Source organism: Enhydra lutris, unplaced genomic scaffold (genome assembly GCF_002288905.1).
Source record: "Enhydra lutris kenyoni isolate GAN:26980312 unplaced genomic scaffold, ASM228890v2 scaffoldscaffold9, whole genome shotgun sequence".
In the NCBI taxonomy this organism is placed as follows: domain Eukaryota; kingdom Metazoa; phylum Chordata; class Mammalia; order Carnivora; family Mustelidae; genus Enhydra; species Enhydra lutris.
In genome coordinates, this window is record NW_019154093.1 from 74,013,270 (window position 1) to 74,077,657 (window position 64,388).

Sequence of the window (64,388 nt, forward strand, 5' to 3'; positions counted from 1 at the left end):
CAAGGAAAGATCCATGTGGTTTAAAATTCAAAAGGTACAAAAGGTGCAAAGTGGCCCTTTTGTTAGTGGCCCTAACAGAGGCAACCTTCTTGGGTAGCTTTTTGCAGGTATTTTTACTTAATATGAGGTGAAGATCTTTACATATCAGTACATTAAAAAAAAAAAAAAAAACAACCTCCTCTTTCTTCTTTTTAATAGCTGTATAATTGTCCCTTTATGGTTATACTATAATTTGCTGAACTAGTTTCTAACGGATGGATGTTAGGTTATTTCCAAACTTTTCACAAAGAAAACAACAATGAGCTCAAACTGGTGGGTTCCAGAGTATGTGAATTTTCTTTTCTTTTTTATTTTTTTGAATTTTCTTTTATTTTTAAAGGTATTACTAAATTACTCTCCAGAGGTCATAGCAATACCTATTTCCATAGTCTCGCTAGTGTACTAGGTTATCAAAGTGTTCAACGGGATAGATAAAAAAGTATAGATCATTATAATTTTACTTCATATTTCTCTTATCGTGAGTAGGGTTGAGGGTCTTTTCAGGTTTTTAAAGAGTTATTTATAGTTGCCTTTGCAGTTACTTTTTTGTGAACTGGTTATTTGTATCTGCCTATTTTTCCTTAACATTGTTGGGCTTTTTCATACTGCCTTCCAATAGTTCTTTATATGTGGTCTTGACTCAGATGGCCTAGGAAACTGGCTAAGACAAATCTCACATGCAAGTGCTTTACTGGGGGAGCGCAATCCCAGGACAGCAAGAATAAAGGGAGAAATGGGAGTGAGGCCAAAGAGTAGGGAAAGCAAATACCAGGTGGGCCATTACAAGCTGCTCACAGCTTCACAAAGAAACAGACCATCACTCTGTTGTGTGAGTATCAGGGGCCAGGCCTGATGAGAATGGGGAGAATGGGATATCCTCTGTCAGTTCCCGCCCATCTGCCATCTCTCAGAGGTAATATTTACCCCAGAGGGTGTTAATTGCCCTGCACTCCTGGGTGGCATGCCCAGCACAGCTGGCAGGGAGGCCAGATCTCATGTCCTGTGGCATGGTGTTTCTCTGAGTCCAGAAGAGGGGAGAGGCATATCTCCCAGATCTGGGCACCAACGCAATTGTGGCCCTTGCCCAGGCTTCATGTTGGTGGAGGATAAACCAGGCAGTGTGTTGGGGACAAGATAATGAAGACAGTGGCCAAGGGACGCCACTGAGCAAGCAGCTGAGGTCCTGGGGAGCCCCAGGTAGATCCTAACAATTCTGGAGAAAATTTAATATGTTTACTATATAAAATTATAAATTTTATAGATATATTTCCCCTCTAATTGATTAGATCTACCTGCAATATGAAACAGGATAATTTTATATTTGTATGAAAAGGACATTATATTTTATTGTATATATAATCTATTACATATAAACATATATTAATATAAATAAATATATATTAATATAAATGATATGATATATTATTATATATGCTATCCTTTGTGCCATATTCTAAGTTTCAGATAGTCCCCCCTGCCCAGTTTGTTATTTGATTTTGACTATTTATGGTGATTTTTTTGCTATGCAGAGAAGTTTTATTTTTATGTGTCTGAATTTATCAATACTTTCTCTTATGGCTTCAACCCTCTCCTACTTTAAGATTATGAAAGTTAAAAAAGAGAAAAAACCTTCCCACGTTTTCTTCTGGCACTTTTAGGATTTCGTTTTTCAGTTTAGATATCTCAGATTCGTCTTGATTTTATTTTAGTATAAAGGCATATAGTATGGCTCCAAGTTTATTTTTGTTCTAAATGGTCACACAGTTGACCGTGATATAAAAGGACAGCTTTATCACCCATTGTGTTTCCTTACTTTGGAAGACTTTTTATTGAACCTGCTTTTGCCTACAGGGTCTGAGACTCCCTAGGTGGAAGGAATGATTTAGGAGATGAGAGTCACACAGTTAACAGACCTCTACTTTGTACCCCACCATGGTCCACTCCAGAGAGGGCAACCATGGGCAAAGAGCAGGCAGTTTGGTTTTTTTTTTTTTTTAGGATTTTATTTATTTATTTGACAGAGAGAGATCACAAGTAGGCAGAGAGGCAGGCAGAGAAAGAGGGGGAAGCAGGCTCCCTGCTGAGCAAAGGGCCCGATGTGGGGTTTGATCCCAGGACCCTGAGATCATGACCTGAGCCGAAGGCAGAGGCTTAACCCACTGAGCCACCCAGGTGCCCCCAGTTATTTTTATATTATGTTATTTTTTAACTTACCTAATACTGCATTTTGTGATATTGCATGTAATAATTTGAACTATGATACATCAAAATGGGTGCTATCTCTGTAACTAACAACATCTTGGTTAAACAACGTTGATGGAACTTTGAATTATGGCTTCTTCCCCTGGAGAATGTCGTAAAACATAAATGTAGTTTGGGATGTGTTATTTTTACTTGGCTTGGTCTGTAGGATATCCTCAAAGGTGTTTAAAGTGCCAAAAGACCAGACAGGAAAAAGGGGGAAAAAAAAACCCAACAACAATTCTTTTAAAAGAAACTTGGCCTCTGTAGCCACCCTTGGCCTAGAGCATTAATTCTTTCTTTGTGCCCCGAAATGCAATTTCAGTGAAGTCAGAGATTTATGATCCATCCCTCCTGGCTAGGCATACATTTCTTAGGGGCATAGACTGAACCCAGCCCCAGCTATATTTAATCCCAGGGTTTAGCCTAAAGCCTGAACCATAGTCATTGCTTAAAATGTGTTTCTGGGATGAATGAGATAAAGAGCAGGATAATGAATGAACCCAGATCACCTCCTGTGAAAGTTTTCCTGATGCCATCACTGTTCCCTTCAACCCTCCCCCTGGACTCTGGGGGTCCACTGGGCCTTCTTCTTTAATCGCTGACTTCCCCTCTTCTCCTTTTATGGATCCCTCTTCCCCATCACAATGTGAACTCTTTAGATCCGTGAACGGTCTTAATCAATTTTACATTCCTAGCACTTAGTAAACACTCAATTAATGTTTGTGGAGTGAATGAGTGAATGGTCTGTAGGCAGACAGGAAAGGTCTGAATGGTGCTAAGGGCTAGCCGGTGTCTCTGGTCTTCGTGTCCAGAAAGGAGATTATCTTTCCAGAGGAGAAAATAAGGTCAAGTGGGACGAGTATAGCCTTTGGACAGAGAACACCTGAGTTCTGAACCCAGCTATCTCCTTTGGACAAGTCAACCTCTCATTTCTCAGCTTCAGGGGCTTGCTCTGTAGACTTGATATATTGAGGATTAGAGATGAGGTTTGCCAAGTGCCCCCCACCCTGCCCAGGGCATGGCATGTCCTAGGCCCACTCTAACAGCTGTTAGAGTTTGTTGCTGTTGTTATTATTATTTACCACTATGGCTACTTAGAGGTGTGGGGGAAGCACGGAGGAAGCTGTTACATGTGTAGCTTAGGCAGCTTTGGAGAGGAGAGTCTGGGGACAGGATGGAGTGCGGGGAGATGTCTGATAATTGCTATGGTGATAATAACCAGCAGATAATAACCAGCAATTCTGTCAGGCATTCCACACACAACCTTTCGTTAAATCCTCACAACAACCCTTAACCTAGGTGGTATCACCCCATTTGTCAAAAAGAGGAAGCAGAACCACAAAGCCCTTCTCTGAGGTTCAAGGTCATAGAGATAGTAGACGGTTGAACCGGGTTCAACCCAAATCCTTTTCAAAAGCTTTGCTTTAGGTTTGAGCTCCTACCCCATCCTGAGTTACCCAGGAGCTAAGAACATTTTGGGAATAAAACCCAGGTTACAGACCTGCCAAGAACTTTGATATTGAGTTAACTTATGTAGAATTACAAGAACATATACACCCAGGGGCACCTGGGTGGCTCAGTGGTTAAGCGTCTGCCTTCGACTCAGGTCATGATCCAGGGTCCTGGGATCGAGCACCACATTGGGTTCCCTGCTCACGGGGGAGCCTGCTTCCCCCTCTCCCTCTCCCTCTTCCCCTGCTTGTGCTCATTCTCTCTTTCTTTTTCTCAGATAAATAAATAAAAACCAATTTAAAAAAGAGAGAACTTATATACCCATTTTTTTCATGAACCCCTGCTTATCACTCCTGCTATCATTAATGATGTCTTAGTATTTAAACAATGGAGCTTCCCTGGACCAAATGGACTTCACTGGGTGTGGGGAGGTGGACTTTGGGGGGGAAAAAAAACCCTTCACCTGCACCTGTTCCTTCAGCAACAGCAAGGTATCAGTGGTTTTAGGGTAGCTACCTTTTAAGAAACTTCCCGGGGCGTGGCTCATCCTCTAATGGAAAATGTCATTGGTTTGCATTTCCCCGGCACACATCAGCTGCTTGTCTTAGCATACCATACATTCTCCAAGCACGGGGGACATGAAGACCCACCCCAGTCATGGCTGTCACAAAGCTTCCTTCTCTGTAGCCTCTTTAACCCCTCCTCTTGTGCACAGGTTCATCCTGGTGAGACTTCTCTTGGGCATCACAGAGTTTAGAACTGGATTCTGGATTCCCAATTGCTGGTCGTCATCTTTGTGTCGGCCTTCTCTCCATCAGCAAGATGGTCTTAAATGTGCTCTGATCCCCCACCCCCACCGTCCCCAATAAGTTGCACCTCGTAGGTACTCAATAAATATGCCCTGAATGGAGAGGTTAGCTGGGCAGGAGGAGTTGAGCAATACCCTCTCTCGGCATTGGTTTCATGTGGCGTCAGGATTCAGGAGGGGTTGAGGGGATGTGGAACAGGACTGACTTGTTTAAAACCTCTTCGTTTGTATATATGTCTCTCCCACAGAGAGGCCTGCTGAAAATAAATAGAGCCTGCCCTGTGTGTCTCCACCACAGGAGGGCTATATAGCACAGATTAGAACTGTCTTCTCTGGGGGAGCTTTTCCAAAGGACACTATCTATTTACTCAGCAAATATTTACCAAGCAAGATGGGAGGAGGGAGGGCATTCCAGGGAGAGAGAACAGTTTGAACAAAGCTAAAGAGAAGGGAAGCCAGGGGGATGTGTTGGGTCCAGTGAGTAGTGAAATTTAGGAAGGAACATTTGAAAGGTAGGAAGGAACAGATCAAGAGCTTTGAATGTTTGGCACAAGAGTTTAGACATATTTCAACAGGCAGGAGGGAGTCAGAGAAAGATTCTGAGCAAGAAGGACGTAATCGAAAGTGCTCATTAGGGAAATTAATTTGACAGTAGTGTCTAAAACGGACTGAGATGAAAGATAATCATACAGAGCAGCCAGCAATGACTGGATACTTACTCTGTACCCAGCACCATGCCAAGACCTTTTATACACATTGTCTCGTTCAATGAAAGTAACAGATAAGGCGTTGAAGACCCAGTGCCTGGCTCTTAGGCTTTTCCAATCTTCACCCTATAGACCAGGGAATTGAGTATTATTCCCCCCTCAATTGTACAGATGATGCCTGAGGGGCAAAGAGGTTAAGTATATTACACCCAAGGTCAGAAGTGTTAGGTGCCGGGGTGGGGGGTGGGGGGGCCAGGGAGATATGGTCCTTGAGCATCAGACTCTTTTTTTTTTTTTAAGATTTTATTTATTTATTTGACAGAGAGAGAAAGAGATCACAAGTAGGCAGAGAGGCAGGCAGAGAGAGGGGAGAAGCAGGCTCCCCGCTGAACAGAAAGCTTGATGCGGGGGCTCGATCGCAGGATCCTGAGATCACCACCTGAGCGGAAGGCAGAGGCCCAACCCACTGAGCCACCCAGGAGCCCTGAGCATCAGACTCTTGGTTTCAGCTCAGTGGTGATCCCAGGATCTCAGGGTCATGGAATGGAGCCCTGCCTAGGGCTCTGTGCTCATCTGGGAGTCTGCTTGGACTTCCCTTTCCCTCTGCTTCTGTCCCTCCCTTTTGCTCTGCCACACTTGTTTGCTCACTCTCTCGTAAATAAATAAATAAATAAAATTTTTTAAAGTGTTAAAAGCAGCGCCAGGGTTTAAACTCAGATTGGTTTGACTCTAAAATAAATTCTTAAGGAAGGACATGTTGGAAAGTAATTGCAAAATTGGGACCAGTGGTGATAAGACTGAGGGGCAAGAGGGAAGGAAAAGAGAAAATGGATGTACAACTGAGTTGTGGAAACATAATAGACATGACGTAGCAGCTGAGTGACTATTGGAGGGACAGAGTGGTCTAAGATGGCCCAAGGTTTAGAGGAGGGGTCACCAACAGGAAGGTAGCCCTGTAATTGAAAATTAAGAACATGGGAAGTACAGCAAATTGAAGGAGTTCAAACCATGTCGAGCCCGATGTGTTGATGGCATTATCAAGTAGTGGTATCTTGCAAGCATTTGGGAAACCCACCTCATTCCTTACACTAATGTCTCATTTTTAAGTGTCTCATTCTTTTCTTTTTTTAAATGTTATTTTTAAAAAATTTTAATGCCATAAAATACACCTAACCATTTTACCTTTTAACCATTTTAAGAGCCTTATTTTTTAAACTAACATTAAGTTGACTTCTGGTTTCCACTCCAGCATGGAAGGACCTTGGAAATCATCAGCCTGTCCATCCAACAAGTAAAAAGCTGAACAAAGAAAAAATCAACTCTTCTTAGATTCATCAGAAAACTGAGGTCGCAGAGCACACCGCTGCCCCCCAGAATGGAGAGAGAGAGACAGGTACATACGGAGAATCACAGCTCCAACTTCAAGTAGCACAAAGCTCCGTGGGAATCAGTCCTGGGGGAGGAGAACCTAAATTGTAGGGGCAAGTTGCTGGGGAATCAGTGTGGACAAGTGCGAGAGTTAAAAACTCCGGAGGGGGGGAGGGCAATCATGGGGGTTGCCCATGCTTTTGTGAGTTTTAGCCCTAGAAGCTGTACCAGGTTCTTGCTGAGGCTATCAGAGAAAAAATCCCCTTGTGCTTCCTTCCAACACAGGAAGGGAAAAAGTGACCATTTTGAAATATGCCAGAGCATTCCATTCTTCTTAACGAAGGCCTGCTCCCAGGAGAAACTATTTTACCACAGCCTAACCTATCGGGGTTTTCCCAGAGCTTAATCCTTTACTGGGGGAAGGGAAATACCCAAGTCCAGCCCCTATTCCACCTTAAGGGAGAAAGAATGAGGAACCCTGTGGGAAGTCCATGGCCCAGGAGCACAGCCTCACTAAAAGACCGAGACCTAATCATCAGGCTACAGAATGCTTCCTCTCCCACAACACGGGACCACCACACCACTAAAAGCCTATTTTCCAGAGTTCCTTTTACTCAGTACATCAGGTTAGGCTTTCAACAACCAAAACAAACAAACAAAAACTCTGCAAGGCAAACTAAAAGGCAAAAACCATAGTTTGAAGAGGGACAGTAAGCATCAGAAGCAGACTCAGATATGGCAGGGGTGTCCTGTTATCAGCCTGGGAATTCAAAACAACTACAATTAATATGCTAATGGCTCCAGTGGAAAAAGGAGCCAACATGCAGGAACTGATGATAATGTAAACAGAGAGATGGAAAGTCTTAGAAAGAATCAAAGAAAAATGCTAGAGATTAAAAACAACAACAACACTGTAACCAAAATAAAGAATGCCTTTGATGGGCTCATTAGTAGACGGGAGACAGCTGAGGAAAAACTCTCCGAGCTTGAGGATAAGTCAATAGAAATTTCAAAAACTAAAAATCAAAGGGAAAAAAGAGTGAAGAAGAAAAAAAAAAAAAAAAAGGAACAGAACAGCCAAGAACTAGGGGACAGCTAGAGAAGGGGTAACATTCGCATAATGGAGCTCCTACAAGAAGAAAAAGAGAAAGAGCGGGGGGAAATATTTGGAGCAATTATGACTGAGAATGTCCTCCAAATTCATGTCAGACACCAAAGTACACATCCAGAAAGCTCAGAGAACACTGGGCAGAATAAATGCAAAAAATAAACAAACAAACAACAAAAAATTACACCTAACCATATCATATTGAAACTGCTTAAAATTAAAGAAAAAATCTTGATAAAAGCCAGAAGGGAATGAAAAAACACCCTACCCGAAGAGGAGGAAAGAATGAATTTGGCTTCTCAGAAATCGTGCAAGCAAGAGAACAGAGTGAAATATTTCAAATGGTAAGAGTGAGGGGGAAAAAAAAAACCACCAACAGAGAACTCTGTGCTCTGTGAAATGATCTTCCAAAAGTTAAGGAGAAATAAAGACTTTCTCAGACAAACAAAAATTGAGGGAACTGGTTGTCAGGAGGTCCTGACTTGCAAGAAATGTTAGAAGTCCTTCAGAGACAAGGAAATGATATAGGTCAGAAACTCAGATTTACATTAAAAAAGAAAAAAAAAAGATGGAAAGTATTAGAGTAGGTGAAAGCAAAAAAACAAAAACAAAAAAACTTTTACTTTTCTTATTCTGAACTAATCCAACAGATTATTGTTTGGAGGGGGGAATTTGGAACATTTTGTTGGCACTCACACTACCCATGAAGTGGTACAGCATTATCTGATAATGGACTTGGGTTGGTTGTAAATGTATATTGCAAACTCTAGGGGAATCACTATAAAAAGTTTAAAAAGGAAGAATTGGGGCACCTGGGTGGCTCAGTAGGTTGAGCCTCTGCCTTCAGCTCAGGTCATGATCCCAGGGTCCTGGGACTGAGCCCCGAATCAGTCTCTCTGCTCAGCGGGGAGCCTGCTTCCCCCTCTCTCTCTACCTGCCTCTCTGCCTACTTGTGATCTCTGTCTGTCAAATAAATAAATAGATAAAATCTGTAAAATAAATAAGTAAATAAAAAGGAAGAATAATTGACAGACTGAGGAAAGAAAGAAAATGGAATCATATAAAATACTCAGTTAAAACCTCGAAAGCCGGAAAGAGTGCAAGACAAAAAGTAGGGACAAAGAACAAGGGTAATGAATGGAAAATAGCAACAAATATGGTAGACCCTAAAACAACTATAGCCATAATCACATTAAATGACAAAAATCTATCATGCCATTGAAAAGACAGAAATGTCAGAGTGGATCAGAAAAACAAGACCCAATTAAATGAAACCCATTTTAAATATAATAAAGGTCATATATATGAATAAATATGATTACAGGTAAAGGAACGGATAAAGATATACCATGCCAATACTAACCAAAAGAGAGTGAGAGTAGCTTCTTTCACTCAGCTTAATACCTTTGGCGGTCCCCAAAGTTGTTTTATACAGAAATAGTTTATTACTTTTTAATCCATTGTATAGACGAACCACAGTTGGTTTTTGTATCCATTCACTTATTGAAGGACATTTGGACTATTTCAGGGTTTGGCAGTTATGAATGAGCTGCTATGAATATTCTTGAACGGGTTTTTTTGTTTTGTTTTGTTTTGTTTTGTTTTTGTTTTTGTTTTTGTTTTTTTTAGAAAGAATGAGAGAGAGAGAGAGCATGAGAGGGGGAAGGGCCAGAGGGAGAAGCAGACTCCCTGCTGAGCAGGGAGCCTGATGTGGGACTCAATCCCGGGACTCCAGGATTATGACTTGAGCCGAAGGCAGTTGCTTAACCAACTGAGCCACCCAGGCGCCCTCTTGAATGGGTTTTTATGCAAACATAAACTTTCATTTCTCTAGTGTAACTACCCATGAGCACAACTACTGGGTCATAAGGTAATTTATGTTTCATGTTATAAGAATTTATCCAATTGTTTCCCAGTGCAGCTGTACCCTTTTTGATTCATACCATCGTTGTATTGGAACGATGTTCCAATGTATGACACCATCCTCAACAGCACTCAATATTGTCAGGGGTTTTATTTTAGCCCTTCTAACATGTATGCTGCTATCTCATTAAGGTTTGTTTTTTTTTTCCCCCAGACTTTATTTATTTATTTGAGAGAGAGAGGAGTGCCTGCATGCACCTGAGCAGGGGGAGGGGCAGAGAGAGAGGGAGAAACAGACTCCCCACTGAGCAAGGGAGCAAGCCTGACAAAGGGGGCTCAGGAGGCTCAGGGCTCTGGTCTCAATCCCAGGACCCTGGGATCATGTCCTGAGCTGAAGGCAGGCGCTTGCTTAACTGACAGAGGTGCCCAGGAGCCCCTCAAAGTTTTAATGAAGTCCAATATATTTATGGATCATGTTTTTCTCATCAAATCTCAGAATGCTTTGCCTAACCCCCAGGTCATGAAGATTCTCCTGTTTTCTTCTGAAAGGTTTTTTTTTTTTTTAAGATTTTATTTATTTATTTATAAATAAATTCTATAAATAAATAAAATGTATAAATAAATTTTATAAATTTATAAATTATTTGTTTATTTATTTGACACAGAGAGAGGGGGAGAGAAAGAGAGAGAACACAGGCAGAGGGAGCAGGAGAGGGAGAACCAGACTCCCCACTGAGCAGGGAGCCCCATGCTGGGCTCAATCCCAGGACCGTGGGATCATGACCCCAGCCTAACACAGATGTTCAACTGACTGAGGCCCCCAGGCACCCCTCTTCTGAACGTTTTATAATCTGATGTTTTACGTTGAAAATTACAGGAATTAAACATCCATTCTGAGTTAATTTTTGTATGTGGTTTGAGGTTTGTTTTTCTGCTTATGACTCTCCAACTGTTTCAGCCCAATTTGTTGGTAAAAAAAAAAAAAAAAAAAAATTTTTTTTTTTTTCCTTTTCTATGCTGGATTGCCTTTGTGCCCGAGACATCAATTAGCCATATTTGTGTGTATCTGTTTCTGGATTCTCTATCCCGTTTCACTGACATGTGTCTTTCCTATTTTGATTACTATAGCTTTGCAGTAAGTCTTAAAATCAGGTTGGGTGATTCTCCCAGCTTTGTTCTTCTTCTGCAAAATTGTCTTAGTTCCTTTGCCTTTCTGTACAATTTTTAAGAAACTGCTTGTCTATATCTACTAAAAATCTTCTAAGGCTTTGATAGGAACTGAGTTAAAATTTATTGATCAAGTTGGAGAGAATCAAATCTATACCCTATTGAGTCTCCCAGTTCCTGAACATGGCATGACTTTCTATTTTTTTAGGTCCTCTTTGGTTTCTTTCATTAGTCTTTTGTACTTTTAAACATATAGATCCTGTATATGTTTTAGAAGGTTTGTATCTAAATATTTGATTTTCTTAGCTATTGCAAGTGATATTGGTTTTTTTAATTTAGTTTCCAATTTTTATTGCTAGTATATAGATATGGGATTGATTTTTATTGATTTGTATGGATCTTACCTTTTGCAATCTTGCTAAACTCAGTGCTAGATGATGTCTCGTGTGTGTATATGAATTCTATGGGGTTATATGAAAACCGAGACAGTTTTATTTCTTCCTTCCAATCCATATGACTTTTATTTCTTTTTTCTAAAATCAGAAATAGATGTGAATTTTGCCAGGTTCTTTTTATGCATCGATAGCTGTAATCATTTTTTTTTTCTTTAAATGGTTAATGTGGGAATTGCATTGATTAGCTTTCAAATAATGAACAATTCCTGCACTCCTTGGATAAACCCCATTTGGGCCTGGTGTATTATTCCCTTTTTATTGTATTGTTGGATTTGATTTTCTAATACTCTGCTGAGGATTTGTATCTATGTTCATGAGAATTATTTGTTTTTAATTTTCTGTTCTTGTGATGTCTTTTTTTGGTTTGGGTAAAATGCTATTCCATTAATAGACCAACCCTTTATTTTAAAAAAAGACTGAACCTGAGAAATGATGAGGATTCTACAAACATCCTATGGAACACAGTTCCTGGATTCTGAACCAGTGCCATTTGCCGTGCTGTGAATTGGATATAATTTCTTGTATGTTTTGCTCCTGGATCCAAAATACAGATGGTAGTCGTGTTGGCTACAGTGATAACTGACTTCTGTAATCTCAATATCTCCTTGCCAATTACTAAAACTAGTCTTCTCTGCTGACACGTTTTCAGTGATTGATATAACGAATGTTTTTACAATTTCCCACAGCTGCCCTGTCAACCTGATCTCTTTTCCTCTTCTGTTTTGCAGTCATCCCTGGAACTGCACAAAATCTCCAGGCCAGATAAGCCCAGGCCTCTGGGCGATTCACAGCTACACACAGTCCCTGATTGTACGGTTCCACTTAACAACCTTTCAGCTTTACCATGATGCAAAAGCAAATACACTCAATAGAAACCATACTTCGAATTTTGAGTTTTGGTCTTTTCTGGGGCTATCTAGACACCCTCCGATCTTCTCTCGAGATGCTGGGCCTTGGGATCCAGCCATGGCTCCTGGCCAGCCACGTGATCAGGAAGGGTAAACAACCCATACACATACAACCATTCTGTACCCATATTCAATGAATTACGTGAGATATTGGACACTTTACGATGAAATAGGCTTATGTTAGATGATTTTGCCCAACTTCAGGCTAATATAAGTGTTCTGAGCACATTTAAGGGAGACTCCACTAAGCTATGATATTCAGTGGTTTAAGTGTCTTAAAAGCATTTTCAACATAAACGACTTATTACAGGTTTATTGAGATGTGACCCCATCATAAGTGGAAGATCTGTATACTGATTTCCAGAGGACTTAGGGAATTTCTGCTTCCTTCTCTCCAGAAAGGGACAAATAGTTCAAATAACCCCAAGCCTCTAGGTAGCATGCATTTGGCTGACTAGATTGCCCATCTGGGGCTCATGATCATTCAGGTCAAGGCCAGCCGGGTCATCAGTGTGAAAGTAGATAAAGGGGGAACTTTCCATTATGCAGCCCCTTGCTGAGTGATGAAAAGAGTAGATGAGAAATCAGCTATTTACTTGTTTTTTTTTTAATTTAATTTAATATTTTAAATTTTATTTATTTGAGAGACAGAGGAACAAGAGTGCAAGCTGTGGGGGCTGGGGGGCTGGGGGGCAAAGGGAGAGGGAGAAGCAAACTCCCCGCTGAGCAGGGAGCCCAATGTAGGGCTCAATCCAAGGACCCTGGGATCACTACCTGAGCCAAAAGCTGATGCTTCACTGACTGAGCCACCCATATGCCAACGTTTTGTTTAATTTGGAAAAACACCATTTTAAATGTTTTCTGAAGTATTAAGTTTATGTGGAGGGATGTCCATAAAATAGGGTGGGAAATTAAACAACAAATACATTAAAATGGTTAAAATTCAGGTAATGCTTTTTATGCAGCAATCAAAGCTCAAAGCCTTTTACATGTATGAACTCATTGTGACAAAACCCTCAGCAAGGTAGGTCTCCTTGTAATCTCTATTTTACTAGGTAACTGTCTACATGATGGGCTGTACAATAATATGAATAGCCTTATTTATGTAATAAAAAATTCCACCTATGAAAATATGAAAAATATTATGTGGAGGTGAGGTTCCCCACTCTAAGCTTGGAATGTGTGCATGCCCAGGGAAAGAAGATTTTCGCTTTTGTTGCACAATACATCTGTTGGCTTAGATTTGTTTTCACAAGTATACATTACTTTTATAATTTAAAATAACATTTTTTAAAGATTTTATTTATTTATTTGACAGATCACAAGTAGACAGAAAGGCAGGCAGAGAGAGAGGAGGAAGCAGGCTCCCTGCTGAGCAGAGAGCCTGATGCAGGGCTTGATCCCAGGACTCCAGGATAATGACCTGAGCCGAAGGCAGAGGCCCCAACCCACCGAGCCACCCAGGCGCCCCTAAAATTACATTTTTGTTCAGATTGCTCACCAAAGGTAATATGTACTTACTATCACATTTTTAGAAAATGAAAATATGCACAAATGAGAAAATAGAAATGACCATTTCTATTTCTTAGAGAGAAATAAGCATTTTGGTGTTTATCTTTTCAGTTCTTTTTGCTTTGTATAAATAAGTGATTTTACATTTATCAGAAAGTCGGTTCGCACTTGGGAGATAATGGAAAATATATATTGGTCTGTGTCGCCCGTTCCTGGCTCTTAAACCGTTGTGATTTCCCATCTGATAAGAGCCCCAGGGGCATCTCTCATTCTAGTGAGGTGACTATTGGTGGGCTTCTGGTGGGGGCTGGTCACTGGCAAGAGGAAGCCATGATCTGAAGCTCAGAATTTTCAGACTCTTCGAGAAGGAATGGCTGAAAATGGATGTAATGATCGATCATGCCTGCGTGATACTGAGTCCATCAAATTCTCACAGGTACGGGCTCAGAAAGCTTTCAGGGTGAGGACCATATGGAGGTGTGGAGAAAGTGGTCGCTCTGGGTCCCTGGGCATCTCTCCCATCTACCCATCATCCCTTATCATATCCTTTATATAAGAAACTGGCAAATGTAAGTCAGTGTTTCCCTGAGTTCCGTGAGTAGCTCTGGCAAAGTAATCAAACCCAAGGAAGGATCATGGGAATCTGATCTACAGCTAGCTGGTCAGAAACTCGAGTGGCAGCCTGAGCACGCGACTGGTGTCTGAAGTGAGACCGGGGGTGAGGGTGTCCGTGTTGTGGGACTGAGCCTGGCACCTGTGGCATCTGACTCTGTCTCTGACAGATGGCGTAGGAATGGGGTTGAATTGTGGGAACCCAGCTGGTGTCGCAGAGAAGTGCTTGTTCTGGGGAAAAACCTCTATGCATTGGGAGACCAGAAGTGAGGTGTTCTGTCTAAAAGTAGTGAAGACACACAGAAGAGACACACAGCGGGGAGGAGCTGAGTTTTCCCCATTCATAGGTAGAAAACGGAGTCTTTCCGTACACAGTGCTGTAACGCAGTTTAAAGAGCTGCCTTTTTCATCTAGTATTTTTATCATGAGCCTCTTTCCAGGTCATTAAGCATTCTTGCATGATATGGCCTTGACCACAGTTTTGGTGGCCTGTGGCTATACTTTTCTTTTGCTATTGGAAGTGAGAGAGGATGATTAATTGAACATTTAATGTGGTGGAATAATGTGATTGAGAAATCAGCTATATGTGGTTTTCTTGGCTGTGGACTCTTCAGGAAAGAATGTGAAGTATTTTCCCCACATCCTCCCAGGAGAGTGGCCAGAGTTTCCAGTCCTGGAGGTCAAAGGGGATTAGAGCTGGTTTTCCAAGGCGGGGAGCAGGAGCCTTACCTGTGGGGCAGTGACTTCCGGTACCTGAGAAGAAGGTGCAGGATCACAAGTGGCCACAAGAGGCAGACGTTGAGATCCAGCTGGAACACACATCCCCTGACCTCGCCCCCCAACCCCCTCCCCCGCCACGGGGTGGCAGAACCCGGTATGGGACAGCTATGAGGAGGAAGCAATACTCACAGATGGGAAGGAACAGCGTTCAGCATGTAGTACAAGGAGCAGATGTTACTGTGGCCATTTCCCCTGAATAAGGACCAGCTGCCTCACTTTTATAAGATCAAGCCCTTTGTTTGCTTGTTTGGGGATTTTTGGTTTTTTTGTGGGGTTTTGTTTTTGCTTTTGTATTTTAATCTAATACGCCAGGGGATGAGGACCTAATGATGATTTTAAACTTCTTACCAACTGTGGATGGGGCTTATGGTCATATTTAAATAAACATGACAAAATAAAAATACTGGCATTTCTTCCCCATCAAGTGTCATGGAGTTATTTCTTTTCTTACTTATGAATGACAATATGAGGAACATTTGCGTGGCAAAATCTGTGTTCATCCTTGATTGCTTGGCTCTTGGCTTGGAAAGTGGGGCAAGGTCTGCTGGGCTGGCCAGCTCCATTGGATTAAGAGACCAAATTGGGCAGAGATGGACCAGAGTAGGGGAACCTGACTCCAGTCCTCACTCTGTCACTACTGTGCTTTATAACACTGAGCAAGTTTCTTGAGCTCTCTGTGTCTCCATTTTCTGGTCTGTGAACTTCTGTAGACCTGTAAGTCCTTCCCTCTTGGAACCATCAGGCTGTAGGAAGTCGAGACAACTCACAGTAAAGTAAATGACATATTCATGGATACCGTAAGCAGCTCTGTATCCTCCCACGTGCTTCAGTCAAACTAGATTATGGACCATGTTCCAGAATAAACTCTTTGAGTTTTACACATCTGTGGTCTTGCTCTTGCTGTTCCCCTAGAACGAGTGGCCCTCACTCCTGCCTGTGGAAATCCCACTAGCCCTTTGAAACTCAACAAAAAAGACTCTCCACGAGGCCACTCACCCTAGGAAACCCTCCTTCTTTCTTCTTCCTGTGGAATCTTATGCCTGTGATCACAGTCATTAGGGTACATTTTGCAAGCTCCCTGAGGGCAGGGGCTGGGCCTCACTCCTCTCTGTGGCCCCCACAGGACCCAGCCCAGGATGCTACACGTTACGGCGCAGCCAGATGTTTGTGGAACTAAAATTGGGAACTGGGCCTAGGCTTGGCTCAAGTTTCAGGCTATTTCAGGCGCTGGAATGGGTGGGGTGATGAGGGGAATACTGGGGCTGCGAGATAAAAGGCCTGAGCGGGAATGTGGCCTGGGCTTCACTGCCTGGAAGGGCCTCTCTGCCTCCCATCTCTCCCTGCCACCCAAGCAGGGCACAGGGAAACACTGTGTACTAGAGACTTCCATCAGACTCCTGTGGGCCCCTTAGGGTCCTAGCCCTGCCCACCCCTTCCCTGGGTCCCTGGAGTTGGGGGAAGTGTGGGCCAAGGCCCAAGCAGGTCTGCTGGCAATTGTTGGAGGGGCTGTGGGAGAGGTTAACGTCCAAGCTCCTGGTCTCCACTTGGGCCCCACTGTGGCTTTGGGTCGAAAACGTTGTGTTGACCCTTTGTCCGAGCTCTGTTTGGAGTGTGGAAGTGGCATGAGCTCATGGGAGAGGCCGAGGAGCCTTTCCTCACTGCTGCAGTATGGGACAAATGCTGAGGGTGGGGACGAGGGAGGTTAACTCTTCTCCTGGGGAAGAGCCCGGGCTTGCCATGCCTAAAGTGGAGCCAGCCTTCAGCCCTCAGATGGACACCCAGGCAGAACTCCTGCGCACCATGGAGCAGAAGGCAGGTTTGCAGGAGCAAGACAGGTAGGTGTCAGGGGCAGTGCTGCAAATCTAGGTCAGCTATAGGAAGGCCTGGGAGGGTGAAATGGTTAATAGTTTGTTGAAAAACAGGGAGAGTCCCTCCTCCAGGGGCCCAGCTGGCTGCAAAGCCAGGAGCAGAGGCTCCAAGGGTGATGCAATGGGGCCCGCCCTGCACACCAGAGAGGGTGAGGAAGGCGGGCTCCCACCCAGCAGCAGCCTCCACACCGATCACTGACCATACTCCTCCAGCTCCAACAAACCAACCTTGGGGCAGGACCTCTGGGGCAAAGGGAGTAGGATCCCAACCACCAGAGACTTCAAGAAGCTTCTGGCTGTCCCACTGCATCCTGTCCCAGTGCTCTTCCAGCCAAGGCAAATCCCTCTCTGAGTCCCCAACAGCATATCTAATCAACCTGGCCATCCGCTTGTCTCTCCCAAATCCAAGACCATTTTCAGCCCTAGGGGCAGGTGGCTGGCAGCAGGTGGGGAGCCAATGCTGGTGAGAGGCAGAGAGAGGCAATGCAGTCCCCGATCCCAGGAAACCGGTGCCTCTGCCCAACCAACCCACTCTCCATTGTTTTGGGACAGGGTATCTGCCGGGGAGAGAACATTCTAGAAACTTCTGAGACTCAGGATAAAGCCAAGGGTGGGTATGTCGATGCAGACGCTGGAGATGGATGGCCGTGCTCCTCCCTACCCTGAGGTCTGGCATGGTAAATGCAGTTTACTTCTCAGAAGGACTTTGCATGGTGAGGTATGTGGATAGAGGAAGGAGGAGGGCCCCACTCTGAAAAGATATTGTTGGCGGGGGGGTGGGCACAGATTTTGTAACCAAGTCCCACTAATGACTCTAAGCCCCATGAGGCCAGGAACTGTCTGTCTTGGTGACTGCAGGCTCCCTGGCATCCAGCCCAACCACTGACAAAAAGCCTGGACTTAATAAATAACAGACTGGCAGAGACCTGGGCACAGGCTGATGCCTACAGCCAGTTTCATAATTACACACTCACAAGCACAAGAAAGTACACAAAGTAGCACAAAGAACCAGCAAAATAGATCCCTTGAACATTGTTTACAATGACTGGAGGCTTGCTCAGCCTTAGCTTTACGGGCTGCAGCTTTGGAAAATGAAAACTGAAGAAAGCCACATCAGACTCTCTGGTCCAACCCAGAAGAAAGCATTTGAGGAAGTCCGGAGGGGCTGCTGGATACACAGTAGCCAGACCCAGGCCAGGCTGGGCCGGAGAGGTGGCAGCTGCTCCTGGCTGGGACGGCTCCAGCCTCCCTTCTCAAGAAGTATGATCCCTGTGTAAACAAGGACTCAGCACCAGCACTGACAAGCAGGTTGCTGCGGCCGCTCCACATTCTGGGAAGCGGTGCACGGAGAGAATTCCTAATTCTTGCCAATAACACCTTCCCCTCCCGATTTTCAGCTGGAGCCACATTTTGGTAACTTACATTTGCACAATACTTGTAACTTACTCAAAGCTCTTGGATATTTATTATTTTATGAGATTGGATCATCCCAGTCCCCAGATGGAGAGCTATCCCCTTGTTTTGCATGAAGAAACGGAGGCCCAGAAGGGCCCCGGATTCCAGCAACCAAGTTGGTAGCAAAGTCAAGACTGGAGAGGCCACCTCACCATCTGTCCAGATGCCCGGCTTCCCTCCACGCCACGCAGCCCCCGCTCCATGTGTTAGCCATCACAAGTTCCAAGCGCTGGGCCTCCCATCCCCTATGTCCGAAAGGTGCCTTCCCCCAAGTTTCTATTTATGGCCAGGACAATTGGCCCTTCAGTTTACATTTTTGCTCCTTCTCTCTGGCAGGACCTGGGTGCTGTGACCCAAATTTGTCTGTCTTGTTTGAAAGCCTAGCCACTCTGACACACACTTTATTCAGATGGCAGTAAGCTGGAAACCAGGGCCTAGCCCTGGGAGCGCGACAAAGCCAACTTTTATGGCAAGACAAAGGAGTGCTTGGGAAACATTGACAAGGACAAGCATGTAAGCTATCTCTGTATGTGGTAATGTGTTTTCGAAATATTGTAATCTGATCAAAGCAGAACACAAAGCGACACACACCTATGGGTCACAGGTATGTAAATGTCAGCTTCTGCAAACGGCCAAGAACCAGAAGCGAACTTAGAGCGATGGGAAGAGATTTTTATCTTCGCAGGGCTAGAGGGGGGCACCTGGGTGGTTCAGTCGTTAAGCATCTGCCTTCGGCTCACGTCATTATCCCAGGGTCCTGGGATTGAGCCCCGAATTAGGCTTCCTGCTTCTCCCTCTCCCACTCCCCCTGCTTGTGTTCCTTCTCTCACTGTGTCTCTCTCCATCAAATAAATAAATAATCTTTAAAAAAAAAAAAAGAAGGAAAGAAAGGTCTAGAGTTACAAAGTGGGAGGCAGGGGGTACTGGACATGGGTAGTGAAAGAGTTGGGTGGGAGGCGGGAGCCAGGCATGCCTGTGGAGCCAGTGTCCCGAGAAGCAGAGGGGGAGCTGGGAGCCTCGCCTCTGGGGTCCCTCAGGGCCAAGACGCCAGATCAGCAATCTGGAGTCCTGCTTCAGGAGCCCCTTTCATGTCAATGTTCATACTGCCTCCCAGAGTTGTGCAACAGGGAGGCCCTGGGACAGAAGGAAGACGGGAGGTGATCCATCAGACGAAAGTAGAGCCACTGAGCCTTGCTCCCTTGCTTCTGTGGTCATCCAAGATCTCTTGCAATTTTTCTGCACCTTTTATTTCAGAGAGCTAAAAGGAGGCCCAAAGGCCTCCAGGGGGAGGCCAGCCTTGCTCTGTGGGGTGCCAGCCCTGCTAGAAGCCAGCGGGTATGAAAGGCACCTACCTAGGCTCCCCCAGGACTTGGAGGCAGTGCACTCCACAGACATACCAAACTCAGGTCTGAAGCTGACTCCTTATCTCAGCAGCCCCTCTGCCCAGATTTGCTTCTCCTCCCATGTTCCCCATCCTGGTGGATGTCACCACCACCCACCCACCCACGGCTTGCCAGGATCTGCAGGATCTGTCTCCACCTTCCACTCTCACTCTGCTCCATTTTGGACCCCAGGCCCCACCTGCACCGCATTATTGACAGTACCTGTAATACATCACGTTATTTCATTGCCCTGCCTTTTCTCATGCTATCCCTTCCCTACCAGGCCCAGCTGCTTATATGCCAAGGGGCTGCTCAAGGAGCCGCTGCCTCTTACAAAGACTGTCCCCACCCCCTCCCCACCCCTGAATCCCCCACCCTCTGTCCCCCAGTAGAGATCAGTAATACTTTTGTCTCTGTAGCTCCAATGTCTAGTGGTACTCCTAGCACATCTCCAGCATTCGATGTAAATTTTATGAATTAAAAAAAAAATGAATGAATGTGGAAGGTAAATTTGGGGTAGAAAGACTAGTGAATTTGATTAACAAGACCAAGCCCAGGTGTGATACCCCAGGGCAGGCACATTTCTGGTGATGGCATCTCCCAGTTCATCTCTACCCTCAGGCTACCCCTTTCTAGAGCAGGGTCACTTCTGACCCTGAGGCTCGTTGGTATCTTCCATTCACCACACACAACAGAGGCACCTGTCTTTGGGGGCCCTCAAACGTGGGCCCCTGGTGGTTGTTCTCATCTGTGAAGATTATGCTCTTCAGGGTGGGATGACTGAGGACAGGTCATTTCTTGTAATCCGTTAGAGGCAACCCCCTTAGCTGGGCCAAGTGGGGCCACCTAGGAGGGAGAGTGGTGGTGTGCCACAGTTCTCACCCATATTAGGTCATTATACTCCCAGGCTGGGCGAGTTCTTTGGGCTCCAGCCCACACATGGTGGGGACAATACCAGCCCATCATGTCCTTAGCAGCAGGCTGATTTCCAGGAAGGCCCTGGGCTCCGGCCCGACATGAACCATATAGGCCTGCTGCCTTTTCCAGGGCAGGGAGTACTGTCCCTCTTGCCTTCCAGTCTAGGCACCCAGATCCCCTTAGTCGGCCTCCCCAGCCTCCCCTTGGGCCAGGCACTCAGGTAGGCAGAGTCAGGCCTGCCGGTCTCCGTCCTGGTGCAAAGTGCAAAGGTACAGCTCTGTCTTCAACATCTTCAGCAGCAGCGGAGGCCAGTTCTGTGAGCAAGGGGTTAGGGAAAACCTGTTACTTTGATTCAGGGGGAGTCTGAGAGACAGGATCTTCCATCTCCAAGAGTCTCCGTCTAATTGCTAACATGCATGGTAGAACTTGGGCTTGGAGAGACAAAGCTCTCAGACAATGGGAATTTTAAAAATCAGATCCAAAGGACAGACACATCTATGGTTTTTTTTGTTTTGTTTTTTGTTTTTTGGGTTTTTTTTGGTTTTTGTCGTTGTTGTTGTTGTTTTTTAATAACCTATCCTAAGTCACATGTTTTCCTATTCTAGGGATGTGGCGTTTTCACCTCTGTTCCAACTGGCTCTGCCTCTGTTCTCTGAGCAGGCACCTCTGATCCCTGGACTCTGACAACAGTGTGGGCAAACCCACAGGAAACAAGCGACTTTAGGCTGTAGGTCCAAAGACTCCTGGGTGTGCAAGTAAGGGTCCTGGCTCCAGATGAGAGATAAAGAGGAAGGTACCAGTCTCGCCCCCTTGTGGATGAATCTGCTATTCTGGTCCCCTTGCTTTCTGTCCCTTCTGATACAGGAATACCGCCAGAGGGAAGTTGGGGGCTTGAAAGAGTGGGCAGATAGAGAATTCTAACAGTTAAGATGAGGGCCTGCGGAAGCATGCAGCCTTTCGGGCACTTTCGCAGCCCGATTCAAACAGACGGCCCCCTGGGGCGGGGTGGTTGGAACATGGGCTTCTCTGACTAAGACTCTAGGGCCCCAGAGGCATGTATTTCATACTCTCCCCAATCTTGAACACAAACCAGTGGAAAAGATGTCATTTCAAACCACAGCTTCTTTCTTGAAAGAGTTGAGCCTGTCAAAGACCTGGTGGGCTTCTGGGTATAAGAAGGTGGGCTTGGTTGGGCATGGGGAATTTGAGACAGGGGTACTGGGAGGACCTGAATTACTGATCAAGGTAGAGAGGAATCTGGCTTCTCAGAGTCAATCAAGGAAGAGAGAGGGAGGTGGAAGGATAGGAAGAGAGTAATGGATGGGGTAACTGGGTGACTGGGTATTAAGGAGGACACATGGTGTAACAAGCACTGGGTGTTGTATCGATTAATAAATCATTGATTTCTACCTCTGAAACGGATAATACACTATATGCTAATTAATTGAATTTAAATAAAATAAAACTGGAAGGGAGTAATGGAGGAAGCCACATTAGACAGCACTGGGCTAGGGGAACTTTGTGGGGTGGTGTGGCCCATGAGAAACCCCAGGTGACAAGATAGCCAAAATAACTTTGCAGAACATTTCAGAAATGTGATTTTAAATTGTTTGCTGTGTGATGTAATCTCTCCCCTGTGGCCCACAAACCTTCATTAAAAGTTCTGCTACATGTTACAGCATTATTTTTGCCGTTGTTTTGGAATAGGCATGGGGGTTGAAAGAAGGGGCTGCGTTCCATATTTGAATTGACAGCAGAACTAAAGAAACAACCACCACCACCAGAACAGTGAATAAAACTTCAGATGAGGCAGAAATCTAGAGCCAGAGATAACCATGAAAATCTAAGTCATTCCCCCAACCCCACACACAGACCCAGTAATTCACAGAAATCCCGGGAAGGGCACTGGACTTTCCACAGGACATGGCACTCAGCCACTGTCCTTTAAATCTCAAAGGACATGCTACCTCAGCTGGCATTGGGTTCCAAATAGGCTTCGCCTCTGCAGCTGGACTGTCTTGCAAAACATAAAATGTATCACAAACACCTCTACTATCCAGGCCCTTAACCTAGAGCACATAGTAGGGACCAGTAAGAGAACGCCCCAGGTGCCACCGGAAGCTGGCAGAGTCTATGCTTGGGGGAGAGCAGGAAACCATTCAGGGCAGGACTTCTCTCTACCACCCCCGAGGCCCCCTCCTTCTCTGCACTACCTTAACCCCATCCCAATGGCCAGATAACATTAGCTCTGCGGCCTGAAGGTCTTTTAAACAAGCAAGACCTAGCGGAGACGGTGGTGGAGGTCACAAAAGGTTGTACAGAAACCAGCGTGCTGTGAGTCTGTTCCGCTGACCCTTATGGGGTGAGCAGAAAGGTTAGGGGCTGCTGGTCCAAAGGGTCTGGGGCAGTGAATGGATCGTCTGGATCCTCGCATATTTCCTGGTACTGGCTGTAGAATGCGTCGCGTAGGACTCCGGTTTTTGCTTCCAAACGTCACCCTTATGCCCCTCTGAGGCCTTGGCGGGGGAACTCCACAGCCCAAAGAAACCCCTTCTTCCCCACGCCGAGTTCCGAGGCGTCCTTGAGGAAACCACGCGCCGCTCACAGGGCTGATGCCGCCACCTGGCGCCGGAAAGTGTCCAGCTCACTCTGGGAACCAGCGAGGCGGGAAGAAGAAGGCGTGGCTTCTGCAGCCCGATCCAGCGTGCTGACGTCACGGCAGGGCGCCGTTTCTCCCCGCCTCTTCCCCTGACCCCGCCCCGCTCGAAGCTGCCAGTACTTGACGTGGCGTCACCGCCCTCTACCCTTACTTTGCGTGCGTGGTTGCGTGCGGCGGAGGTGGCGGCGCGGGCCGGTCGGACCTCGGCGCTGCTGCTCTTGGTGCTCCTGTAGCCGTCGTCCCTGTCTGGCTGGTTTAGACTGCCGAGCGGACGAGACGCTGGCCACAGCACCTTAGCATCCGACGCAGCTCCGCGCGGGCTCTGCGGGAGGGTGGGCGAACGCGTGTCTGAGGGTGCCGCGCGGGCGGGCGGGCGCGGGTGAGGGAAAGAGGCGGGGGCGGCGGGTCAGCCGCGGGCCGGGCCGGCCGGGGGATGTCGATGCCTGACGCGATGCCGCTGCCCGGGGTCGGGGAGGAGCTGAAGCAGGCCAAGGAGATTGAGGACGCTGAGAAGTACTCCTTCATGGCCACCGTCACCAAGGCGCCCAAGAAGGTGCGGGGGCTCTGGGTGGCGGCGGGGGCCTGGGATGGGGCCTCGCGGAAGGGGCGCGAGCGAGCCCAGGGCCCGGGCTCCGGCTAGTTCTGGACTTCAGGGGCCAGGTTTGAGGTAGTCCGGGACGACAGAGGTGGTGTGAGGGGTGGCGGGTGAGTGACCCCAGGCCTATCCCGAGCTGGAAAGGCCGCCCCTGACCTCACTTTCCTTTGTCCCTCGGCCCTAGCCCTCCGGGATCTTTCTGAAATCCGAAAGGGCCGGGCCTTAAATTTGCGTCTGACTTTTCCTGGATGAAGGGCCTTTCGAAGACGGGGGTGGGGGGTGGTGGGGGGGCCGTGGTGAGCCAACTCAATCGACCCTTGTGACCAGCCCCAGGGGATGGCGCTGTACAGAAAATCACCCCTCAGGTGATTGGGTAAATCTGGCAGAGCTGCTTTGGGCAAATCTTTGGGAGTAGTGGCTGGTTTATCCAGCAACTGCGTGCTAGCTTGGAGGCAAGAGGAAAAAATACGTGGAGCTAGCTCTTATATACAGGTGAAAGCAGCGAGGGCAATATGAGATTGAAAAGGAAAGTATGATTTTCACCTTCTACGGTCGTCCAGTTGCTTCGACATATGTAAGATACTAACGTTTGGAGGTTGGTGACAGCAGACCCTGTCTTGGATACAGGTTGATCGTAGTCATGTGAATAGATCACTTAGGCATCCCTTGAGAAAGGAGCTTGGGTGGGTTGGAGGGGTGGGTGGTAAGGAAGGATTGCTCATTCTTTACCGCGCTTAACTGAGGCAGAACAAGTTTAGTCTATTGTGCTGCGGGATGAGCTCAAAGGACGCCCTACTAATTCTCTTGTCGTGAAAGATTAAATAGCAACCTTTGGAGATTTTAGCCTAACTAGTTCTCTGAACGGTGGAATTGGGATCCCAAGTGCTTTGTGAGCATTTGCTGTCAACCACATCTTGACTTTCCACATACCTGGTACCCAGTTAACAGTAGACGGGAGAATCTTTGCAGAGAGGTGACCTTTCTGAAACCAGTGAGAAAGCTGGATAAATATTTCCCTCCTGTAAAGACAGTGTTTCAAGGCTGCTTCTGCCTGCAGTGTTTGATGGGATGCAGTGCTTGTGTAAGCTGCGTACAAGGTTTGCAGGAATAGTTACAGTCCTTGAGGCTCTACACCTGATTTAGTTAAGCTGTCATAGTGGGAGGGATGACTTTGTTTTTAAAGTAGATTAATCTACCACTCCAGAAATCAAATGCAAGATTGAAAAGACAGGTCGCCATTGTGTGCTGTAGCTCTCTTTTCCCACAAAATTGAGAAATGTACCAGTAGAATGCCTTTAAAAGGTAGTAGAAGATCTTTTGATTCTGTGGAGTCTGATTAACTTATTTTTAGCGCTTTCAGTTCAGTTGACTGCTTTGTTGGGGCAGTAACTGTAATCTGCACTATTTGGAATCACAGGCACCGCCTTTCTAAGAATGCTTAAGGGTAGTACCTACAGTGAGTTAGGGGAAGGCCCTGGTACCCTAATTCCCTGAACTCTTCTCTCCCCATTAGCCTATCCTCTTTTGTCTAATAGCTTCAGGGATTAAGCGTCTTTATTCTTACGTGCCTTAATTTTAATAAGACCGTATTCTTGCAAGTGCTACTTACTAGTAAGGCAAAGTTTGTATTGTAGGTTGTAAACTACATAAAGGCAGGGACTCTTGTTCACCAGTGTATGTATTGTGCATAGCTCCATACCTAGCATGTAGTAGGTATTCAAATATTAATTGCCCACCTAGCTAACTAGTAATTGAGAAGTCTGTAGGACCCTCTACCAAGAATAAATATTCCTTTTCCTCTTTTTTTCCCAGGAGGAATATTGTTCATGTGTACTATTGTCAAGCCAAATGCTAATGATTTTAAAGACTCATTGCATTAGCTGAAATGAGCAGTCTCTGCCAGGAATGTGGGAAGACCCTATTATAAGTTTCCATTTGTTGGTAAATGTACCCCCGTGTTTCTTATTAATCCTGCTCTGCCTGAGGTTTGTTGTTTAGCATTTACACAGCACTTTGTATTAAAGTGATTTATGATGACTAATTACCCTTCCCCTAGTGATGATAAAAGGCATTTATTTAGTTAATGAGTTGACTGAGGACTGGTCAAGGTCACACAGCAAGTTCTAGGTGATCCGTTTTTTCAGAACAACTGAATTGGACATTATGACAAGTAACTTTTGTACCTCTGCCATGTGTGGATAATGTGAGAAAGCTTGAGAAAAGAGAAAAAATGCAGTGTGGTGTGTTCTGAGTGATATAAGAAAAAGACCTCTTCAGATGGTGCCGGCCTTACCCTGTGAGGATTCCAGTGTGGCTGTAGACTAAGTAATCCTTAGATCATTCCAAGCCCCAGGGCCCCTCAGGAAGTGAGGTGCCAGTCAGGCTATAGGTCACTTTAGGGTGACCTTGATGGTCCTTAGATCAGATTCCAGTGTAACTGGTGAAATTTTGTTCACTTTGTGGGCAGAGTAGATGTCCATCATTTAAAAGCAAAGATTGAGATTCTTCAACTATAATTATAACTTAATTTTGTATGCCCCAGGGTCTACCACAGTACTGTGAAGTTAATAGGACTTGTTGGTTTGATTCAAGGTTTGATCTAGGTGTCAGGAAGTGAACTAAATGGGTGCTACCTTAAGCAAATGAGGTTCTGTATGTCAGTTTCCTCATCTACCTAATGAGTGCTTTTCATTTGGAACAGGTAGAGATATGTGCATGTTAGGAGATAAGATTGCAAAAGTGGTTTTAAGGAAGTCTATTGGTATACTTACTATTCCTCTTTTTAGTGAGCATTTGAGATGGCTTGTCACACAAGACACATACAATATAGATAGAAAGTCAAAACTAGGGGTGCCTGGGTAGTTAGTTGGTTAAGCTTCTGCCCTTGGCTCAGGTGGTAGTCTCAGGGTCCTGTGATCAAGTCCTGTATCCGGCTCTCTGCTCAGTGGGAAGCCTGCTTCTCCCTCTCCCCTCCACCCATGTGCTCACTCGCTGTCTCAAATAAATAGATATATCTTTAAAAAAAGAAAAAGTCAAAATTGTAGAAGGAAGGGAAAAAATATTAACCCTGAGGACTAAGACAATTGATGAGGCTGATCATCACATGCAACTCTTCCCTCCTAGGAGTCAGATGATAAAGGGAATTGCATTAGCTGATGTGGGAGGTAATACATGTACCATTTACCTGGGAAGACAGCTTTGGCCGACCCAGAGTTCTAAAGGAGATTTTCATGGGACAGTATTAACAGCTGTAGTATGAGTCACATGGTAAGACTTGTTCATTACTGTTACTGTTGATTTCAGATTGTATTGCCAGGAAAATTGGGGTGGAAAAAGGGGTTCCTTTTTTTTTAAAATATTTTATTTATTTATTTGACAGAGATCACGAGCAGGCAGAGAGAGAGGAAAGGAAGCAGGCCCCCCTGCCAGGCACAGAGCCGGACAAGGGGCTCCATGCCAGGACCCTGGGACCATGACCCCAGCCGAAGGCAGAGGCCCCAACCCACTGAACCACCCAGGCGCCCTGAAAAGGGGCTCCTTAGTTGTAAGGGTAGTGTACATTGTGCCGCAGCTAAAGAGGATCCTTGTTTAATGTTGGCAGTTATCAGTAGACCCAAATAAACCTGCTAGTTCCCCATAATCACTGGGTGTTTATCCCTCTTTTTGCTTCTTTGTATTGCAGGAGTGAGAGCTGTCCTTGGGCTTTGGAAATAGACATTGTATCGAGTTGATTTTATTTTTTTCTAAGAGTAAACCCAAATCTCCAGCTTGATGAAACTTCCGAAGATAGACTTCTCTGGAAGCCTGTCAGAGCGTTTGCTATTCTCTGCACTTCTGAACGTTTACTGGGGGGACACTCTGTACTTCCGAATATTTAAGGAGGGGTACTCTCCAGAGTGATACATTAGGCATTAAACCTAAGATCTATGCAGACAGACTTTTACCACCAGCAGTAGGGGAAAAGAGAAGACACACTACTACTTTTGCTTGTAGGATATTCTTTATTTGAGTAAGGCACATATAGCAGCCTCAGTTTATCAAAAGGGTGAGCTAGTGAGAGCAAGTAGAGCCCTAGTGAGTCTACTTAGCTGTTAACCTGTCAGGTGGAATGCAGGTTGCTCCTCTTCTCATCAGGGCTATGTTATGGCTAATTCTTGGTGCCGTATTACTGAATTTGCACCAATACTTCTTGGGATTCACCAGGAAGAGGTTTGATATGTGAATATTTCCTATCTTCTCTACATTATTAGGATCTCTTGATTCTCTTCAGGACAGCTGCTGTTTTAGGGACAGTCTTCAGACAGAAGTCAAGCGTGTAAGAAGATCATGTTTGGATTTCTCCAGATACTGATTATCTCGTTTTCTTATTTGGTTGTTAGACACTAGTTTCCAAATTACTTTGTTCTAAGTTCCTTTAGACTTTTATCTTGTAACAGAAATCTGTTCATTGTCTAGATCCCTTGCTGGCAAGATTACAGTCGTGATATGTTTTATTTTATCGGGGGGGGGGGTATCATTTGGGTCCAGTGTGTGTTTCCCTATATATTCTTGTAAAGTTATTTATAAAGGATATTTTGATACATAGAATCTTGTAGATTTCTAGTTGCCTGTGATTCTTCATAAATTTACTCTGCCACCTCAAGTAGTTATGATCTGTAAACAAGATCTTACCACAAATTGTCTTTCCTACCCTTGTCAGTAAACGATGTCAGCATCTTGAATATGATAAGCAGTTAAAACTTCACATAAAAGTATGGTCACCTTTTCTCTTAAAATTCCGTATTTCCCTTTGACTCATTCAGGTAGTTCTCTTGCTCTCCCACTCTTGCTTAGCTGTTACATAAGATCTCTTTAACTTCCCCTTTTTGTTCCTAAAACTGAGAAGTACAATGTACATTAAGCACTTGATTTTTGGAGTCGGGTTTACCTTCAGTCCCTAGCATCCAAAAACCATGTGACTTTGGGCAAGTGACTTAACCTGTGGAGCCTCCATTTTCTTGTCTGTAAAATGAGGAATAATGATAGTACTACAGAATTGCTGAGGGGATTAGCATTTAGTAAATTTACTTAGCGCTTTTGTTCCTTTATAACTAGAGTGACCATGTTTTTCCTTTGCCTGGTGCAGTTCTGGTTTAGACCTGTCTTCCCACCATGCTGTTCAGTGACTGCCTCTGTAAACTTTGAAAAGTACCCTGGTTTATATGGAATTTTGAAATGGTCTTAAAGAGCCAAAACAAAGATGTTTCTGTTGGAATGTCTTTTCAACAGGAAAAAATTTTTTCCGCGAGAAAAATGTTATTTTATGTAGGACTTAAACCTATTGAACACTAAAATAGTGGACTTCTCAGAGGTGCACAGACAACGGGAGAACCTAGAGTTTGTGAGAGAAATGGGGCATGCTCTACCTGACCCCTCTTCCCCCACCCTTCACATCACATAGTGCACCTGTAGAAGGTGGGTGCCTTTCAGACAGTGGGCTAGCTGAATCCAGGAGTTTATTTTCTCAAACTGCAATCATCTGGGAGTCTTCCCAAACTAGAATCCCTGAATTACATAAAACAATTCCAAAGACCCTTTGGAGGTGTGATTTTATCTTTTTATATAATCACTATCAGATCCCATCCCTGTGTATTCCAAGTCCCTCCCTCAGGTACTCTTTCTCTTTGCTCTAAACTGCCTGCTCCTAATTACATTTAACTGATTTTCTCCCGCAGAAGTGTGTGGCCTTTGCTCTGAAGCAATTACAGAACTAGGGTGGAACACCCGTGCTTTTGTTGACACTGAGACTGGTCTCATTTTTCTCCTATCTCTGTTCAGTTTTTCCAAAGGATTTAGTCGGGTGCCTTAATCTCAGAATGAGTATAATGATTGGTGCTACTTAGCAATATACAATGGGGTTTAATCATTTACTACTCAAACAGGCCACAAAGTGAAAAAGCATAATGAACCACTGGTAAGAGGTAGTATTTGGAATCCTTTGGTCGAGAGGAAGAAAAGACTTTGAAGAAACACAAATGTAGGACTGGCCCGGCATGCTCCTGCTTTCTTGCCACAGAAGTCCCAGTACCTCAGCTGACATGCCTCTGTACTTTACCTGTAGAGCTTAATGGGCTGAAAATGTTCTCCTTCACCAGCCCAAACCAGTTCACTGCTAAAGTGGACACCCGGTACTCAGTCGTGTGGTAGAACGAGGCTTGAACAGGAGGGCTTGGGACTGCCCACTGTTCCATGCTGTTCATCTTGGACCTGCCTCAGGCTTAGCTCTCTACAATCTGAAAAACTGCCCAACTAGAAAAGGCCCTTTTGTATATCTTTCTCTTCTTTCTAAAAGAGTGTGCGTGTACAGTGGCGTCAGTGGAATCCCACTGAGCATGCTGTGTGTTCCAGGTGCCAAGGAAAACGCTAATGTGTGAGCTAGATGGGGAATTGGTGAGTGAGCGAGGGAGGGGTTAAAGGCCCAGAGGAGATGAGTGTAACCATTTCCATCTCGTGAATGAAGCTGTCCATTGCACTGTGGTGTGAGTAATGTCAGGATTTTGGAAGTTCTGGGTTTGGTTTTGTCTTGTTTTGTTTGTAAATGTTTCCAGCTCTTGTGGTACTTATTAATTAGGGTGAACCTTAGGGGCACAGGTTTCCATGGACATAATGGGAATTACTTTATTCCTTTCCCCCAGGACTGACTTGACCTCAAGTCAGAGTTTTGGGGCTATGGCTTGTGTTCATCATGATCTTAGGATCCTGAAACCAAAAACGGGACCTATTAGAAAAGTAAGTAGGACCATGGTTCTGCTCTGCCCGTTTCGGCCACCTCCCTCCTCAAAGGTCATAAGAAAGATTTATTTGGGCTCTCAGGATGGTTAGCTTTATTTTGGAGATGTAGAAAAGAGCTCTTCGCCTTGAATTTTCAAAGTGCACACCCTCATCTCTGTTTCTCCTTTTAGGAGAGAGGTCAATAAGTAGGTGAGTCTGTGTGGAAGCTAGAGAACTGAAATAGGTTTCCCTTTTGCCAGTTTGAGGGATGCTCCTGAGATAGTCACTGGATTAGAAACTCTAGAACAGTGGTTCTTAATCTTTTGAGTCCTAGATCCCTTTAAGAATCTAATGAAAATTACAGTTCTTTGGGAAAATTCAGGAACACAAAAACTTGCGTAAGTTTCAGAGGACTTGCAATACTTCCTGAAACGCATTCGTGGATCCTGGGTTAAAAACCCTGATTTAGAAGCGGAGGTCTTTCAGCTGTAGTGTCTCCTTTCTTTACAGATGCAGAAACTGCTGAGATTGTTTCCAGCTCGCAGTTTGTCCTTGAAACAAAGCCGAGGTTGTTGGTGTTCTTTGGCGGCCCCCTCTTTGGGATGCTCCTCAGCTTCCCAAGAGACTCATTATCAGTGCCTTGAGGGTTCAACTCAGGAACTTAGGCATACTGAAACCAGCATTTCAGCAACTTCCAGGGGTTCTTACACCGTCTCATACCCTTTACCCTTCATGTGAAGCGTGGTGCCTCCAAAGCTTCGGAGCTGATTCTCAGGAGTGTTTAGGGAACTCACGTGCTACACTATCAAAACTAAACAAAATAACTTGTTCCTCTGTATCTCTCAAAAATAGGTTTGATTTCAGTGTAGTATTTCTCAAAACTATTTTCAGGACTGACTTAATACCTGAATCTGAATTTTCATTTGGTTTCTGTAACCCAGGCATACTGAGGGCAAGGACCGTATCTCACATTTACTTATAGCAGTGCCTGGCATAGGAGTACTGTCAGTACTTATTTATGGAGGAAAATATTGTGAGATGATTATCACTGGGAGAAAGTGAGTTGGACTCAACTTGGTTGCTTTGGCTCCCTGTCCCTTTCAGTTGGCAAAAGGTTGTTTTTTTAACTCGATCCCTCTCATGTGGTTGATAATGGAAATACCAAAAACTGCAGGTGAGAAATTGATAAGAATTTCCAACAGCTTAGTAGATCTCTTTATAATGCCTGAAATAGGAGGTAAGGGAGGAGGCTGTTGAGATACAAAGCCTCCAGCTTCTTAGCCGAGTAGCCAAGAACCAGAGGGCAGTAAGCTCGAAGCTTAGGGATATTCTTACATGTAATGGAAAGGTAATTTGATGTCCCACCAAGTTTTAAACCACAGGGCAGTAGGCTAGAAGCTTAGGGATATCCTTACATGTAATGAGAAGGTAATTTGATGTCCCACCAAGCTTTAAACCCTTAGCATTAGGGACACTGCCCTAAGTTGAAAGTGGTGTTCTGGTTTACACATGCTCTTGATTTAAGGAACAGAGGCTTACTCTTAGGATGTTTGGGATTTGAGGGCCAGCAGTGAGTTGAACGGTTTCATTTTGGAGTTTGTGTTGGAGTCCTAAAAGTAATAAACAACAGTGGGCAAACTTCTGATTCTTCTCCTTCTGCAACCCTAGCTGCCTTTTCTGAACCAATGGCTGAGCTCCATGTTCAAAAGCTTTATATGCCCTTGTCTTTGAAAGACACCTTCTTCAGAGTTACAGTCTTCTGGGAACTGGGCCAGTGCTTGTCCTAACCAGGAATCAGGCTCTAGTTGGCATTGAGGATTTTGTGTGTTTTGTTTCCCTAAGTATGTGATGTAAGCAGGATTCAGGGGAAAGGGAGACCTTCAGAATTTTGTATTTTTGGAGGTAGAAATAGGCACTTTGTAAAGAAGACAGATGTGTTTGATTGTTCTGGTAACTAATTCAGTTTCCTATGAGTGACCAGGTAGTCTCCTACAAGTTTTTAGGGCCCAGCTTCAGACCACCAGACTTCTTAGCACGCAAGACATGAAGATTCCCAGTGTTCAGTTCTTATGGAGAGTAGCCCAGCTGGCTTGTCATGCTGGACTAGATGAATTGTGAATGTTAATTATACTGATCAATACAGTGGCCTTGGTAACAGACTTGAAGCTGCTGTAGAATCTGTTTACTTCAGATTTATAACAGAAAAGAGACCAAGCTGGTTGGGAACATGATGTTCTAAATGTAATAAGCTGTATTGTAAGTCCAGGGAAAACGCATGCTGGAGGCACTGACCTTATTGCACCCTTCCCCAGGATTTCCCTGAGGAAAACATTACTCTGGGGGTGGTTTCTGCTCTTATTTGCCGGTTGAAAATAAATTGAGGTTGGCCGAGGCATGACTTCTGTGAGATGGGGTAAAGGATATTTACAAATCATAAAGGTTAGATGGAAAGCACCCACGTTGGGAGGCATCTCCTTCGTCTACCTAGTTTGTAATTAGGAGTGGAGAGTTGATGAGATTAGTTTCAACCCTTGCATTCAGAAGAAGGGACCCCTCCTATTTGAGGAATAGAGGGTTCAGAATTCTGCACATTCTTTTTGACTCCACAGGGAGGGGATTAGCTGAACACTGGGCATGTTTGGAATGAGAGCACCTTGCCAATTCTTACTGATTTTGGACCAAGCCATTGTAAAAATACAGTCTCTCTTCCTACGACAAGCTCTTTGTCATGTTTTCCTAAACCCTGTAGATCTGTTTAATGGATTGGCTGTACCTGACAGATGGAGTTGGTATTAAAGAGGCAGATTTTCTTCTTCCTTTGCCGTATTTGTTTTATCTCTGAACGAGATGTGTCTAACCCGGTTGTTCCCTGTGTGCCTTCAGTTGCTTTAAGAGCCTGGTGAACTCACTGTGCTTGGGTTTGCTTTTTCGGATTCCTGCTTAGATTGTCTTCGATGAGTACTTCTCGTGGAGTGGAAGGAACAGAAGAAATCAGTCACCTAGGGAGCTTTTCAAAACATTCATTTCAGGGCCCTAACCTAGATCTCCTTAATCAGAATAGGTAAGAGCTGAGGGATAGGGGCAAGTGGAGAATAGGATAGTATGTGCTTTTTGAAACCACTTAAACTTGAAAGATCCCATATTTAGAACCAGTCTTTTATATTATCTAGCAAGACTGGCCAAAATTGTTATGAAATCTGATACTGGGATGGTAATGTAGCTCCCACCTACCTTGAATGACTTTGGCCCTGAGGAAAAATCTTGTGCCCCATGTGAGAGGTCCTGAAAATAGCCTAGGGTTGTTACTCTTCTTTTCCAAAATATTCAGCATAGACTGTGACCAGAAATCATTCAGCTCTATCAGCTCAGGGTTGAGCATCTACTGTTATATCTGAGGACCTGTGCTGGGCACTTGGGATTCAACAGTGAACAAGACAAAGATCCATATCCTCTGGAGTTATTCTTGAGGTTATTCTTGAGAGGTTATTATTCGGGTCACGTAAGTCAAGTGTAGTGGTTCTTAACCATCTGGGGTTTGGAGCCGTATCAGAACTGTGTTTATCTTCCAGAAAAATAAACACACATTTTAATGTAAATATTAGGTGTATAAATATGACAATTCACATATAAGGAGAGTTGGCAGCCTGGCGCCCATCCATAAACCCAGGCTAAAAACCTAGAACGCTTGTCTAGAATTGAGAACCTGGTGGTTAGGATCAGGCCAGGCCATGAGTTGGATATTTGGGATTGTTCTCTCCTAACCACATTGGGTTGTAGTTTCTTCTTCTGCATAGCCAAGACCATTTGCAAAGAACTTGAGGGCGCCTCTAAAAAAGCAAGTGCAAGGAATTTCTAAGCCTCCGCTACACCAATAGCATTTCTTGAGTCTGCGCTCTTTGAATGATTTTGACGCTGTTCCCATTCCCACCTCTTGATTTCTGGTCGACTGAGCTTCTTGGACTCAGTGGATTAAAAGTTGGCTCAGAAGATGAGAATTTTCTTAACATGATAATTTATATTATCAATTCCTAGACTAAGAGTGTAGTAAAATTATAAAGATCATGAGAGGACGTTTTAGCGAAATTCTGGCTTCAGCATACAGCCTCACAGAAGGACCTGATTGATGAGGGGCTGAGGAAATAGCCAAGGAGTAAAAAGACTGGAGAGAGATGAGAGGAAACAAGGTAGGGTGGAACTCAGAAAGGTGGTTGAGCTGGCAAGCCAGGTAGCTTTAAGCCAAAGGGAGTGGATTTGAGACCCAAAAGGAAAAAGAAGATTATTTTTTACTCCATAAGGGTCTGCCACTATTCCTTTATTACCAAACAGAACTCAGGATAAAAAGGGGAGGGCAGACAAAGCTTTGCTTTATGTATACCAATATTAATATGTCTCTATCCTTGGAAGACTTGGTGTTTGACTTGAATGAATGGCTAAACCCTGCCTTAGAGTTAGTACCATGTATAACATATACTGCAGAAGTATGAGTGAAATTTCATTTGGGACACTGGGAAAAGAATTATGTAGAAAGGACACAGCCAAAATAGAGGTTGGAGCACAGTGAGCACCCAGAGCCCTGTGCCAATTCTACCTTTACCTCCTGGGAATCTGATCATTAGCATAACTACAGATCAAGACCTCTTGAAGGGTGATCTTTACAGGGAATTCTTGTTTCTCTTTCCAGAGATCTAAGGGGAACTTTCCAGACCCACACTGAGGGATTGTTGGAAAAGTGCTGTATTCAAGGCCTTCTAAGCCAAACTGCTATACATTCAGAGCCCATTAAAGAACAGATCCCACAGTCCCCCACCAAAGGAGACCGGAGGCTCTAGATGATTCAGTTGTAACTGCTCCAATTTGTCCAGCATATGGAAAAGCTGTTCTGCTATGAAACCTTCCAACCTGCTGTTAGTATATGGATGTCTCGATGTTTGCTCAATGATCCATTAAAAACCAAAGCTCCCTAATCTAGGGGAATAGAATCACACCACCAATTTATTTTCTATTTTTAAAGAAGCCCTTTGAATGATCAGAGGAATTTCAGACCTCACTTCTTGGGACTGTTTAAGGTTCTATTCAGCATGTAAGCTATATAGTTAAAACCTGCTACTCAGTTTTTGGAAAAATTATCCTAAAAACCATATAGCCAGAATGTTTTCTTCATTCATTAAATGAGTAGTTTAAATACCTACCATAGATATGAAATCAAAATTCAGTAATCATATTGCTTAAATCCAGAATACTTCAATAAAATTAATAACCATATAAGAATTATTTTTTAGTTGTTGTAAAGTCAGAGAACTTGTTTTGTATTGGAAAAATCTGACTTTGCCAGATCTTTCAGACACGTTAGTAGATGCAAGGTGACTTGGAGTAAATAGTTTGAATACCACACCACAGGTGAGAAAGGGGCCTGGTGGAGTTCTCAGTTTAAGGACATACACTCTAATTGGGCTGTGTGTGAGAGGGAAAATGACCACGTTCCCATTGTGCACAACATAAATAAGTTGCCTTAAAAAACACGTTTAAAATGTATTCTCTGTTGCATGTTTTAAAGTATGGCCTTTTTTTTTTTTAAGAGTTTATTTATTTGACAGAGAGAGACAGATCACAAGTAGGCAGAGCAGCAGGCAGAGAGGGAGAAGCAGGCACCCTGCAGAGCAGAGAGCCCGTTGTGGGGCTCGATCCCAGGACCCTGAGATCAAGACCTGAGCTGAAGGCAGAGGCTTAATGCACTGGGCCACCCTGGAGCCCCTAAAGTATGGTCATTTCTTTTGAAAATAGCAGGTTTCCCGGATGATGAAAAAAAAAATCATTGGTTGGTTTTGACCATACCAAATTTGAAAATCTCCTTGTGTAATAAACACAGATGGAATTTCTACATTGCTCTTGATGCCTACAAGACATTTTGGAGTCATTTCTCTCATCCTAGTGGTCAGGATTAGATTGCTTGTGCATTCCCCTCCCCATTCTGCCACCAGAAGACAGTGGACATACATGCCAACACAGAGCTTTTTGTTTCCACAATGTTTGGGCTCTTACTCTCTCCTCACCCTTCCCAGCCCAAGGAACCATACCCTCAAGGCAATTCGTTGGCAACTTTAATATATTTCTTTGCATCTTTGTATTTCTCCCAAAATCAATGTAGATTTTGGAACAGAGAGAATTTTTTTTCCATCCCTAGATTCACAAGTGTTCATCTGGAAGCTCAGAGAGCTTCCGTGCAATAGTAGACTATTCTGTAACTGACTTCTTGAAAATACAGGGGAAAGCTGCTGTATCCCCCAGCCTATTCCAAAAGAAGGATAATAGTACTGGACCTGTAGGGATTTTCTTTCTCCCTTGCTTTTTGCTTTTTTTTTTTTTTTTTTTTTAAATCTCAGCATTGTTAGCAAATTTGCCTTCAGCAAGTCACTTAATCCCCACCCCTGTTCTTTTTTTTTTGTTTTTCATCTGTGAAGAGTAAATCCTGCACTCAAAGATTCTAAAATATTTTGAAAATACAGATCCTCTTAAGGAATCCTCTATAAAGAAGTCATATCTGTGGGCCACTGATGTTGAAGCAGAGTGCTTAAACTAGAACGTCATAGAAATCTAGGCATTTAGGGGATGCCAGGGTGGCTTAGTTGGTTAAGCGTCTGCCTTTGGCTCAGGTCATGATCCTAGGGTCCTGGGAGTATCACATCGGGCTCCTTTCTCAGCAGGGAACCTGCCACTCTCCCTGCTCGTGCTTTCTCTCTGTCTTCTCTCTCTCTGCAAATAAATAAAATTAAAATATTTTTTAAAAAAATACAGGCATTCATAGGACCTTTGTTTTTACAATACTGGTTTAAATGTGGATTTCAAATTTATGATCAGCAGTAAGTAAAAGTCCTGATGTGATGCTCACAGATGGTTTTACTTGTTCTTTGTATGCCTACATTTAAACAAATGGTTTGAAAAATACTGAGATCAGTGATGTTCTGGCATTGTTATTTATTGATAAAACGTGCTGAGTAACTCCTCCTATACCAGATTTGATTTTGACTTTTAGTTTGCGATACAACCTAGAGCAAGAGATCTTTATCCTTGTGCATCTATCCACTTTACTCATTAGAAAATGACCGTTAAAGTCAGGGGTCAGGAAAACTCCACTTTTGTATTCTGGTCTGGGAAATAGAGTGAGGGGATTATCCTGTATTCATTCTGGAGCAAATAGGTAGTTTTGTTTTGGGGTTTTTTGGTGTGTGTTTGGGTTTTTTGTTTGTTTGTTTTAGATTTTATTTATTAATCTGACAGACAGAGATCACAAGCAGGCAGAGATGCAGGCAGAGAGAGAGGGAGGGGGAAGCAGGCTCCCTACCAAGCAGAGAGCCCGACTTGGGGCTCGACACCAGGACCCTGGGATCATGACCTGAGCCGAAGGCAGAGGCCTTAACCCACTGAGCCACCCAGGCACCCCTGTTTGGAGTTTTTTGTTTGCTTTTTGTTTTTTGTTTCTTTGTTTTGAGAGAGAGAGACTGAGCGGGTGCATCTGGTGGCGGGGAAAGGAGGGGAAGAGCAAGAGAATCTTAAGCAGCCTCCACAGCCAGCAAAGAGCCAATGTAGGGTCTGATCTCAAGACCCTGAGGTCATGACCTGAGCCAAAATCTAGTCAGACAGTTAACCGACTGAGCTACCCAGGTATCTGGGTAGTTCTTATTTTTAAAAGCCCCAGAGACATTACAGCCAACAATTCTTTTCACCATTTTCTTTCTTACAGGTTTATCTCAGGTCATGATTTCATCCTGAAACTTTTATCTAAAAATGAACATACACATCTCAAGTTAGAAAGCCAGGAAGAGATGGCAAACATTACCTCTCTAGGATGAAAAACATAGTTATGTTTTTGATGTGACTGATGGTCAGATTCTTGACCTTGTGTCCCTAGTCTCTTAGAAGTTTAATATTTTGTGTTTTGTTAACAGCTGTGGAAACTAAAGCCACCTGCAGCTGAGTCTTCAAAAAGTGGTTTTACCTTGTTTTTTGAAATTGAAACTATGTGTCTGCTGAGTGGATTCTGAAAGGTCCTGTTGACCCACCCACATTTGGATACAATGCCTGTTACTACATAGTCACTGTTCAGTATTAGGTCTTTAATATCTTTATTTAATGTTGAGTTTTGATGACTTTTTACTCCCTTGAGCCTATACTTTATGGGAAGCAGTGGATGGTAACTAAAAATCTGATAGGGTTTCTGTCTTATTAACTTTGGCTGGGTGTTAGTCTAGAGTTTAGAAAGCACATCTAGGTAAACTCAGCTACTGCTTTTATGGAACTGCTTCTAGTTCTTCTGCCGTAAACTGTTTGGCAAGGATTTGCATGTCTTGCACCTCTGAATGGATATAGCTTTCCCCAAAGTTGCTCTGACTTACAGGTGGGACTCATTCACTCAAACAAGTATGTGTAGAGGCTTTGAATTTGCAAGATGTAGTTGGCTTTCACTTTCATGTAAGCTAAACTTCCAGATCAAGGAAGGAAGGATTGTTTTTATACATCTCCAATCTTGTTCCTTCTTGGCAGGCTAAGAAATTATACAGATGGCATTTACTCAGTCTGTGTGGCCACCTTCCAAAATGTCAGAAACTCCATCTTCCTTCTAGATCTGTCCATTGATGGATTGCTTGCATTCGTTATTAACTTTTCTTTGCATAAAAATTCATTTAACGTTTACAGCTTTACCTATTTATAAACATTTGACAAATTTTCATCTTAAAGAATACCCCAGCATGCCTTGCAGTGAGGTTTGCCGGTTTAATTTCTTTGAGCTCTATTTAAAGTCAAGTTGACTTTAGGTTAATGACTTTTTATTACAAACATATAAGGTGAATAGTAGTAACCTGCAGTCCTTCCCAGCATTTAAGAATTACTGATTCTTGGGGCACCTGGGTGTCTCAGTAGGTTAAAGCCTCTGCCTTCGGCTCAGGTCATGATCCCAGGGTCCTGGGATCGAGCCCCACATCGGGCTCTCTGCTCAGTGGGGAGCCTGCTTCCTCCTCTCTCTCTGCCTGCCTCTCTGCCTACTTGTGATCTCTGTCTGTCAAAAAAGAAAAAAAATTAAATAAAAACTTAATTAAAAAAAAGAAGAAGAAAACGAATTACTGATTCTTATACTCTGAACCAATTCAAAGTGATTTCCTAAGTGGAAAAAAGAAAAAAACCAAGGTGCAGAATATTTTAGCGTTCTGCCTTTTGGGTAAGAAAAGGAAAATAAGAGTATAAATATATACTTTTTTTCTATCTCCAGAAATGACCATAAACCAGAAACCAATGAAAATGGTGATGGGGAGGAGGGTGGAGTTGGAAATGGCAGAAAGACATCTCTGACTATACCTTTAGAACTTTGAGATGTGTGTTTCATAAAATGTCAAAAAATTAAAGAGAAAAAAGGAAACCTTATAATTGCTTGTTAATAGAAACAAATGAATCTAACTGCATATCAAATTGATTATATAATCACCTAGAAAACCATACTTGAACTATACATCTTTTGAGGTATTTTCTAAAGACAAAAAGAACTTCAGTGAAATATTGATACTTTACTATGTAGCATGTTGTTAGTAATATTACTCTTAAAATTTTGAAATTGTTTTAGATATATTACAGAATAAAACAAGTAAGTGTATCATTGCTATTAGAGACCAAGATTGTCATCATAAGAGGAAAGAAATACAAATAGGAAAATTAAAAGTTTTAAAAAGGTAATGTTAAATTTGAAATGGAAATATCAGTATAAACTCATGAGTAAACAAAAAGATTTCTCTGTCCCATAAAAGAACTTACTAGCACTGACACCTCTAATAACAACTAGCTCAATTTATATACTCAGAAACTACTTTCTGTATAACATTCCCCACTGAAAGAAATATGGGCTTCTTGGAGAAATGGCTGATTCTGGGTCTGAAGCAGAGAAAGAACAAGGTAAATCTGGTGTATCTTATGCCAGAAAGGAAGGAAGTGCTTAAACAGAAGAGTCAACTTGAAGGAGACTCCCACTGGCCCAGTTTGGGACAGCTGGAGCATTGAGTGTACTCATTGTATAATTTAGTGTAACAGATTGAATAAATAAAAATATGAATGACAAGTAAAGAAAAAAGTAAAAAGAAGAAAAACTTTTCTTTACAAAAGTAATGCCAGCTAATGTATGTGCAAAGAATGATAGGGAAAAAACCATGATTCTGTAACCCCCCCCCAATATAATTGGTTCAGGCAAGGATTATGAACAGATGGTAAAGTCACTAGGGAACAGGATATTCACAGGCTGAAAAATAACACCCCACAATTTAACCTTTACTTGCAAAGGAGAAAATATACCTTTCAGAGACTGATGGTCTCACTTTAACCTACGGTTCAGCTTGGTGTCACTGATCATGGCACAACCTGATGTTCTGTGTTGCCTGATACGATGCAAAGTAGACAATGTTAGCTATGAAATATTCTTGCCAAAATTTTAATCTCTTCCAAGTCAAACCTCAAAACTGAACTTCCAATTTACAGGAAAGAACTAATCTGAAAAATCAGAATATGGGAGATTCCATAAGGCAACTGGCCTGTACTCTTCCAGGAAAATAATACCACAGAGGGGAATAAAATAAAAGCAGGAGAGCTGTTCTAGATTACCAGATACTAAAGAAACCTAACAGCCAAATGCATTTAGTGAACCTTGATTCCATCCTGGGTTGGAAGAGTTGGGGAGGCATTTGAGTCTATAACTATGAAAGATTCTTTTTCTTTAATTGCTCAACTGTGAATAACACAGCGTTATATTAATTTCAGGTGTACAGTGATACAACAGTTCTATACATTACTCAGTGCTCATCAAGAGAAGTCTTCATCTTCTTTATTTCCCTGTTCTCCTCCCATCCACTTCTCTTGTTCACCACCAGTTTGTTCTCTGTACTTAAGAGTGTGTTTTTTGTCTTTTTTTTTTTTTAAGATTTTATTTATTTATTTGAGAGACGGAGATCACAAGTAGGCAGAGAAGCAGGCGGAGAGGAGGAAGCAGGCTCCCTGCCGAGCAGAGAGCCCGATGCAGCGCTCGATCCCAGGACCCTGGGATCATGACCTGAGCAGAAGGCAGAGGCTTTAACCCACTGAGCCACCCAGGTGCCCCTGTCTCTTTTTTTTGTTTGTTTGCTTTTTAAAATTCCACATACGAGTGAAATTGTATGGTGTTTGTCTTTCTCTGACTTCTTTCACTTAGCATAATAACCCTGTGGTTGCTGCAGATGGCAAGGTGTCGTTCTTTGTTATGACCATGTAATAGTCCCTTGTGCACATACTGTATCTTTATGAAAGGTATTCTTGAGATAATTGGAGAAGTTTGACCACAGCCTGGATGAGATAGGCTTATTAATATTAAAAGTATGAGAATGTTACTGTGGTTCTGTAAGAGAATATCCTTATTCTTAGAAGATTCATTCTGAAGAATTGATTGGTGAGTTTTCATGTTTGCAGTCTTTTTTGGCAGGATCACCTGAAAGGATGCATATGTATGTGTGTGTATATATACAGAGGTAGAAACTTGTGGAAATGGGAGGATTCAGTGTAGAGAGAGGGTATACAGGTGTTTATTATACTATTCTTTTAAAGTGTTTACATGTAGAAAATGAGAATAAAGTTGGGAAAAATGGGACAGTGGGGGTGGAGAGTGAGTTGAAAGGGAACTTTTGTGTATCACTGAAGTCATGGATATGTTCCAGGAATCTAGATTTCTTCAGTCACCTGTACAAAAAAATAAAATAGAAATAAAAATATATACACACACACACAATTTATATTTATACTTAATGTATATATTAAAAATACATATGTTGTATCCTCCTCGTTATACGTTATATAACGTTATACGTTATACGAGGAGGATACAACATAGGAGCTAATAGAAATCCGTGAGGTACATTGTCTCATAAGAAGGGTGGGGGAGTGGGGGAGTAGCTGATAAGGATAAGACTGATCTTTGGCAGAGGTTTTCAAGCTTTATGTTCCTTCCTCACCAGTTAAGTGACTAGGCAGTGTGAGCCCTGGTGTTGCCTCACCCCTTCCTCCCACCAGCATTGATGAAAGATCAAGTTAAGTCCCATTTTTGAAAAGACTGTTTCTTCTAGAAGTGTGTTCTGGCAGTGTGTGTGTGTGTGTACACGTGCGCGTGCGTGTGCATATTATATCCTTTTACCCTTGAGACAGAGATGGGTGGAGTGGTGGAGGGAGATATGTGCTGTGATTAGTCAGCTTGCTGTCACCCTCCCCCCGCCAACCTCAGGCCCCATCTGGGGAAACTGAGAACTTAAGAAACTTGAGACAGGGAAGGAGGACAGGGAGCAGCCAAAACCTGCTGAGTCTCAGAAGATTGGTTTCTGCACTAGGGAGTGGAAGAAGTGACTGAAGGAGGCTGTGGATTCAACTCAGTGGCCTGAGATTGAGTCCCTTGAGATAAATTATTTTCTGGTGGAGTACCTGAGAGTAGCGTGTTGGGAAGAGGATACCCTTCTTCTTTGGGAAATTTCTTTTACCTAATTGAAGGTCTGATAGGTGTGCAGACTTACATAGTTCTTGTACCAAAATACTGGTGTTTATTGATAACTGTTTCTTTGGATTCATCTGAAATGAAATCAGACTGATCAGTGGTATCAAGGCAAGGTCTTGCACCTGTTTTGTTTAGGCTGATAGCCATACCCTCTTCCTTCCCTTTGAAAAGAGAGCAGATGAGAGTAGATTCTATAGAGGAAGGAATCTATTAGCCAGAACATGTGTGAAAGAGGGATTAGAAAAATGTAGGAATCCTGAAAGGTGTTACAACACCTTAATAGTTGACCTTATTAAAATTTCTAGCTTCCGATAGTCATCTTTTTGCACAGTTGCTAAGTATTAGCTGAGAAATATGCAGAAAATTCTGCACATACCGTATGCTGGAGGAGACAGTGGGACAGATCATATAAATTTGGGAATGCCTCAGAAGATCAGTAGTGTACCAGAAGGGGGGATACTGGCCCTTCACATACTCCCCAGCAGAAAGATAGACCAGTCCCTCTACTCACTTCTAAGCTGTGCTTTCTTAATGGTTTGTTTTCCTAATGATTGCTATTTACCTTTGAGTCTGTTCTTCACCCTTAGGAGGAAACCTTTCTGAGGAAATTAAAAGCTGCTAGATAGCATGTGAAATCACAAGTTTCTTAAGATGTCTGGCCTAACCTCTGATTTTTGGAGGCCTAAGCTGAACAATATCCAGAGAAGGCTGTTAAGACTGCAATATCTAGGCTCTTCCTCAAGAAGCAGTAAAATTCTATGATAGCCATTTGTGCTACGGTTACCCTCTCAGTCAGACGAAATCTATAGACTATAAGGGCCCTTATTTCCTTTCATAGATCTTCCCTGGAATAGCACTGGGTGCTTAGTCGGTGCCTCCCAAATGTGTTGACTAAAAGAATGTAACACTCCATGAGTATTATCCTGATCATCATCCCTTGGCTATACATAGTGCAATTCTGATGGCTTTCAGTTCTCGGGGATTCAGGAGCTAGAGAGCAAGATTGGGTGGGACCTGGGAAGGAAGTGTGGCTAAGGTATTATTTAACATCTGAGTAGGTAGAACACGTGTTTGTGGAAGTAAACTTTTCAGCTTCTGATGGTAAAAACCAGTTGGGATAAATCAAATGAATAGTATTAAACTGTTTGTCTTCCCTGGAGGCTGATAACTGTTTTGGGGTTGCCTGTGATCCCTTTTTCTTCATAAATTATAAACAGCAGTTCTTTCAGCTCACTTGTCACCACACTTACCCACGAGGTGGTGGGTGCATCAGATCCCAGATTCTTTGGAAAGCTTCTTTTCATCCTTTTCAGTGTCACATGGAAGAGAGTCAACCATTGTACCCACTGAGCCCTTTGAATGGGTACTTTAAAATAGCACATTGAATTGGCCTGATATTTAATTGAGTTTTTAAGGCATGCCAAACAGACTTCTGTATTTGGATGTGCTATTTGGAGAATGGGTCAATCTGACTTTCTAACCTTTCTCAGATGTAATATTAGTTCAAGAATGAAACACTGGCATGCTTAGTGTGGGTAAGTCTGTTTATGGGATGGTGAGTATTCAAACACAAAATAGTTCTTTAACATAGGACTTTTTGATTTTCAGATACTTTTTGAAGTTCCAGCTACCTTATCTCTTTTTCCCTCCCCCTTTCCCATTCCACATCCTATTTAGAACTAGGCTTCCGTAAAGATACAGCTTCGAAGAAACACTGAGGTACACCAGTGGAGACTTAATTATGATGGGAAGAAATGACGATAATAGGAAGTAATGTAAACAGAACAGCTTCGCAGCCATCTTCGGATTTTGTTTTTACCTAAATGATCATACTTGTGTAAGTGGGGTGAAGCCATCCCAACTTAGAGGGCTGTTGCCAAGATCTGGTTTCACTAGAGGGAAAAACGGGTAATATTCAAAAACTGCTTTTGACTGCAGTGTCTTTGTTTACAATGCGAAGGTGAACAGCTCCAGGCCGAACTTCAAAAGAAAAACAGAGCTGCAGGCTGCCAGGCTACCCTGGAGCAAGCAGGCCTGGCGGCCGGCAGATCCTAAATTGTGATCTGGGTTCTCCTCAGCATGCAGTTTGGCGGGGGAGGGGAGAGAAGACACGGTGATCAGGCGTCTTCGTATAGCTGGACCACCTTATCTGTAAGCAGTGAAAATATCAGAGAGCTCCAAGAATAGACAGCCACCCATCCATGCCATGGCTTGAATGGACAATCTGCCCACTTCAAATATGGCCCGTATTCATTATTTGAGAGATGGGGCACTGCACTGATCGGTAAGCTGCTTGCAACACAGCCTAATATTTTTAGATGGGAAAGATTTTGCTAAGCTGTAGACTACTGATGAGCTTTGTTAATACAAGGTAGGATTATGACTATTAAATCAGTTCTTAGGTTGCTGCAGAAACATTTCTATCTTGCCACAGCCACCTCTCTCTCCCTCTCTCTCTCTTTTTTTTTTAATTTAAGAAACTGCGAATGTTACTGCATTTCCCTCCCCCACCCCCGCCACCACCAGGTAGGTGGTGTCTGGGAATATGCCCAGAGCCTTTTGAAAAAAGATGAACAGGGGAGGGAATCATAACAGCCAAGAGAAAAGAGTAGCTTCCGACTAGACTGCCCATGCCAGGAACAAGGAGGCTGATGGAGGAAGGGCTGCCTCTGCAGAGTGTTAAAAAGCATTGATGGTCTCTTGACTGTACTTTTTCTCCCACCAAAAGAACTGCATATTGGTTTTGAAAGTCATTACCTTGGTCCTGGATAAATCTCTTCAGTAAAACTGGCTTTGCTGACTGCAGAAGTCATGTGAACATTCAGTGGGAAATCCGCTCTTGAAGGGCACATGCTGACCTGTGGCCACTTCAACGAGTGGGTTTGTTGTTTTGTTTTTAGATTTATTTATTTGAGAGAAAGAGAGCATGTGGTGGGAGGGGCAGAGGGAGAGAGAAACTTAAGCAGACTCCATGCTGAGCATGGAGCCAGGGCTCCATCTCATGACCCTGAGATCATGACCCCCGAGATCACGACCTAAGCCGAAAGCAGGAGTTGGTTGCTTAACCAAATGTGCCACGCAGGTGCCCCCAAAGAGTGGGGTGGGTTGGTTGGTTGGTTGCTTTGAAAGGCACTGTGCTTTTGGCATTTAAATTATTTAAGTTTTAGCAACTAAACTAAAAAAGCTGCTTAGGATGTATAAAGATACTTGTTAATCAAGTTCTGGTGCCATGTATGTTGTTTAGACCGAGTGCTTTTTATTTACTGAGTTCTTTTTCTGTGTTGCACTTTTACGCCTGATTCTTATACTGCCGCTATAACAAACAAGCAGTTTACTGTTCTGGCTTCAGAGTGGCTATACCCATGTTGCTAGCATTATGGGGAGAAGATTTTAATCTGTAATAGCTTTTATATTTCCAGAGTTATCTGCTAAAGACTTAGCTTAATGAATTCTCTATGGGAACCTTTTCAGATTTAGTCAGATTGTGAGGAGAATCTCAATTCATAGTCTCAAACCGTTCTGTTTTTCAGGAGGCTGAAGTTTATTTTGTATTTTAAAGGGTTTATCAGAGCTTAAAGAGAGCATTCAGGAGGAAGGTTGAAATCATTTAATAGAAGAAAATGTTTTCATACATTTTAGAAGCATCCATTAATTTCTAAGTTATATTAATTATAAGGTATTTGCCATTTATTAAAGCCAATTTTCCAAGTATCCTTCAAACAATTACCTACTTCTAGTGTATTTCATTTAACGAAGTTTTTAATACAGAGTTTACCAAGTCATTTATTTTCTCCTTCAAATTAGTCCTAATTAGTTAGATTTTACTGTGGAGTGCATATATTTTTTTGAATTTTGCGTGCTTTATTGTATGCCAGTATTTTATTGGATGTGGAAAGTTCTGCATGGCTTTGTGAAGTATAGCTATCATTGGACTCTGACTTGGCACCCCAGTGCCTGTCACTATTTCAAGGCAGCTCCATAATTTTCTTCAAACAACAAGACCATTGCTAATTTCAGGATAAGAATGTGCTTCAAGAGAATCCTTTGGGAAAAAAAAAAAAAAAGCAGAAGCACTATGAGATTTTGTGTTTTTTTAGTAGAGTTGGGAGGAAGGGTAAAGAGCCTAATGTGTCAAGTTTGTAAGAGGAAAGAAAACTTCATGGAATGTGAGAAGAAAGATTTGTGAAATTTGGACAGATGCCGAAAGAAGTTCAGTCTTGAGCGCCCCCACCCCCAACCCAAAATTCTACAACAATTGGAAAGAGGCAGTAATTGGCATTTGGGGAGGAGTCAGCAAGTAACTTCCGCCCACCCTCACTCTAGTCTGAGAATTGCTGGCTTGTAGGAACTATATAATAACATTGGGTTTTAGGGAAGGAAATACATGGCCTTAAAAAATGGAACATTTCATAGAATGCCTGTTGTAAATTTTCAACTGTTCGTCTTCCTCTTACAGCAAATCCAGTTTGCTGATGACATGCAGGAGTTCACCAAATTCCCCACCAAGACAGGCCGCCGATCTTTGTCTCGCTCCATCTCCCAGTCTTCCACGGACAGCTACAGTTCAGGTAGGTGTGAACTTATGTCCACTCTGATCTCCCTTCCCAGTTCCAGAGTCTTAAGCTAGTTCTCTGCCCACTGCACTTCACTTACCTAGAATCTGAAAGTACTTCCCATCTTTCTGCTGAGAGCTGATAATTAGCACTTGGGCAATGGGAATGTCCTCAGTCAGGCTTGTAGCTGGGGAGGCTTTTGTCATCTGGAGACTTCTCTTCCCCTGGCTGTCTCTGTGTGTGGTCTGTGGCCAGTGCCTGCTTGTTAGTGCTGGGCCGGTTCCCATTCCCACGTTTCTCCACCCACATTACAAAGGGAGAAAATCAATTCTATTTTGGCTGATGGAACTGGCCTTGAAAAAGAGGTGTACTTTGGAAGCATAATTTCCAACTCTGTTGTTTAAGATATACCCTGCCACCTGTCTTTTTCTTTCTTGGCTCTAAGACTGCTTGAATGGTAACAAGAAGAATGAGTATTTTGGCTCCTTTTTTATTTGCTAGGTTACCCTTTATGTTGAAGTGCCCTCCCCTGTTCACCTCTGGAGTAGGAGAGGTTCAACTATGATAATGTGGCTCCAGCTCTGTTTCTTTTTAGTCCTCTCCTAATTTGATCCTATATAAGTAGGCTTTTTTTTTTTTTTTTTTTTTTAAATGTGTCCTCACCTTTACATGGAGTACCGGAAAGTTAGCATGGTTTGGGATGTAGAAGTTATGATTTGAGTACTAGCAGAGTAGACACTGGATGATCCACAGGGGCGTCTGATATAACCCCACCCCCATTGTTCAACTGAGGAAACATTTAAGAGTTTAAGAGGCTGGCCCAAGGTCATAGATTGCTATTAGTTTCAGCAAAGAGATTTGCCATCTCCATAAATGACTTCTCCAGAATACTGTTTATACGGTGTTGTTAACATTAAGGACTGGACTTGCGGGGAAAGGATTGTTTTTGTTTTTTTGTTTTTGTTTTTTTAAAGTAAATGCATTTTTTTAAAAAAAAGTGTCTTCTGCTCGGTGCCACTGATAACCCAGCATGGATAAGATAAGCAGATAAGAGCAAATGGTGGTCTATAGGGTTAAGTACTGAAATAAATGAATATTCAGAGTCACTGTGGCATGTGTGCAAGAAGAGGTTCAAAACATAATGGCTGTCAAAAATAAAAGGTGTTTTGAAGTGACAGATACGAAAGAGTAGGAGTGATAAGCAGACCGATTCCAGCAAAGAGAGAATTCATTGTGAAAAGCTGGGCTCTAAGAGGAAGATGGAAGGAGGGAGTGAAGAAAGCTTTAGCAAAGTTCTCAAAAATCTTGATGTCCATGTATTAACAGGAGCTTATCAGAGCATTTTTTTAAAAAAATTTTGTGATCTAGTTCAGTTGTCTGGTGAGACAGATACTTTGGGAGTATTTGTGTTGGCTAGCAGTGTGTGGAAGACAGTGAGAGAGACCTGGTACACTGGCACAGACAGACAGATCAGGAACCACTCGTTGATTCAGAGAGGAAAGAAGTGATTTGAGAGTAGGGGAGTGATTACTCTATGTCCCCCTGCACATCTATCTGAAAGGACATTTTTAGCCTTTATGTAAAGCTAGTTTTTTTAAAGTTGAACATACCGAGTGATCTCAGGGCTGGCAGTAGAACCAGAGCTACTCACTCACCTTTTGAGTCGTTTCTTTCCATCTCTGTATTCCTTGAGCACAGCCTAGTGTAAAACCCCTTATAAGATTCTTTTAGCACTGTCATCCGTGTTACTAGTTCTCAGAGTGTGGTCTTCTGGACAAGAGCAGCAGCAGCTGGGGGCTTGTTAGAAATGCTAATTCTTGGGTGCCACCCGAGATCTGCCGACTGGGAACCTCTGGCGGTGGGGCCTAGCCGTTTGTATTTTAACAAACCTTCCACATGATTCTGATGAATGCTGTAGATGCTTGCGTTTGAGAACCAGTGTTCTACAGCAGTGGTGTTCCTAAAGTATTCTTCCATCTTTGCCATGTCTCGTTCCAATCCACATTGGGACCCAGTGCCCCTGTTAGCTGAGATCCCTCGAGCTGGTGCAGGAGTGGGCTCTGTAGCTTCCCGTTACAGGGACTAAGGGCAGAGTATCATCAGCTTGGAAGAAAGGGCTCCGACACTGAGAGATCCACAGCAATGTCATTCATCCGTTAGACTCTGAGGAGGGAGACCTGAGAGTGGTGTAAAAGGTGGCTCCAGTTCTGAGTCTGCTTAACTTAAGTGAGAGTCCTTTGGGGAGTACACTCTGTGGAGTTGGGGCCATTGAGGATTTTCTGTCCTTGTTTTTTTCTCTCCTGGCTCTAGCCGCATCCTACACAGATAGCTCTGATGATGAGGTTTCCCCCCGAGAGAAACAGCAGACCAACTCCAAGGGCAGCAGCAATTTCTGTGTGAAGAACATCAAGCAGGCAGAATTTGGACGCCGGGAGATTGAGATTGCAGAGCAAGGTAAAGAAAGGGAGTGGGTAAGGGACCAGAAGCAACCCGCTAGCTGGTCATCAGGATCCACAGACAACCTGACACTTGAAAGTCGCCTTGAAAAATTCAACATTCTGGGCTCTTGTATAAGCAGATCTCTCTGCGCGCAGCTTGAGCCTCAGGGTTCTTGTTCTTGTTCTCCTTGCTTCCTGTTCTCAGTACGTAGTAATTACACAGAGTAGTTTCTGTTTTCCTCCCCCATGACACCATATTCGGAGATCTCCTTGTGGACTCAGCAAGTCCTGGATCACTACATGGTGGTTAGTTCTGCGGGATTCTACCACAGCTGCCAATCTCAGAGACCCACATTTTCCAGAAGCAGCAGATATGGGAGGGTTTTCAGCTAAGGATGTAGTGAGCAGTGTCTCTTTGGTCTTTGGTCCTTAGCACCCTCTGCTGGAGCAAGAGTGAAAGTGACTGACAGTCCGTTAAATCTTGGTTTTCCCCACCCACCCCACTCCTGATAAGGTCTTTTTACTCTTGTTACTTTCACACTAAAGGTGTGCTCTCTGCTGGGGGTAAGTACTAAACCAAACAGACTGACAGAATGGGGTTAGGCTGCATAGAAAAAAAGCAAGTGCTCTTCTGCTGAGGGTGAAGACTTCCTTCCTGGTTTGATGATTAGGAGTCCTTTAGCCAATGCCATAACCACTTCCCTCCTCCCAAGTGAATGATGAGACTCACTCTCCATTTTGACCAGATGTGAGAATTCATTCTCTGTTCAGTCCTCTGCAGGAAGAGAGAAATTTCCAAGCGGTTGGATAACAACTCCCCAACTGTCTTTCTGCTGTTGAAGCCGCCAGTCATCATGGAAATTTATTTGGTGTTTCTACCTTATCTTGCAATATCTCAACAGATCCAGACCACCCCTAGATGTTGCTGGGGCAGAAATTGATAATACTGCTAGTGCAGACCTAGCTCAAATCCTCTGTTCTTTCACAGACATGTCTGCTCTGATTTCACTCAGGAAACGTGCTCAGGGGGAGAAGCCCTTGGCTGGTGCTAAAATAGTGGGCTGTACACACATCACAGCCCAGACAGCGGTGAGTTTGCTGGGAGACTAAAGAGGGACTTCTGATGAGGGGGAGAAATAAACTTTTTTTTTATTTGCTTTTCCTTCCGTATCTATCCAATCTCCAAATGCTAATGACTATTAGGTGGGACCTCCTGTTACACAGTAATGGGGTTTTCTACTCTGTGTGTATAGTTATAACGTATGTTTACAAACCTGACTCAGGGAGATCTAGATCTGCAAAAATACAACTGTTAGGAAGATGTTAAGACTTTTAGGAACACATCTTTGGGGTAAAGTTAGATAGCAGTGGGCTCCCTCACTGGACCATACCCTCTTACAACTTCCCAGTGTAGCACTAGTTGCTGCAGAGTTGCTGGGCATGGTCCCCTTGTGTGCTGCTCCTACCCAGCCCTCCTCTCTCTCACTCTGTCCTCCCATATGTCTCCATAGGTGTTGATTGAGACACTCTGTGCCCTGGGGGCTCAGTGCCGCTGGTCTGCTTGCAACATCTATTCCACTCAGAACGAAGTGGCTGCGGCCCTGGCCGAGGCTGGTAAGTTTAGCCTTTTTCACCAACTGTGCTTCAAAATAATTATCTAAGTAAAATATTTACGTATCAAAACTGTCTTTATGGTTACGTGTTTGTCTAGAGGCCTTAAAACGTTGGAGGGTAATAAGAATAGCAACAGGAAGAAAATGGGTAATAAAAGGAAGGTCCATATCCCTGATACGGTCATAAAGAATGACCTTTGAAAAGAATCTTAATTATATGGGGAGATGCTTAATTCTAATGGTAAGTGAACAAGGAGGAATATTAAACTGTATGAGGTATAGGAGTTCAGCTGATCTCTTTTCACCAAAGGCTCATCGCTTTTGAGGGCACACAAGTAAGAAGTGCCTTTAGTACTAGTAGCTCATTAGAAAATTTGGTGTTCAATATTGTATTGAAACTATATGGACTACTTGTAAAGTTCAGCTCAGCTTGAAACAGTTTTTACTGTAAAAATGTTCGGAAGAAAATCATTGTGAGGTTTCTTAAAGGACTTACCATCTCCCTGGGATCCTCAGAGAGCAACTTTATAATACTTTTGATTTTCTTGTTCTTTTCTGGTGTTCATTACAGAAAATTTAGGAATTTCCAAATAATAATAATAATAATCCTACTGCACAGGGATAATATTTTACACATTTTTCCTTTTTTCTATTCACTTTTTACAGAGATAAATAAGTCTCAATATATAATTTATAACCTAAAACATAACACTTTCAGAAGTAGTTTTCCATGTCCCTGAAAACTTCTTGAAAGCATCATTTGTAATAATCATACGGCCACATGATTTTTTTTCATTATTTTACTCATGTTGACCATTTAGGTTGTTCCAAGATTCTTTCTAATACAAATAATGTTCTAGTGAACAACTTTATTTTGATTCCCATTTCACTTTATCTCCTTAGGTTATTAAGAGTTCCAAGTATAAAACTGACGAAAGAGAGTAACAATTTAAGGTTCCAAAATACTTCTAAAAAAACAAAAATCTCTTAAATTTGTTACCGATTTCTGAGCTACAGGTGCCATTTTGACTTTCTGCCCTTTTGAAGTTGTTTCCTGTCCAACATAGTTCCTGTAGCCCTTTTACTCTTCACATGGATCTCAGAAAGTAGTATTGGGATAGCAGACTCCCAGGAGGAGGAATGAGCTGATTTGTTCCCATCCCCACAGGAGTTGCAGTGTTTGCCTGGAAGGGCGAGTCAGAAGATGACTTCTGGTGGTGTATTGACCGCTGTGTGAACATGGATGGTTGGCAAGCTAACATGGTAATGATGTATATTCATCCCACACTCTGACCATAGATTTGTTTCCTTTTTTCCCTCAAAGCATGGTTCCCTAAATATGTTTTGGATGTATGTTCTGATACACTTACTTTGTTGTCAGAGTGTTTAGCTCAATACCTATTCAGAATGGGTCTGAGTACTGAATGGAAAGGTGGGGGAAGGGTAAAACTAAAGTGAACACTTGTGGCTCAAACACAACAGAATGAAATAGAAAGAAATAATGTGGTTCCTCTTTGGAGTAGAATTCTGGTTTCTTTCCTTCCTGCCCCAGCTCGCCTTTTGCATCCCACAGAGCTATATATTTCAAGACTCTAGACTAAAAATGAGTCTATGATTAGCCTAATACTCTTCACTATAGCCAAGAACAAACTTAGGAATCCTTTTAACCATTCTACACCAACGGATTTGACTGTGTTTCCACTGTCTAAACCTGTTCTAAGGAGCTCTGAGGAGTGCTCCTCCAAAACATACAGGGCTCTCTTACTAGTACAGAAAGTGGGTTCAAAGTTCCCCCCCAGCTCTAGCAGCCTGAATGCCCATAGAAGTCTTCTGGCTGTTCTGTAGATCCTGGATGATGGGGGAGACTTAACCCACTGGGTTTATAAGAAGTATCCAAACGTGTTTAAGAAGATCCGAGGCATTGTGGAAGAGAGCGTGACTGGTGTTCACAGGTAACAGATTCTGGAGTAGCTGCCCCTTGTGTCCTTGCCTCAGCAAACTCTCCTGGTCTCCATTAGGCTTGAGGGCTATGTTTCAGACATGTAACTAAATGGGAGTACCTTCGTTAGATAAAACTTCTCCGTTTTTACTTCTGAAGAATCCAGGAGATCCTAAAAGGAAGTTATTTCAGGTTCTAGTTCTCACATTTTTCTTTCCCACTTATTCCACTGTGAGTCTCAACCAGTGTTGGGAGGTGTAGAGAATGAATGTATCTGGAAAACTGTATTCAATATTGTATTAAAATTTTATATTTGAAATACGAAAAAGAATCCTATTGTAAAACTATATATTATACACACTACAAAAAGTAAAACTGGGCAAAATATTCTTGGCTTGTCAAAAACCCTAAAAGATCTCTTTCTGGAAGAGTGTTTCTCCGTTGTGGGCACACTGCACATGCTCACACAAGCACACATAAGCAACCGAATCAGAGTCATTGATAATCTTTGTTTATCAGAAGTAGGCATGTTTGTTTGTTTTTTTTATCAAGAAAATGCTGGTCTAAGGAAATACATCCCTTTTTATGGAAGAGAAGTCAATTTCTTCTATTGAAAGGGTTTTTTTTCCCCTTCCAAAAAAAGGGCGGGGGCCCAGGGGAGAGAAAATGAAAAGAGGTGAGGACAAGGAAATGCTCTTGCTTACTGATATCCTTGGGCAATAAATACAGCTGGGGTGGGGGGCAGCATGGAGCTGGAAGAGAATTAGGCAGATTTTGCCGGGTAGTAATTTCGGTTTTGTTTGTTTTTGTGGCTTCTTTTCCCTTTAGGCTGTATCAGCTCTCCAAAGCTGGGAAGCTCTGTGTTCCGGCCATGAATGTCAATGACTCTGTGACCAAACAGAAGTTTGATAACTTGTACTGCTGCCGAGAGTCCATTTTGGACGGGTAGGTTGAAACGCACAGATACCAGACTCCGAGGGGACAGGTTTGGGTTGGGTCACAGTGTTGTTCTGAAACCACTCCTGGTCTTCTCCCGTGGTCTTCCTGTCGTCTTCCTTTGGCGTTAAAGGTTCGTTAGAGGGGCTCCTGTCATACTGGGCCCAGCCAGCTTCCAGCTGGAGTTCTCATGGGGCGTTGCCTCACACTTTTGCTTTTGTGCAGAGGGACTGTGTCTGGGCTAATAATGTTTAAGTTGAGCCCTTATCTGTTTTCCACAGCCTGAAGAGGACCACAGATGTGATGTTTGGTGGGAAACAAGTGGTGGTGTGTGGCTATGGTGAGGTAAATAGCTGGGTCTCAGTGTCTTTTCATAGACTTTCTAGAAATGTGGAGTGAAGGCAATCCATGCTGTCAGTGTGGTCACTGACACGGGGTTAAAATACGCTTCGAGATAATGTATCTCCGTAGCAGAAGTGCTTTATTCAGAATTATGAATAGAGATGTACAAAATCCATTGAGTTTTCAGATGTCACCACACTATCTTGTGGAACGGCATGTTGGCAGCCCCGCCCCTCCCTCCACCATGATAACAGTTACCTTTCATGAGACTGACTTCAAGTGAACATGTGGCATTTTAGCCACACAAGTGACCTGGGACTGGAGTGAAGGGTGGGACCCGAGGTGGTACATAGTTGATGATCCCTAAACTAGACTAGGTGAAGGAGACTGTTGTCATCAGTGACCCATGGAGGTTCTTGAACTGCTGGGCTGTCCTAGAGTTCGATGCATCTTAAATGAGAGTTAATCAGGTTTTTCTGGAACAAGCTATGAGAGGTTACAATTGCTCTTCCTTGGTCTTGTTTTCCTGATGGTAATACTTATTCGATCTCCCAGTTTCGTTCACTATTCCGAGCCCCAGCCCTTGCTGTGAAATATGAATGTCAGATCACCTCTCTGGCTGAGGGTCACAGCATAATCTGGATTTGTTTATGCTCTGCCTGGCTTGGAGCATCCCTGCAAGGGCTCAATAGAGCATTGGTGATTTCAGGGAGGTTAATTCCCATCTCCCAAATAGCCACATGCCCCCTACCCATGCCTTAAATGACCTGACACCCCTACTTCTTTCTTATGCTCTGCAGGTGGGAAAGGGCTGCTGTGCTGCTCTCAAGGCCCTTGGAGCAATTGTCTACATCACAGAAATCGACCCCATCTGTGCTCTGCAGGCCTGGTAAGAACAGGATGGTAATACTGTTAGATTCATCCCTGGTACTTAGTGTTTCTGAGAGTTTATGATTGATTATATTAACCGTTCCTTGCAGAAATCTCTCTAAAGGAAGAGAAAGCTAGGAGGATGGCTCTTCCCTCCATTGTAAGCCCAGGGCACTCCTAGAGCTTCTCGGCATTTTCCCTTCCTGATTGGAATCTCGGGGAGTCCGAAGAGGCCAGTGTGTAGCTTAGAACAGCTTGTCACTTACCCGTGAGATAGCACTGGACCCGCCTTCAGAAGGGAATTTCTCTGGTCTCATTTTGTGACCAGCCTCTATGCCACTGCCTCCTTGCTTTGCTCATTGTGTTCCTTCCTTTCCTTCCAGCATGGATGGGTTCAGGGTGGTAAAGCTAAATGAAGTCATCCGGCAAGTTGATGTCGTAATAACTTGCACGGGTAAGTATCAGTGCCTTGGTGTAGTACATGGAGGACTGGTAGCTCTGAGGCCAAATCTTGAAAGTGGTCTTTCAGATAAAGTAGGTGAGACCTGTGCTCGGTGTAAAAGTCTCAGAACCAGAATAAGCTATCGGAACCTTAATATGTTTTCCAGAACCAAGAACCTTTTTTCTTGAAGGTGATTTATACTGTTGAATCTTAAAACCAAATCACTGAGTGTAAAAAGCTGTTACGCAGTGTACTTGTTTCTCATAAAGGATGCATTCCCTTCAGTGCAGCAGGCATCCTCTTTTCCCATGTCCTCACGGGAAGCCAGGTACCTTCGTCCCCCAGCATCTTTCTTTGGCTGCTCTCCTTTACCTTTAGGAAATAAGAATGTAGTGACACGGGAGCATTTGGACCGCATGAAAAACAGCTGTATCGTATGCAATATGGGCCACTCCAACACAGAAATTGATGTGGTAAGGTTTCCCTCATTGATTTGCTGCAAGCAAGGCCTTTTTCCCCTCCTTTCCACTGTAGCCGCCGTCAACTGTGCCATCTTCCTTTCAGACCAGCCTGCGTACTCCAGAGCTGACATGGGAGCGCGTGCGCTCTCAGGTGGACCATGTCATCTGGCCAGATGGCAAACGCGTTGTCCTCCTGGCAGAGGTACACACACGGGAGGGCAATGTCGTTAGATCCATGGTGGAGGGCGGGGAGATGGGAGAAAGCATTGGGCCCAGGTTTTCCTGAACTCCATCTCTAGATAGAGATCTAGTTCTTAAACTTTCTGGTCCCTAAAATAGAACCACTCAAAAAAAGATCTACCTTTTACCAAGTAATACACTATTTCCTGACTCCCATGGCTGCTTCAGCTTGTCATACTCACACGGGCTTACGGGAAATAAGATAAAATCTAGAGGCCTGATGTGGAACTGTAATTCTTTCTGTACCGACTGAGTCCTATTCTGCTCTGCTTCACTTGTATGACACTGGAATCAGACGGAGGGGGAGCACAGCTCACCCAGGGCTCTCTTACTTTTTCAGGGTCGTCTTCTCAACCTGAGCTGCTCCACAGTTCCCACCTTTGTTCTGTCCATCACAGCTACAACACAGGTATGTGACCAAATGCCTGCCTCTCCTGCCCTGAGATTAGTGGAACCAGACCTGGGTCAGAGTTCAATGAGACTGTGCCGTGCTGTGTTCTTTTCAACCTGTTTCAGGCCACAAGGGGCCAAGACGGGCTTTCTCAAGTGTAGAAAAGAGTCCTCAGGCAGAGTCAGTGTCTGTGCCCCTTTGAGTTGGCTATGTTAGTTGAGAAGGTAGGGTTCCAGCCTAGTTGTATTTAGTCTGTTCTTTTATTAGGAACGAAACAAAAACAGCAGCAAATCCTCTTATGATGCGTGGTGGTGTTTACTGCAGGCCAAGTCCTGGGTACTGTCATCATGATAGATCATTGTGGTATTTACCCCAAGACCCTGTTAGATTGAGTTTTATTTTTAGGTCCTTGTCCAAGAAGTGTTTTTGTGTCTTCTGACCCTCTTCTCCCAACTTAGGCTTTGGCACTGATAGAGCTGTATAATGCACCTGAGGGACGATACAAACAAGATGTATACCTGCTTCCTAAGAAAATGGGTGAGTGAGAAACAGTAGGAGCCTGTACCGAGCCCCAGACTTTTGCATGGTTTGGTAAAATGAAAGTATTGGATTTAGAGTCAGAGTTCTAATCTGCATCCTAGCATTCCATGGTTTCTGGGCCTCAGGACCAATTCTAATCTCCTCAATATCTTTATCAATAATGTGAGAGTAATAGTTACATACGTTGTAGGATTGTAGTAAGAATTAGAGCAGATGAGTAAAAGTGCTTAGCATAGTGGTTTAAGGTAGATGTTCTTATTCTTAGTAGCCATATGGAGTTCAGTAAACTTCCCACCACCAGTGACTATAGCCAGTGACCAAGATGAGAGAAACAGAAACAAATCTAGGTTTTATCATCCATCCTCTGTAAATATGGAACCTCCTGATAATCTGGGGGACAGCTCTGTTGTGTTCATGTGGCATACTACATCATTTCTGGTTCTTTGCCCTTCTGGAATAGTGGCACCCACCTCCCATCTATAACTGGTCAGCCCCTTACCCCTTCTTTAAAGCTGAAAGACTTCTCACTCTCATCTCCTCCAACCAGCTTATCTCAGATTACTTTTTTTTTCTTTAATTCGTATTCATAAAAGTAAAGCCTGGGAAGTTTTATCTATGGAAGAGTAATCAGTTTGCACCAGCTGCCTTAGAAATCAGTGATCCTAAGATTTGAGGCCTTTATGGATATTATTCTAAAGAAATCGTAATGATACAAACTACTTTTGAGCTATTGGTATCTACTTTGTTTCATAGTTTGAATGTAATTCAGTTAAGGAAGTTGCTACAGGAAGGTGAGAGTCATATGTAGCATGTTAGCCACTGAGATAAAGCCAAAAGCTTTGCCAGAGAAGGATGGGGAGGTACAAGTCTAACCCATTTTGTCACCCTAGCAAATGGCTTTCGAAATGCATTCTGGATATACAGAGAGAAGTACCCTGCCAGAAAGGCAACTTTGAGGGTTCTTTAAGCAAATATTTTGAGTTACAGGTGCTTTCACAGTGATTCCATTCCTTGTCCTCCTCAAAAAGCTTCAGATGAAAATAGGGGGAGGGTGTGCCCTGAGAGGCAGATTGAAACGGAGTGAGTTCCCCTGCCACTGTGTTCTTCCTAGATGAGTACGTTGCCAGCTTGCACCTGCCATCATTTGATGCCCACCTGACAGAGCTGACAGATGACCAAGCAAAATATCTGGGACTCAACAAAAATGGGCCATTCAAACCCAATTATTACAGGTAACTTGGGGGAAAACAAGTGAGACGCTCTTTTACCCAATATTAAACAAAGCATGTTAGCCAGCTTTCTTAAATAAAGTGGTGTGCCTGATTTTGAAGAGTACCAGGACTCTGCTCCAGACTAACATGGTAGCAGAGAAATTGTATATCTAGTAGATGTAAGGGGTGAGGGTTTTCTAGAATTTTGAAGCAGGAAGCTTGGCCTCACCCCCAGAGATTCTAATACAGTTGGTCTGGCATGGGGCCCAGACTTATTTTCTAAAAGCTCCCTAGATTAATGTATAGTCAGGGTTAAAAACCACTGGCTTATATTATCAGGGAGCAGGAAATGAAACCAGAGATGGCATTGCCAGAAACCCCATGGAAGCAGAGGGAAGAATGATCCATGAGGAATGGATGTAGGGATCCCACTGGGGCCGGGAGGGACCCTGGGGAGTATCCTCTGTTTCTGATCTTTCTCTTGGATCTCTCATGTGGAAGACCCAAGTGCTAACCAAGCAGTCTCTTCCTTTACAGATACTGATGGACCATATTACCAAGGACCAGTCCACGTGTCCCACACAACTCTAAAAGAAATATTTTTTAAGATAATGTTTATTTTCTTCTTATTCCTTTCCTGTTGATTTTTTTTTTTTTTTTTCTGTAATTTCATTTTCGTTTTCTTCATCTCATTGTCCAAGTTCTGCAGACCACACAGGAACTTGCTTCATGGCTCTTTAGATGAAACTGAGGTTCAAGGTTCCTCACCCTAGTCACTAAAGAAGGATTTTACTCTCCCAGCCCAGAAAGGTGATTCTTTCTTTCCCATTTCTGGGGACTTTAGTCTTAATTGGGTACCTTATTAACAGGAAATGCTAAGGTACCTTCTTTGTTGAACAATCTGCAATGTCTAAATTGCCTTAAAAGAGCCCATTTCTTAGCTGCTGAAATCAGTGCTCTTTCACTTTGTCAGAGGAGCAGGGATGGCACCCACTAGCCAGGTAGGTTAGATGTTAGGTGGCGCATGCTCATTTCTCCAGGTGTTCCAAGCCCTGTTTCCTGTGTGCAGGCGGTGTGTCTGGTTCAGAGATGTGTACTGTTAAGATCCAGTTGGTCCACTTGGATTTAGTACAACCCTTCCTCCACTCCCACCAGACCTTCTCATTTTTCAAGTTTTTAACCAGACTGCACTCTATTAAGTTTAATTTTGTCCCCTAGCATTGATTTCTGTTGTACAAAAAAAAAAAAAAAAAAAAGAGAGAGAGAGAGAGAGAGAGAGAAAGAGAGAAAGAAAAAAAAAGGTAAGAAAAATGTTGAGTGTTAACACTGAGGAACTGCTTGGGTGATTAGTCATTCCCAGTTTCTCTTTTGAACCTTTGGAGCTGAGAGTGCAGAGTTGAGTCTGGAGAAAAGCTGGCCTCAAACTCTGATAAGTCCCTTTGTTTCTAGCCCATAGTTTATAGCTTCAATGAACTGGGGCCATAATGGCAAATTCTGTCAGCTCTGCCCCATACAGCTTGTGCTGAAGGCGAATTTCTTGAGCCATTACTCAGTCTAAAACACTGAGCTCTATCTTTAGGATTTATCCTTTAAGAGCAAATTTCTGGTCAGCTGTGCTTCTGCAACCTAAAATATTTAAAGGGAGGTAGATGTGGATGGGAGGGAAAGGATAAATTGGGCCAGAGTGAGGGAAATGTAGTTCCATGTAACTGGTCTGGGACTTTAGGCCCCATGTATAACGTTAGTTTTACAGAAGTGGTACCTCTTTTAATTGACACGTGTCACAAAAAGTTTATGAACCAAGATCTTAAGGGGCAGTTTGTGCACAGAGAAGGTAATCAGTGTGTCCTGGCTCATGCTCGGAAAGAATCCCTAGAAAGGCCCTCAAAGATTGGAGAGGTATGTATTCCCATGCCATGCACCCTGCTTACTGGCATTTCTGCATGGTCCGATGAGCTTTATGCTCACGAGCTTTAAGTATATAATTATCCAGGATTCTAAATCTTCAACTTGTTCTAGCTGATGATACTTCAAAGTTGGGTCAGCATTAGTGCTAGGTACTAGCAATGTTCATTTCTCTGTTGCCATTGATCAGAGAGACAGACATAAAAACATAAGAAAGGAAAGCTTTCACTCTGCGGCCTTCTAGCAGAGTCTTGCCAAAACATTTTTCCTTTTCCTCTCCCGGTTCTCCCCTACCCAGCCCCTTCCCACTTCTTTTCAGTGTGACCATGCTTTCTTCTCTGTAGATGCTAAGGGTTCAAGCCCTTTTTCCCAGGGCATTGAACCAGCCAATCAGAACACCCCATCCTGGAGGGGCGGTAACCTGGCCAACAGTGGTATCCATGACATCAGCTCTGCTGGAGGCAAGGGGCCCAGGTCCCGCTGCCCTCTGGCCTGCCCCCTGCTCCCAATCTATTACTGTGTCCATAGGAATAATAGGTAAGGGCTCCATCTCTGTCAAGCCATGTAACAAAGGGCACTGTGGGAAAATGTCTGGCATCAGAGGGAGCATGTGGAGAGCAACTCGGGAAGAACAAGTTTATTTTATATTGAATGATTTTTAATGAATGCAATATTAATCCTTGCAGATGAGCAATAATCATTAAAGTCAATTAAAATGATAAGACCTTATTGGGATTCTGTGTCATTCTTGCCTGAACAGCAGAACATCATTAGGACTTGTTTTCTAGGGTGGGATGAGTCAGAGGTCAGTCAGCAGTCTCTAAGAGAGATGTGCTGAGGACCTAGTATGGAGAGGAACAGGCTGGATGCAGAGTTTTTCAGGAGTACCTTAAGTTGTGTGTGCCTGCTCTGTGCCAAAGCACCCGCACTCAGAATTTCTTCAAGAAACAAATCTGCAAGGAACCTGGCTGGCTCACTAGGTGGAAAGTGCAGTTCTTGGTCTCGGGGTTGGGAGTTTGAGCCTTGTGTTGGGTGTGGAGATTACTTAAAAATAAAATCTAAAAAAGAAAAATCTGAAACTTCAGGGCGCCCCACTTTCATAGTCCCCCTTCAAGACCCTGTACCTAATTCTTTTCCTTAAAGAATGTCTCCGGGGCACCTGGATGGCTCAGTCAGTTAAGCAGCTGGCTGACTCTTAGTTTCAGCTCAGGTCATGATCTCAGGGTCATGAGATCGAGCCCCCCGTTGGGTTCTGTGCTTACCATGGAGTCTTCTTGAGACTCCCTCCCTCCCTCTGCCACTGCCCACTGTTCCCTCGCTTGCAAATAAATAAATCTTAAAAAAAAAAAAAAAGTCTCCAAAATTAGGAAAGTTTCAGCCCCTCCCACAACTGTATCCAACTCTGGAGTTGTCTCCTGTCTTCTGGTGTAACAATGTATCTATTAATAATACTCAAAAGTAATACCTTTTTTGTTTTGTTAAATTGGTCCCAGACGATGTTGATGATTTCTGTGCAGACTGGTAAAATGAGTGTTTTTAATGCTGGGAGGCTTTATCCATGCACATAAATCCAAATTTAAGATAAACTTCATACTGCCTAATTAGAGATTTAAACTTTAACTGTCTTGGGAGTCTCTTTGATAACTTTTAAGATTATAAGAAGTTGCCTATTATGGTGGGAAAATATGTGCGTGTGCATGCACAAACATTCCCTAGCTCTGTCAACTAAATGAGCCTTGCAGCAGTCTCATTCCCCCGATACAATGCACACATCTAGCATCCAGATTGAGGCATTACATTCTCCACTTAAAGGAGCCAGGACTGTTTGGAGAAAGGGCTGATTCCATGGCTGGGCAGGAAAAGTACAAGATGAGCCAGAAAGAAAGAAAGTAGTTAAAAAGTGATGGGGGCATGTCAAAAGGACACAGAAGCCAGCTTTAAAGGAATTTACACTGGGCAAATCTGAAACAATCTGACATCAAAATAAGGGCTTATAAATCATTAAATATAAAATATAAAATCATTAAATATAAAATATAAAATTGGAAATTCTAAGTTTATGCTGATATGAATGAATGGTTAAATAAGGAATTGGATATGTACATAGTTTCAAAGCGCCTTCCTATAAAATAGTATAAGGGGGAAAGGAATAGTTTTAAAGTAGAGAAGCTGGCAGACCACCTTAATTGAACAAAATAAAAATCAGTAATGGGGGTCACCTGGGTGGCTCAGTGGGTTAAAGCCTCTGCCTTCGGCTCAGGTCATGATCTCAGGGTCCTTTGATCGAGCCCCACATCGGGCTCTCTCCTCAGCGGGGAGCCTGTTCTCCCTCTCTGTCTGCATCTCTGTCTACTTGTGAGCTCTCTGTCAAATAAATAAATAAAATCTTTTAAAAAAAAATCTGTAATGGGAGGATTCTCACCTCCCATTTCGATCCTCCACCCTGGAATGCGCTGAAAAGGAACAGCATCCCTCTGTGGTATTTCTGCCAAAGATGTAAAACCTGAATGTAATCATGAGGAAGCATCAGACAAATCCAAATTGTTTTATAAAATTACTGGCCTATAGTCAGGCTTCCAAAGTGCCAAGGTCACCAAAGTCAAAGAATGACCAAAAAACTGCAGAGACTAATAAAACAACTAAATAAACTGAACTGGATCATTTTTACTGTAAACATTACTGGGACAATTGGTGAAACCTGAAAGGAGGCCAAGGACTAGGTGGTGGGAACTTCTGTTGATTTCCTGATGTTAACGACTGAACTGTTGTCTATAGAGTGTCCTTGCTTGGAGGAAATAAGGACTCAAATATTAGGGGGTGATGTGTCATCAGGAAAATGACTCTTTCCCAGACAGGCTAGGAAAAGGTTATTTGTAATGTACTTGATACTATTTTGTAAGTTTTATTGCAAAGTTAAAGAATTTTAATGAAAAAAAAAAAAGAATTTTAATGAGAGTTCAAAGACACCTCTCCCCCAAAAAAATCAGACTTTAATTTCATCAATTGAGAAAAGTTTTTTAAATCTATTGGCTCTATTTAGGAACATCTTAGACCAGATAATAAAGTTTAAGACTCCTGGGTTAGCAAAGGAAAAGAAATCGACAAACAGTATTTTACCTGTCTACACAAAACCGTATTTCACTGACAAATCCCAGTGAAGGTAATACACAGACCCGGACAGTTCAACAAAATTGTGGACATCCCTGTGTGGGCTCAGCGTGGTGTAACTGCTCCAGAGTGCTCCCTGGACAAAGTCTTAGCTGCCAAATAACTTTGAATGAGAAAATTTTCAGAGAAATGTGTGAGTTTTCAAAGA

The 64,388-nt window shown here is 43.3% G+C and overlaps 1 protein-coding gene across 2 annotated transcripts; it reads left to right on the plus strand.

Moving 5' to 3' along the window:
- The first annotated feature begins 23,496 nt into the window (after positions 1-23,496).
- On the plus strand, positions 23,497-60,423 carry LOC111143580 (adenosylhomocysteinase like 1). Of its 2 annotated transcripts, XM_022497403.1 has the most exons (17): positions 23,497-23,858; positions 47,648-47,759; positions 50,055-50,198; positions 51,171-51,271; positions 51,694-51,796; positions 52,964-53,058; positions 53,641-53,747; positions 54,563-54,679; positions 54,952-55,015; positions 55,813-55,901; positions 56,266-56,336; positions 56,703-56,797; positions 56,889-56,987; positions 57,366-57,434; positions 57,875-57,953; positions 59,068-59,188; positions 59,705-60,423. In XM_022497403.1, exons 1-17 carry the CDS (start codon positions 23,739-23,741, stop codon positions 59,709-59,711), a joined length of 1,593 nt encoding a protein of 530 aa, XP_022353111.1. In that variant the 5' UTR covers positions 23,497-23,738; the 3' UTR covers positions 59,712-60,423. The 2 variants fall into 2 exon arrangements, with proteins under 2 accessions (XP_022353111.1, XP_022353112.1); XM_022497404.1 differs by lacking the exon at positions 59,705-60,423 and having other exon boundaries at positions 23,671-23,858; positions 59,068-59,192.
- Positions 60,424-64,388: the final 3,965 nt, after the last annotated feature.

Excerpts from the sequence above, each read along its gene's own strand:
- LOC111143580 (XM_022497403.1), top strand. The coding sequence starts at position 23,739 with ATGTCGATGCCTGACGCGATGCCGCTGCCCGGGGTCGGGGAGGAGCTG. Across the intron at positions 55,016-55,812 it reads TGGTGTGTGGCTATGGTGAG|GTGGGAAAGGGCTGCTGTGC; the intron begins GTAAATAGCTGG and ends TATGCTCTGCAG. Across the intron at positions 56,337-56,702 it reads TGTCGTAATAACTTGCACGG|GAAATAAGAATGTAGTGACA; the intron begins GTAAGTATCAGT and ends CTTTACCTTTAG.